Genomic DNA, 72,089 nt, shown 5'->3' on the forward strand with positions numbered 1-72,089 from the left:
AATCTATCAGAGACTCACAAATTATTACTGTGGATGGATATTAGCATGGATGATCTGAAGAGCCTTTCCTGCCCTGATATCCTCTGATTCTGTGACCCCTGAGTGATTTGCTGCCTACCTCTTCAACGTCATCACAATCTCTCTTTTCATTGACTTATCTTCTTTTCATTTAATATCTGATAAGTTCTCTTTGTTCTTTCTCCCATCATTCTCATTTGCTCATGAAGTAGTCCTACAATCTGACTTCAATTGCAACCACTGAAGGGAAAAAAAGTGGCCTCTGAAAAGTCACAACCTCTTTACCTTAAAAGCCAATGGGGTTGCATTTATTTACATTCCCTTTGATCATGCAGAGGTATTGTTAACTGTTCGATCCCCTATACCTTCTCACTTCCCTTATTTCTATCTCTTCAATTTCATCCTCTTGCTTACTGACCTTTTCTCTCTTCTTCCACCCATGAATCACAGTAGTTTCCCAAGGCATTGATGCTTTCTATGTACAAGATTATACTGCCATTTTTGATGATGAGGTTAAGGTAAATGTTATATCCCTAACTACAATAAGATGTCAGCTATGTAATTAACACTGTCTATGTCCTTGTAATTTCTCTACAACAACAAATGAATACTGACTTGCTTGAAAGTACCCGTTTTGCAGTTGTTTAGTTTTATTTTGCTGATTAAGTTAGAGAAAGTTTATCTTGGAGGAATTTTACAGGATCACAGCTCATATCAAATCGGTGAAACCATCAATCCACATTACAGATATTAGAATATTTCATTAGCCTTTGAAATTAAGATGACTCTAAGGATGGTGTCACAATCATGTACCTGGTGTAGCCGAGAAGACCTTGAATCCTTCCCACATAATGTACACGTCAAAATCTGACTTAAGTTTGTAGACACAAATTGTTAGAAAATATTCTAGAAAATTGAAGCTCTATGTTTCAAGTCTACACAAAGATTGTTCTTAAAAGGAATCTCTCATCTCTTATTCAGTAGTCACTAGTGCCTACCATTATTCTATCAGGTAATGTATCAGATGTTGGCTAACACTGAAATAATTCCCATTCAAATTTTTATACCCCATTCAAAATAACGGAAACTGTAGTTGGGATATATGGTTGCTAGATGGAGGTGTTTGCTTTGAGTCTCATGAGCTTAGAGTCTGAACAAATCTGTGTCCTTATCAAAGGTCTAAACCAGAGCTGTCCAACAGAACTTTTGGTGAAGATAAAATTGGTTTTCTATACTGTCCCATAAGATAGCCATGAGCCACATGTGGCTATTGAGTGGCTTTTGTGACTAAAGAACTGACATTAAATGATACATATATTTTTAAAGACTTTATTTTTTAGAGCAGTTTTAGCTTCACAGCAAAACTGTGAGGAAAGTGCATAAAGTTCCCATATACCCCGTTCCCCCACATACGTACAGCCTCTCCATTATCAACATCCCCCACCAGAGGGGTACATTTGTTACAACTGATACACTTACATTAACACGTCAGAAGCACCCAAAGTCCGTAGTTACATAAAGGCTCACTCTTGGTGTTGTACATTCTACTGATGTGAACAAATGTGTAATGACAAGTATCCATCATTATAGTATCATACAGAGCATTCTCACCACCCTAAAAAGCCTCTGTGTTTTACCTGTTCATCCCTCTTCCCTTCCCAAACACTGGCAACCACTGATCTTTTTACTGCCTTCATAGTTTTGCTTTTTCCATAATGTCATGTAGTTGGAATCATACAGTATGTAGACTTTTCAGATTGACTTCTTTCACTTACTAATATGTGTTTGTTTTCTCCATGTCTTTTCATGACTTGATAACTCATTTCATTTTGGTGCTAAATAATATTCCATTGTCTGGATTTACCACAGTTCATTTAGCCATTCACCCTTTGAAAGAAATCTTAGTTGCTTCCAAGTTTGGGCAATTATGAATAAAGATGCTATAAACATCTGTGTGCAGGTTTTATGTGGACATAATTTTTCAGCTTCTTTAGGTAAATACCAAGGTGTGTGATTGCTAAATCATGTTAAGAGTATGTTTAGTTTTGTAAGAAAGTGCCAAACTGTCTCCAAGGCAGCTGTACCAATTTGCATTCCCATCAACGAATGAGGATTCCTGTTGCTCCACATCCTAGTCAGCATTTGGTGTTGTCAGCGTTCCAGATTTTGGCCATTCTGATAGGTATGTAGTGGTATCTTGCTGTTTAAATTTACATTTCTTTGATGACATATGATATGAAGCAACTTTTCATATGCTGCTTTGTCATCTGTATATCTACTTTGGTGAGGTGTCTGTTAAAGCCTTTGGCCCATTTTTCCACCTGGTTGTTTATTTTCTTATTGTTGAATGTTAAGACCTCTTTCTATCTTTTGGAAAATAGTCTTTTATCATATGTGTCTTTTGTAAATATTTACTCCCATCCTGTGGCTTGCCTTCTGTTCTCTTGATATGGACTTTTGCAGAGCAGTTTTAAATTTTAATGAAGTCCAGCTTATCAATTATTTCTTTTATGCATTGTGCCTTTGGTGTTGTATCTAAAAAGTTATTGACATACCAGAAGTCATCTAAATTTTCTCCTGTTATTTCCTAGGAGTTTTATAGTTGCATTCTACATTTAGGTCTGTGATCCATTTTCAGTTAATTTTTATGAAGAGTGTAAGGTCTATGTCTAGATTAATTTTTTTTTGCATGTGAATGTCTAGTTGTTCCAGTACTATTTTTTGAAAAGACTGTATTTGCTCCATCATATTACATTTTGTTCCTTTGTGGAAGATTAGCTGACTATACTTACGTCGGTTTATTTCTGGGATCTCTATTCTGTTTCATTGATCTGTTTGTCTATTCTTTCACCAATGCCACACTGTCTTGATTACTGTAGCTTTGTAATAAGTCTTAAATTCAGGTAGTGTCAGTCCTTCAAATTTGTTTTTCTCCTTCAATACCATGTTGACTATTCTGGGTCTTTTGACTCTCCATATAAACTTCAGAAACAGCTTGTTGATACCCACAAAGTTACTTGCTGGGATTTTAATTGGGATTGCATTGCATCTACAGATCTAGTTGGGAAGAATTGACATCTTGATGATACTGAGTGTTCCTATCCACGAATATGGACTATCTCTCCCTTTATTTAGTTCTTCTTTGATTTCATTCATTAGAGTTTGTAGTTTTCCTCACGTAGATCTTATACATATTTTGTTAGATTTATACCTAAGTATTTCATTTGGGGGCTTGCTAATGAAAATGATATTGTGTTTTCAATTTCAAGTTCCACTTGTTCATTGCTGGTATAATCTTAATTTTAATTAACTTAAATTTAAATAGCTTCATCTGTCTGGTGGCTATCCTTTTAGTCAGCACAAGCCATCTCTACAAAGTACAATCATGAATTCTTCCTTTTTTAGGAATTATTCCCTTTTTAGGAATAAATGTAAATGTTACTACTGTACCAAAATGTAGTGCTGCACCAAAACATTTACACTGACTTACTCATTTAATATTTATGGAATATACCAGGCACTATGTACCAGTTGTCATCCTAAATGCTAAAGAGCATCTAGGAGCTCACTGAAGAGCTCAGACTACTGAGAGATGTAGTGAGTAAAAATTACAATATAATTTTACTTGCTGCTAGAGACATCTGAATAGAGAATTGTGGGGACACAGCATATGAAACAATTGCAGGAATTTAAAAAGTTTCATTGAAGAGTTTTATTTAAGCTGGGACGTCATGGAAGAATAAGTTAAAAAATAAATGTGGGTAGAGGAGAGTGAAGAAGAGGACAGGCATTCCAGAAGAGACATGAAGTCCTGAAAAGGCTTGGTGTATGGAGGACACAGTGTGCTACTCCACATGTGGTATGCAGCCGCAGAGGATGCTGCTGGAAAGTAGACTCCATGCTGATCGTGAGTCTTACATGATCAGTAAGAAGTCTGGATATCAAGTAGTCACATAGTTCATTATACTTCCCCTATTGTTATAAATTTCATACTTTATATTAAATGCCTTTTTAAAAATCTGCTTCCTTAGATTTTCAAGTTGTTTATGGCAAGATCACGTCTGCCTTATCCACCACTGTACTCCATGGCATCTGGTAATCAATAAGTATTTGTTACATGAATGAATGTTTCTGCTTGTTCTGAAACTTGATGCCCTTTGGGACCACATCACCTACTCTATTCCAAGTTACCGCTTTAATGTCCGGTGTTCCACCTCTCAGTTTGCAACCACATTGCCCAACAGTTTGCCTGTTTGGTGGCAGTACTTAGTGACAGGTTTTATTACTGTTTTCTGCATTTTAAATAAAGCTGGATACTTTACTAGACAAGAACATTTGTGGCATTGGCTTTGAGTGACCCAGAATGAGATACTGAGATGGGAAAGTAACTGAAATAACTCCCCTCCATCAACTCTATAGGGCATATAGTTAAAAGGAATTATATATGTATAGTATATACATTTTTTAAAAAATGAAGAGTGAGGTATAAAAGTAAAACGGATCAACAAAGGTACTCCAGAGTAACTACTTTTTACCGATTTCAATGTAGGGGTAAGCAAAACAAACGTGCTCCTTGTTTCTTCCATTCCATCCATAGCCATATACATTTACTACCTTATGTTTATATTTCTTCATTATTTGATGGAGCTAATCCTCCGCGTAAGAGAAATCGGAAAGGCTCTAGACTACATGAAAGCAGTTCCCAACATTTATGGTACCCAAATTACTCATATTTGTGCAAAAAAAAAAAAAAAAAGTAACTATCCAACAGGTTCAAAGCTTTGAGCCCAAGTAAAAATAAGCATGATGGGGCTTCCCTGGTGGCGCGGTGGTTGGGAGTCCGCTTGCCGATGCGGGGGACAAGGGTTTGTGCCCCGGTCCGGGAAGATCCCACATGCTGCGGAGCGGCTGGGCCGGTGAGCCATGGCCAATGAGCTTGCGCGTCCGGAGCCTGTGCTCGGCAACGGGAGAGACCACAACAATGAGAGGCCCGCGTACCGCCAAAAAAAAATTAAAAAAAATAAATAAATAAGCATGATTCCCTATACAAATGGGATTGCCCTTCCTTAATAGCTAGAGAAGAGGGGATGCTAACTGCAGGCCCCGGCACATCTCTTCCTCACCCCCCCTCCCAAAAATAAAACAAAGGGGAGGCAGAAAAAAAAGAGTGGTTAATTTGATTATCACTGCGCCAAAAACATTAGGGATAATGCAAACAAAGACCTAAAGTAACACTTTATTAACTTGGCTTTCCTGCAACCCATCCACGGCCGGGCAGAGACCTCGCGGCCTAGCTCTCAGCAATCCCCGCCAGGCTTCCATAGCCGAGGACAAACCTCCCGCGCGGGGTGGGCGGGGCTGAGGCCTTTCGGGCCCCGCCCATGCCTGCGCCGGCCGCACGCGTTTCGTAGCTGCGTCGGGGAGGAGTCTCTTGTCCCTCTGCGCGGCCCGTTCCGCCCCGGCTCCCGTGGCTTTTCGGCTGACGTGTCTACTGGTGGCCGGCTGCTTGGCGAGTAGGGCTGAGATGGCGGACGCTTGGGAAGAGATTAGGCGGTTGGCGGCAGACTTCCAGCGGGCGCAGTTCACAGAGGCCACGCAGAGGTGCCTGACTCTCCCTCTCCTTTGTGGAGTCCAAAATAGCCCCAGGGCGGCCACGCCAAGATCTGAGGCCGCAAACCCCAGGCCTTGGACCCCGGACCTTCCCAGCCGCTGTCAGCGTTCCCGCCCCCTCCCCCGCTCCCAAAGCCTAGATTGCGGCTGCCAGTATAATACCCGGCGCGGGGAGACCGAGAACATCCCCCCACCCTTTAAGTCCCAGCCAGGTGCAGGCGCGGCCTCCCCCCACGACAGCTGGGGCTGGTGACTTGGAGCTGTCTTAAGAACGTCTCTCTAACCCTTACTTAACCGTCAGCAAGTCATTGCCTGTTATACACTTCCTGACTTAGAGCTTGAAAGGAGAGGCTAACCCCAAAGTACAGTACTTTGCAAATACTGTGTTGACCCCTTAAACATTTTGCCTTTTTATTCACCAGAACAGATGTCCTAGGCCAGAACCAGGGTCTTATCTGTCATTTTTAGGGACTCCGGACACTGATATTTCCTACAAACCCACTAACCTTTGCGGGGGGGTGTCCTGAAAAGCACCCTAACTCTGCTTTTTACCATTACCGAGCACGTAAAAAGCTAGTAGAACCCTTTTTTATCCGTTGACTATTCCTTGTCTTGTTTCTTCTGGGGCTGAAGACTTTAATCCCTTGATGCTGTGTTTTGTATCAGTGCGAGCAAACTAGGACACTTAACGTGTTTTCCTATCTCCTACCTACAGATGAGTTGCATGAATGAGACAATAATGCATTCAATAAAAGAAAATTTTGTTTTTTTTTTAACTGAAGCTAAATTGAAAATTGAAATAAAAGTAGGGCAGTTTTTTCCCTTATGTAAATTACATGTCCTAATTTTTCAGATTTGAAGATTAGAAGCAGGCCTAGAAGAGAGAGCAAACTTGAAATCTGTAATAGAAAGATTTGTAACAATGAACTACATGATTTAAGTTCGTGTAAACCTGTTTACTCCCTAGAACTTTTTTAATTTATTGAATTAGTATTATACTAATAAAAGATACAGATTTTGTAATATAGAACCTAATGACTACCCAAACCTTTTTAAAAGCCCATTTTCATACGTTTTCTTAATCATATTATGCACTGAATGTATCAAATGCATTTTTAAAAGTTAACTTTTGTTTCCCTCAGGTTGTCAGAGCGGAATTGCATTGAGATCGTGAATAAATTGATTGCTCAGAAACAGCTAGAAGTAGTTCACACACTTGATGGGAAGGAATATATTACTCCAGCCCAAATTAGTAAAGAAATGAGAGATGAGTTACATGTTCGAGGTGGTAAGTAATTCCTTAGTTTTTTTCTTCTGGTTCTTTGGAAGGGGGGGAAAACCCTTAAAACTATACATCATAAGTGATTTGGAGGTTATAGGACACCCTTTCAATTGTTAATATGGTAATCAGCCTTAATATTTTTAATAGGTTTAGGTAAACCTGATCGTATAATTTAAATGAAGTCAAATATTGTCACTTTAAAAATAGCATTTTTGGGCTTCCCTCGTGGCGCAGTGGTTGAGAGTCCGCCTGCCGATGCAGGGGACACGGGTTTGTGCCCCGGTCCGGGAAGATCCCATATGCCGCGGAGCGGCTGGGCCCGTGAGCCATGGCCGCTGAGCCTGCACGTCCGGAGCCTGTGCTCCGCAATGGGAGAGGCCACAACAGTGAGAGGCCCGCGTACCGCAAAAAAAAAAAAAAAAAAAGCATTTTTTTTTATTTTGAGTTATGTGTTCTGTATGTGAATTAATCAGCTGTTTCTTTTCACAGTTCATGAATTTATTGGGTGACTCAGGGGTGGATACTTAGCTGCCTCTTACCAGGTGATAATTATGAAGAGGAAATAGAGATTTTAAAGTATAGATTGTTGAAAATCAAGGTTGTACTACCATGCTCTTTTTTAAACTTTAAGTATTTGCAAATTAGGAATCAATGTAATAGCGTGCTACATCTGTTTGTAGGAAATGCTATTACAAGCATACAAAAAAGTTTTTGTTTCCTTTTTCTTTTTGAAATTTGAACAAATTACTGAGCAAATTTGAACACGTTGATTAGATTAGATGCATCTGTGAAAACAACTCATTAGATGTCGTTAGATATACCCTTGGTGTTTGTTTTTTATCTTCCTGCATAGTCCTAATAAAATATTAGCTATAATTTGGAATACTTAACAGATACTCTTTAGCTAATAAGTGGTAACCTACCAGTTTCAAATAATTGAAAAAAGTTTACCTGAATTTAGTTGTATCTCTTTGGTCACAGTAGATAAAATTGCAAAGGGAGGTAAATAACCCCTGTATATCTGGCTAAACCGTGTATCAGCTGATTCTCTAATTGGCCTGACAGATGGAACTTTGAAAATAAACTGTTGTCTGTACCTTAAGTCATGAAAATTTATTCAGCTAATGGTTTGCTTTTGAAGACATTAATTATCGCAGCCCTGTGTCCTTTGTAGAAGGAGGACGTTGACGGTGCAAAACATAAATCTGTTGGAATTTACAGTTTTTGGCTGGTATGTACGTAACACATAATGTAAAATAAATGAATGTCTTTTCTTTAAAGGTCGAGTAAACATTGTTGATCTGCAACAGGTAAATTTCAACTTTATAATAGTTTTTACTTTGATTCCTCAACATTAATTTTTTCAGTGCCCTAAGTATTCCTTGGTACTGGTATCATGTTTTGTGTTTGTGAAGAAATAATTACATAACCCTCACTGACATATATTGAATCAGTTTAATAAGTTCTTCTTTCTCAGTTGACTTGCTTATTCTTTATTCTTTATGAAATAAACTCATAGTTGTCATTTTATGTAATTACAGAATTTATGTAATTTTGGGAGAAAAATTACCGGTTTCCTGTTTGTTTGTTTTTAATATGTGGAAGTAAAAGAAATGTAGATATTTTTAGAAAATACAGGTATACATGTCATCAGTAAGGTACACTACAGTATATACAAGAAACTGGCAAATTTTGTGTGAAATGGTATATCTTTTAATTTTTATTTTATACTGGAGTATAGTTGATTTATAGTTTTTTTTTCAGATTATTTTCCTGTATAGGTTATTACAGAATATTGAATACCATTCCCTGTGCTATACAGTAGATCCTTGTTGATTATCTGTTTTATGTATAGTAATGTGTATATGTTAATCCCAAACTCCTAATTTATTCCTCCTCCTGACTTTTCCCCTTTGGTAACCATAAGTTTGTTTTCAAAGGCTCTGAGTCTGTTTCTGTTTTGTAAATAACTTCATTTGTATCATTTTTTTTTAGATTCCTCATATAAGTGATATCATATGATAATTGACTTTCTCTGTCTGACATACTCCACTTAATGTGATAATCTCTAGGTCTGTCCATGTTGCTGCAGATGGCATTATTTCATTCTTTTTTATGGCTGAGTACTATTCCATTGTATATATGTAGCACATCTTTATCCATTCCTCTGTTGATGGACATTTAGGTGGTTTCCAACCTAATTGGAAGCAATTTACCTATTGTACATAGTGCTGCAGTGAACATTGCCGTGCATGTATCTTTTTGAAGTATAGTATTCTCCGGATGTATGCCTAGGAGTGGGATTGCTGGATCATATGGCAATTCTATTTTTAGTTTTTTAAGGAATCTCCGTACGGTTCTGCATAGTGGTTGTACCAATATACATTCCCACCAACAGTGTAGGAGGGTTCCCTTTTCTCCATAGCCTCTCCAGCATATATTGTTTGTAGACTTTTTGATGATGGCCATTCTGACCAGTATTAGGTGACACCTGATTGTAGTTTTGATTTGCATTCTCTAATAATTAGTGATGTTGAGCATATTTTCATGTTGTTTTGGCCACCTGTATGTTGATGGAGAAATGTCTGTTTAGATCTTCTGCCCATTTTTTGATTGGGTTGTTTTTTTGATATTGAGTTACATGAGCTGTTTGTATATTTTGGAGATTAATCCCTTGTCACCCACTTCGTTTGCAAATATTTTCTCCCATTCTGTCGATTGCCTTTTCATTTTGTTTATGGTTTCCTTTGCTGTGCAAAACTTTTAAGTTTAGTTAGGTGCCATATGTCTATTTTTGTTTTTATTTTCATTACTCTAGGAGGTAGATCCATAAAGATATTGCTGGGAGGGAGACGCAAGAGGGAGGGGATATATGTATATGTATAGCTGACTCACTTTGTTATACAGCAGAAACTAACACAACATTGTAAAGCAATTATACTCCAATGAAGATGTTAAAAGAAAATATTGCTGCGATTTACGTCAAAGAGTGTTCTGCCTATGTTTTCCTCTAAGAGTTTTATAGTATCCAGTCTTACATTGAGGTCTTTAATCCATTTTGTGTTTATTTTTGTGTATGATGTTAGAGAGTGTTCTAATTTCATTCTTTTACATGTAGCTGTCCAGTTTTCCCAGCATCACTTACTGAAGAGATAGTCTTTTCTCCATTGTATATTCTTGCCTCCTTTGTCATAGGTGAATTGACCATAAGTGTGTGGGTTTATTTCTGGGCTTTCTGTACTATTCTGTTGATCTATATTTCTGTTTTTTGCGCCAGTGCCATACTGTTTTGATGACTGTAACCTGTAGTATAGTCTGAAGTCAAGGAGCCTGATTCCTCCAGCTCTCTTTTTCTTTCTCTGGATTGCTTTGGCTATTTGGAGTCTTTTGTATTTCCATACAAATTGTAAAACTTTTTGTTCTAGTTTTGTGAAAAATGCCATTGGTAATTTGATAGGAATTGCATTGAATTTGTAGATTGCCTTGGGTAGTATAGTCATTTTGACGATACTGATTCTTCCAATCCAAGAGCATGATATATCTTTCCATCTGTTTGTGTCATCTTTGATTTCTTTCATCAGTATCTTACAGTTTTCAGAGTACGGGTCTTTTTCCTCCTTAGGTAGGTTTATTCCTAGGTATTTTATTCTTTTTGATGCAATGGTAAATGGGATTGTACCCTTAATTTCTCGTTCTGATCTTTCGTTGTCAGTGTATAGAAAAGCAAGAGATTTCTGTATTTTAATTTTGTATCCTGTGACTTTACCAATTTCCTTGATGAGCTTTACTTATCTGGTAGCATCTTTAGGATTTTCTGTGTATAGTGTCATTTCATCCGCAAACAGTGACAGTTTTACTTCCTTTCCAATTTGGATTCCTTTTATTTCTCTTTTTTCTCTGATTGCCATGGCTAGGACTTCCAAAACGATGTTGAATAAAAGTGGCGAGAGTGGACATCCTTATCTTGTTTCTGATCTCAGAGGAAATGCTTTCAGCTTTTCCCCATTGAGTATGATGCTAGCTGTAGGTTTGTTGTATATGGCCTTTATTATGTTGAGGTGTGTTCCCTCTATGCCCAACTTTCTGACGAGTTTTTATCATAGATGGGTGTTGAATTTTGTCAAAAGCTTTTTCTGCATCTATTGAGATTATCATACGGTTTTTATTCTTCGGTTTGATCAGTATGTGTCTTGGCTTGTTCCTCCTTGGGTTTATCCTGTAAGGGACTCTGCGCTTCCTGGTCTTGAGTGAGTGTTTCCTTTCTCGTGTTAGGGGAGTTTTCGGCTGTTACCGCTTCAAATATCTTCTCATGCCCTTTCTCTCTCTCCTCCTTCTGGGACCCCTATAATGTGAATGTTGGCACATTTAATGTTGTCCCAGAGGTGTCTTAGGTTGTCCTCATTTCTTTTCATTCTTTTTTCTTTATTCTTTTCCACAGCAGTGATTTCCACCAATCTATCTTCCAGCTCACTTATGTGTTCTTCTGCCTCATTTATTCTGCTGTTGATTGCTTCTAGTGTATTTTTCATCACAGTTATTGTATTGTTCATCTCTGTTTGTTCTTTAAATCTTCTAGCTCTTGTTTAACATTTCTTGTATCTTCCCAGTCTGTGCCTTCATTCTTTTTCCGAGATCTTGGATCATCTTTGCTATCATTATTCTGAATTCTTTTTCAGGCAGATTGCCCATTTCCACTTCACTTAGTTGTCCTTCTGGGGCTTCATCTTATTCCTTTATCTGGAACATATTTCTCTACCATGTCATTTTATTTAACTTTCTGTGTTTGAGGTTTCCATTCCACAGGCTTCAGGATTGTAGTTCTCCTTGCTTCTGGTGTTTGCCTCCTGGTGGGTGAGGTTGGTTCAGGGGCTTGTGCAGTCTTCCTGGTGGGAGGGACTGGTGCCTGCCCCCTGGTGGGTGGAGCTGGGTCCTGCCCTTCTGGTGGACAGGGCCATGTCAAGGGGTGTGTCTAGAGGTGGTTGTGGGCTCAGGACGTTAGGTAGCCTTTCTGTTGATGAATGGGGCGTGGTCCCACCCTGTTGGTTGTTTGGCCTGAGGTGTCCCAACACTGGAGCCTGCAGGCTGTTGGGTGGGGCCAGATCTTGGTGCCAAAATGGCGACCTCCAAAAGAGCTCATGCTGAGGAGTATTCCCTGGGGCCTCTGCCACCAGTGTCCTTGTCCCCACAGTGGGCCACAGCAGACCTCCACCTTCCTAGGAGACCCTCCAGGACCCTAAGGTAGGTCTGGCCCAGGCTACTGTGGAGTCACTGCTTTGCTCTGGGTCCCAGTGAATATGAAACCTTGTGTGTGCCCTCCAAGTGTGGAGTCTCTATTTCCCCTAGTCCTGTGGAGCTCCTGCACTCAAGCCCACTGGCCTTCAAAGCCAAATGCTCTGGGGGCTCTTCCTCCTGATGCCAGACCCCTAGGCTGGGGAGCCTGACGTGGGGATCAGAACTCTCACTTCTGTGGGAGAAACTCTAACAGAGGATCCAGTTTGTGGATTATTCACCTGGCGGGTACGGGGTTTGATTATATTGAGAAAGCGCCCCTCCTGGCATCTCCTTCTGGCTCCTTCTTTGTCTTTGGATGTGGAATACCCTTTTTGATAGATTCCAGTGTTTTTTGTTGATAGTTGTTCAGCAGTTAGTTGTGATTTTGGTGTTTTCTTGAGAAGAGGTGAGCTCACGTCCTTCAACTCCACCACCTTGTTTCCCTACCTTCCAAAAATGAGCAGAACTGATGTCGTTAGGTTAGAGGACCTTGGTCCTTGTCTTTTTTGGAGAGAGAATTCCACTGTAAAGCAGGCACAGAGTTTATCGGAAGCACAGTATGTGCAAAGAGAACAAAGAAGCAATTTATTTAGAGCAAAGCAGAAATACACACCCAGAGAAGAGTGTGGACGTTCTCCCTGATGAGGAGCACACCAGAGAGGTGATTTAAATCACTTATATGGAGGCAGTTTTTCCGAGCCTTTGTTTTCCTCTGGCCAGTCATCTTGCTTCGTTTCCCACCTCTGACCAGACCCAGGGCCCTTCCTGATATGCGTGTGCACCTTTTTGCCAAGGTGGATTCCAGCACAGAGGCCTATGGAAGATTGACAGCACCTTTTATGGGGCAGCGCCCCTTCCTTTTTGACCCCCAAGGAGTCTTTCTGCACATGTGCAGTCAGGGAGGTTTCCTTGACCTCAGGAGTGATAGATGCAGTCATCTTATCTAATTACTTCAGCAGAGCTCAGCTCCTGCCATTAACTTTGTCCTTGAAGTGTCTAGGGCATACAAACCTCCAATTACTCTGCCTGACAAACTCTAGCTCTTCAGCCCAGGGGCCTGTCTACCTTCTACCTCAAATCCCCCTGAGAGATGTGAACCCCAAGAAATCTTTATTGGGAGGATGAACAGCAACAGTCTTTCCTCTATAGATTCTTTAGGCTGGCAAGGGGCTCATAGACCCTACCTACTTGGGGTCATGGAGCCCTCACCAGGTTTCATTAAGGGGCCCCAGGGTGACTTCTGTTATTATTCTGGCAAGATCTGTTTCAAGGAATGGCTGGAATCTCTGGATCACCATCATCTTGTCTGGGAAACTGTTGCAGAGAACAAACTGAAGAAGTAGATTAAAAGAAGGCAAGGGCCAAAGATCAGTAAAAGAATTATTGTAACCAGAGGCCCAAGCAGGAGTAAGAACCAGGTTACATTTGGTAACAGTTTTGGTACGGGTCCAGATAGAGTCAGTACTTGGCTTATCCTGTCCAAAGAATGGAACCATTTGGCCTGGTCATATATTTTTGACGTCCTTTTCTGTTAACCCAGTGTGATTGTTGTAGGTGTTACAGTCCCAGTTAGAAGGAGTTGGAGGATTGACAACCTGAACATTAATAGACTAAACAGATCTAATTTTTTTTTCCGGGAGAATAAACCTGAGACCCAATATGGACCTGGTGCTTTGGGGAGACCTGTAGCCACGTAGCCAGTTGTCTAGTTTTATCTAAGTAGGTTTTAACCTTTGATGTGTTATTAAAACATAAATAACAGGAGCTGTTGGTCACTACACATGTCCCTTCTTTCTGTTAATGTATGATTTAAAGCAATTTTATTATTTAAAAATGTAGTAGTTACAAAAGGAGACCTTGAAAACGTAAGGTTGTAGCTACCAGCTGTCAGCTGGTATTGTCCTGAGAACGGCCGGTGGCGTCAAGTTTGACACAGCTCATAAAACTTAAGTTCTCAGCAATACAAAGTCTTTTCTGAAATCACGCCCATAGTGTCACCTAGTATTACCTTGGATGGCTGACTTTTTGACTTTTAATTGTAATTTTTCCCTTAATAGCCAAAGCAGATGTCACCGTTAATGATTTTAATGTTTTTCTAGGTATGAGAAGAGGCAAGAATTAGGGATCAAAAATATCCTTACCTGAAAATATCTAACTATCTGAAGGCCTGTTCTGTCACTTTTTCCCAGAGCACAGAGTGCCTCATTTCTGATTTCCATTCCGAACTCTTTTCATGGGATGTTGAAGGTCAGCAGCTGAAGCAGCTCATGATTTAATCCTTGTAGAGGTAGATGGCGAGTGCCAGTTTCCAGTTGGCAGGGCCCTTTATAATCATAAATTTGAACATGGTTTGGGCGGCATTTTATGACCATTTTGTACCATGGTGCTAGGAATGTTCATTCCCAGGTCTGGTGAAGATTTTGCTGACAGGCCACTCACTGTGCTATTTATTACTGGACGAGGCCTTGTTATCAGTAGCCAAAAGTCTCTGGACCACCTGTCTTACTAGTCTCTTATGATCCAGGAAAATATTCCCTTTTGTTGCTTCCTCCCATATCTAGAGTTACACTAACAGTCATTGATTTCGTATGAGACTATATATATCATCATTTTATCAGAGATCAGTCATACATTTGGTAATGTAAGAAACAACAATTTTGTAAAACAGGCAATAAAAAATAATATAGCTAGCAGTATTAGTAAGGTCAGAAGTAAGGGTTTAAGTCAAGAACTTACATTAGGTGCAGCCTAGTACATCCCCAAGTTGTCTGTCTTAGTCTGTTTTGTACCACTTCGTATCTTTAAGGGAAATTATGTACATTGGCATTGTCCATAAGACGTTCAGCCTAATTTCCTAATGTTACTAGGCTGGTTATCCTTAGTATAGTCTAATTGTTCCTTTAAACTTAAATGATCATAGCCTGGTGTTAATCTCCAGGTTGTAGATCATGGAGTATGTGACCTTTATCCAAAGGTTGATTATGAAGTTAGGCTTCAGAAAGAAACTTAGAATGTCCCTTTAATAATTTAATTAAATTTTGTAACAATATAATGTTAACAGCAAGGAACTATCTGGGAAGTGAGTCTTAGTAGACACAGGCCTTAATTAATAAAACTAGAATTTAATATTTAGTGAAACATAATCCTTTTTCTAAAATGCCCTCATTTCCACCAAACACAGCCAAGATCAATTTGTTTTCAAAATAAGTTTGGTCCATTGACAGCATAGGCTCCTCCATACTGACTCTGGTGTAACTCCTCAGGAGTCTCAGACTAAATTCCCAAAAGGCCTCTCAAGGCCAAGAAAGCCATGCCAAAGGCCTGCCATCAGATTTTGCTTAGGTGGATTTCTGTCTTCTAGAGGTCCCTAAAGTATTTTGAGATTCCTTTACATGTCAGGAGGCAGTCTTTTTTATTTACCTGATAAGGCTGTTCATAACCCAAGGATCTCCAATTTCTGGAGGGACCAGGCAAAGAGAAAAATGTTTTAATTTTATCCTCAGGTGTAAATTACCAAATTGTTGTAAGCCATAAGTAGCTTGAGGAGAAGGGCTTTTCTGTATCTGAAAAACAAAGATTAGAAGTTGGTAATATGTCAGAGTCATAAAAATTAATCATATTTACCAGTTCCTTTAATCCCATGTAATTAATTTTTGTTCTGTTTGAGTCCACTTTTTCCATTAGTTTTGTTGACCTTGCCTGATGATTGAGGATGATAGTTACAGTGATAATTTCAAGAAGTTTGTGTTAAGGCTTATATGATTTGTCTAGTGAAGTGGGTGTCTCGATCACTGGAGGTTGAAGAAAGTATACCCCAAGTGGAAAACACATTTTTTAACCATTTCCTTTTCATTGTGAGGGCATCAGCCCTGTAGCCAGGGAAGGCTTTAACCCATCAAGTAAAAAATGGAGTTTGCCAGGGAGCTGGGAAAAGCCAGGTGGCCATCTTGGATTTCCCATAACCCTGTTTAATTTACAGCTATTGTTTACCCATTTTAAGTTCCCTGATTTAGGAGTAGACCATTGCCATGTTACAAGGACATCAGGATGGCAGAGTCTGACAGTCAGGGGTTAATCTTTGTAGAAGCAGAGTGAACTTTATCTACATGTGTCATGATCTTTACAGATTCTGTCATTGTTACCTTTTATTTGACAATGTTCCTCCTGTAATTTAATCTGTCAAATAATCCCAGTTAGTGTAATATTTTTCTGAGATGCCTCAGAGGCCCTGTGAAGTGCCTTGAAGTTAGCTGGAGGTCAGAAGAACTTTAATTAGAATTTGACACTTGGGAAGTTTGTTAAAAAATATCAAAAAAATATCAAAAAGTTTTAAAACAGTCAAATAGAATCATAGATCATTGTGAAATAATACTTATTTACTCAACCAAAGTAACAAAAGATTTCAAAAGCAAATACAAATCACCTAAAGACAAAGAAATTAACACAGTCTCTTATCAAAAGTAGCATTCCAAGAAAACTTTGTTCTCTTAACAGAGAGAAAACTAAATTCCAGTCTTCATATCTTCTATCACCGACAACATATATTCTACTTGCTTCACACAGTGAAATGCTTCCCTTATCATTTTAGTAGCTTTAATTACGTATTATACTTGTTAACCCTTAAAAACCTTAACCTCTAGTGAAAACCAAGAAGAAAGCAATTGTGAACTGTTTGTCGTATTGGTATTTCCTGATTAGCAAACTTAATATATTCCATAACCTCTAAAAACATGCATTTTCCCAAAGCACAGTTTCTTTTCTCAATGTAGTACAAGGCATGTGTCTGATAAACCCAAACATCTTTAGTTTCCCTCTTGCGAGAAGACAAAAGTAGGTGAATTTAGATTTGTTCAACAATCAATATTTCAGTATTTTATCTTAAAAATGATTTAGACGTTTAATGATTTTTTATCATTTGACTTGATTTAGCAAAACTAAAGTTTCAAGGTACCAAAAATCTGGAAAAACTAAAACATAATTATTCCCACACTGTTTACTCAAAAGCTTTTATCCCATACCAAGTTAATTCTCTTGTTGACAAATGTAACAGATACAGTGTGAACTTAATGACTTTCAGTAAACCTAGGTAAAACAAAGGTATTATACTTAATATTGATGACTCTAAAGACATGTCAGATATCAATTCAATACTGAATATTTCCCAGATCATGTGAACCTGAAATTTGTTTAGCTTAGTTTCTCTTATATATAGAATTGTTTGATTTATAAGCACTTACTTTTCTTTCAGCCAATTAAATAGAGTTCATTTACGAATTAGCCTCGGCAATATTATCCACAGACAGAGACATATACTGAGATATACATAAATCCAGACAGACAGAGATCTCACAGTTTCTGCTTGAGGTTTAAAATGCCTCTTTGCTTTTTTTTTCCCTTGGCTTGAAGTTCTACTAATTAACCCAAGGCTGAAGTCTCAGGCAAAGTGGGCTGTGTTTGTCTCTCAAGGACATGATAAGAGTTAACTTCAGGCTTTCTCCTAGGCGTATTTTTGTTCTCTCAGGATCAGAATTCTGAAAAAAAGTATTTTAACAAGCTAGCTTTCTCTAATTGCATATGCAGAAAGAACCAGTTTTGCAATTTCAAAAGGGTTTTATCTTAACCAGTTTTTTCTGGGGTCTAAAGAGTATTGTGGCCACACAGTGTCAAAAAAAAATCATCTTTTTCTGTATTCATAGTTTCATAGGTAGAATTTAGACCAAAGAGTGCTCAAATTGGCCCTAATGACAGAGGCAGACTGGCTGATACATTGTTGTCCCAGGGATACCTTTCATGGTGTTTATGACTAAAAGTGGACAGAAAGAACAAAAAGAACTTAGTGCCCTGGGAGCGTTTCTGAGGGGTGTTTTTTTTTTTGGTTTAGAAGGAGATCCTCCCATGTTGAATAACCTGCAACTGAGAACAGTGCTCCTAGAAATGAAGTCCAGCATCCTGGAAACATTACTAGGAGGCACCTGGAGGAGATTCAGAGTGTCCTCTGAATGTCTTTCGATCTTAATGCTGATGGGCTTTGGAGCATCCTGTACTCCCCCACTGATTTCTAACCAGACATCTCTGGTCAGCTTTGGTTTCTTGCACAGGGTGCCCTCCCTTCTTACCTGGGGTGGACATTTGAACCAGTGCAGAGTGGTTGCCGGTTTTCCCTTAAGCTTTATAGACATCAGATCTCCCCTATGTCCTATAACAAGATTTCCTACTGGGATGTACTCCTCGGGGTTGAGCATTTGTAAAATTTATGACATTATCTGCTGGGAATTGGCCAGCCCAATAGGCTGTCCATAGCAGTGTAAGGGCTGCCAAAGCTTGAGGGGTTGGGGGGTCCGAGAGGTAAAAGGAGGAACTCTTGGAAGAATTGGAGTTGGGAAACATAATTATTTCCAAAGTCATGCCCTGGTGTTTTTTGTAACAAAGATAAGACCTCAGGGAGCCTGTGCACTCAGCCTGACAAAGACAGCATTGGCAGTTTAGAAATAAAAAGCAAAAGATCTTCTCCCAGGAGGGTGTGAAAATATGTAGTAAAAAACAGACCCTTATGTGCAAGAAAAGTAGGAAAGAAAGGTGCAGGCCAAAAGAGAAGCTAAGGAAGATAGTGCAAGCAGAGGTCTCTAGCCATAGTTGAGCAAGACGTGCAAGTTACCTTGGAAGCAATCCAAGTCATGGCACCAGACGATGTCGGCAGGTGAGAGGACCTTGGTCCTTGTCTTCTTGAGAGAAAAAATTCACAAAAAGACATTGTAAAGCAGGCACAAGATTTATTGGAAGCACAGTATGTGCAAAGAGAACAAAGAACCAGTTTATTTAGAGCAAAGCAAAAATATGCACCCAGAGAAGAGTGCAGGCATCCTCGCTAATGAGGAGCACACCAGAGAGGTGATTTAAATCACTTATATGGAGGGAGTTTTTCCAGGTGTTTGTTTTTCTCTGGCCAGTCATCTTGCTTCGTTTCCAACCTCTGACCTGACCCAGGGTGCTTCTCCATATGCAGGTGCATCTTTTTGCCAAGATGGATTCCAGCGCAGCAGCCTATGGGACATTGACAGCACCTATTATGGGGTAGCGCGCCTCCCTTTTTGACCCCCGAGGAGTCTTTCTGCACATGTGCAGTCAGGGAGGTCTCCTTGACCTCAGGAGTGATAGATGTGGTCATCTTATCTCTATTCTGGCAGAGCTCAGCTCCTGCCATTAGCTTTGTCCTTGAAGTGTCTAGGGAACACAAAGCTCCAATTTACTCTGCCTGACAAACTTTAACTGTTCAGCCCAGGGGCCCATCTACACCTACCTCCCAGCTCAGAACCACCAGCCAGGATCTGCCGAGAAGCCTTGTTCACGAAGCCAACAGCAGGTTTGGCTGACGTCTTAGCAAGCCTGAGAACCACAGCAGGAGCTGAGATGCATGGGCCAACTTGATCCCCTGAATTCTGGCCTGCAGAGCCTCTCCTGAGCGAGAGAGCCAGGGCTGGGTTGATCCTTGGGCCAAGTGGCTGCCTGTGGGGCGGCAGTCTGGCGACTGCTCCGAGGCAACGGGTGGTTTGGGTCGCAGACTCACCAACTCACTGTGTGATCTCTGGCAGGTTGGGACTTGCCTGTTGTGCCCCACCAGACTCCCCAGGCTCCAGGAGGGACTCTGGAGGAGAAAAGACCCCTGAAATGGTGTAACTTCTTAATACGAACTTTCTTAGCAAGTGAAAATGTACTTGTTCAGAAATCAAAGTAAATAAGCAACAAGCCTCTAATTTTTTATTTGAGACTTGTTATAATATTTCATATCAATTTGAAATTCACCTAAGGATAAGTAAGTTTTTTTTTAAAGTTCTAAATATGTAATTTCAAACTTAAACAGTATGAACTTATCACTAATAGAATTTGTACTTATTTTCCAGGCGATTAATGTGGATCTGACTCATATTGAAAATAGAATTGGTGACATTGTTAAATCAGAAAGACATGTTCAGCTAGTGTTGGGACAACTGATAGATGAGTATGTACGATATTTAAGGACACTTTTTTGTTTTCTTTTTTTGTAAGTAAATTTATACTTAAATTTAGAACAGTTGTGACCACTTCAGCATTTTGTTTAGAACTCTTAGTGCTGATTTTCATTGTAAGGATCATTGTACTTAAAAAGTAAGTGCTTACTTGTGTGGAGTACTTGGAAATAATATAACTTTTATTTTTTTCTGTTGTTTTAGAGCGACACAAAACATAATTTTTTATCATCTTTCCTGTATGAGTTTAACTCTGAAAGCAGAATTGTTCCAAAAATATTAATGAAAATGATTGCAGAATTTTAATTGTTGAAAACAATTTCAGCATTTATTATTTGATTAACCTTACATTTAGTTAAATTGATAAGAAAATTTTCAGAATATGAGTAATGAATGGTGTTTACCTAAACATATTCATTACTTTTGAGGCATACCTTATTGCAACAGGAATTAGACATAATAGATAGAGGAAAATTATTATTCCTAATTGGGTTTTTCCTTTTTTTTTTTAAACTATTAGGAACTATTTGGATCGGTTAGCAGAAGAGGTAAATGATAAATTACAGGAAAGTGGTCAGGTAACCATATCCGAACTGTGTAAAACCTATGATCTTCCCGGAAACTTTCTGACACAGGTATTTTTTTCTTAATACAATAATATGTCTTTTCAGATAAATAAAAGAATTTTAATGGGAGGGAAGAAACTATACCTTCTTACCATTAATTGATTTTTTGCGAGTGTTTGACTACTGATGTTCTAACAATATATTTGGGGAATACTTAAACATTAATGACTCTGATGAGATTGTTTAGACGTGATTGTAATCTTCCTGAACCCAGAGACACCCTAAACTAAAGTAGACTTAAGTTCTAGGCCTGCTTTGATGCAGTAGGAGGTATACCATAAGCATATAGGTTTATTTAATGTTCTGATAACAACTGTACAGAAACTTTAACCAGGGTATCATCAGTTCTGATTGCCTAGTTATATTTTAAGAAATATTTTAAGAAATAACTGATGAAGACTATAATTTAGAAGGGGTGCTACTGGCATCTTGTGTGGTAAAGGTCAAGGCTGATGCTAAACATCCTGCAGTGCACAGAACATCCCTTCCCAACAAAGAATTTTCTTGCCCAAAATGTAAGTAGTACCAACATATTTTGATGTCACCTTTTTTCCTCTAAACTGTCAGTGTGACAGGAAGAAGAACCAAGGAATCACTTATATTCTCTTCATTTTTGGTACTTGTGTCAATACTCAAATCAGATATCTTGATTTATAGTGTAATAACAATGCTACCTGAAAATAGAGGCTAGTTCCCTGTTTCTTTTTTCTTAAAATGGTTTGACATTTTAGAATTATAGAAGTCCATTTGGTACAGTGGAAAGTGCATGGGCTTTGGAGTTAAACAGACCTTGATTTGAATTCTGGCTATGCCACTGCTTAGTTATTCAGTGTCAGGAAAATTATTTCACGTCTTTTGTGCTTCCAGTTACATATCTGAAAATGGGAATAATTGTCTCTTTCATAGATCTCAGTGAGGCTATATTCATGATATATCTACTGAAATGGCTGGCACAGTGGAAGTACTCAATAAATGATGGTTTTGTTTTGTATTTACTGCAACAAATAAGGGAAAAGCCAAATCTCTTTTTAGGTATACTTTAACTTAACAAACCATAATTGCATGAGATTAATTTATAATACAACAGATTTACTCACTCATTTTAGCTGAGTGATTTCTTCTAATTGCATCTAAAATACCATTTAGGGCATAGATCTGTTTTACAAAGCATTTTAGGAGCCTAAGCTCCTGAACAAATGTATGTAAATCACAGAAGATAAAATCGGCAAATATATGTAAATCACAGAAGGTAAAAAAAAAAAATTTTAGACCCTTAAATAAAAGTATCAGAACAGATTCAAATGATTTCTTATAAAATTGTGCTACTGATACATTTTAGAAATATATATAGTTTCTTAATAGTTTCCAGTTTTAATTTTTCTCAGAATCACAGGCAGTATTCTAAAAGCTCATTAAGAAGTTGTTTGGAAAGCATTTTTCTGTACCATAAAAGTGTCAGCCAGCTGACTTGAGTAGATTTAACTTGTCCTGGGAAGGCAAATATGTCCAGGCTTATTTTATATGTACCTGATCCCAGTCATAGTGTAGCTGTGGAAAAATACTCTCTTGAGATTACCAAGAAATCAGGTTGTCTGTCAGTATAGATTTCTGGACACAGTTTGTTAATATTTGCATCACAGAAGATAACTTTTCAGGTCTTATGTTTCCCTAGGTCGCAGAATCTTGGAATAACATTTATTTCTCTCTGTTAGTGTTAGAAGCTCCATATAGGATCCTCTCCAAGACCCATGTATATGTCTTGGCTGTCTATGTGTCAGACTGCCTGTATCTAGAAAATTGGTTAATCAATCTGTTTTATTTTACCATAGAAATAGGCCTTATTTTAGCATGTAGCTGAGCCTTTTAACATTCAACTATTTGATTTATTCGATTCTTGTCTCTGCCATAAGATTATGAAGTTTCCTAGATCCTAAGTCTTCATTTTACCTTATATATCTTGTTAATTCATGCTTGCTGAAATTATTCAGTCATATGATTAATACAGCATCAGCATGCAACATGATGCTAGTAAGACTGTACAAATGTAAATGTGTAATTTTCTTTCAAATTAATAAGAATTTTCATCCATCTTTACCCTCAGGCGCTAACTCAGCGACTAGGTAGAATTATTAACGGACACATTGATCTTGATAACAGAGGAGTAATATTTACTGAAGCTTTTGTAGCTAGACATAAAGCACGCATCCGTGGGTTGTTCAGTGCTATTACCCGGTAAGCATATTTTAAATTATGTATATTTTTACATTTGTTTGATTATTGTTTGCTTTTTTTTTTTAAAGCAGAATCTCATTCAGGCCCCTAGTTTATTAAATAGACAGAGGGCAGCTTCTGTGAAATAGGAATGGGGATTCCAGAGCCCTAGAATGTGGCCACACTCTCTCCAACGCACATCTCCTTTACTTGCCTACCTTCACCATCCTTATGACCCCAGATGTACTTCTGCAGAACACCCAGATCATATATAAAGTCACACTGGGATCATGGAAAGAGTATGCAGTCAGAAGTCCTTGGGTCATATCCCTATCACATAGTAACCTTGTGACCTTGAGTAGATAAGTCAGTCAGTCACCTAACTTCTTTGGGCCGCAGACGGGGCTGGATGACTTTAGAACTATTTTTTTTTACTAAATAACATTCTAGAATTCTAATGAATAACAATTTTACTTTCAAAATCACTTGAACTTAATGTTTGGGCCCTGTGTAACAAACTCCAGTGTGGAATTAAGAAAAACTACATTCTCAATTCTCTCTTTTCTCCTGTGTCATTTAGTTTATCTCAGTGGTTTTTGGGTCCCACCAGCATTTAAATGTCCAGATTTCTCCATTTTAAAACAATCAAACCTCTCTCAACCCCATCCACTCCCTTTACCATCTTGTTTATTCCTTTCCTTAAAGTGAACCTTCTCGAATTGATGTCTACAGTTACTATCTCAGTTTTCTTACCTTTATTCACTTCTCAACTCACCCACCTGGCTTGTTTTACTTTATAGCACCATTTAACCCCAATTACGGCTTCCTTCTTGAAATGTTCTCATCTCTCTTTTTTTTTTTTTTCTTAACACTATACTTTCCTGGTTTCTTTTTACCTCTTTTGGCTGTACCTTATTAGGCTGTACCTTTTCTGGCTCTTCCTCCTTTCACGAGCCTTGAAAGTTTTGTTTCAGGCCATCTTTTCTTCTCAGTCCTGTACTGTCTGCCTAGGTGCTTTTACCTTTCTTCTAAGTTTCAGACTCATACTATCTGTACAGCATCTCTGTTGAAGTGTTTTATTATAAGTGCCTCAAATTCAGCATATTTAAAATAACTCACTACTGTCCCACTTTCCACCTCTTCTGAATTTATTCTTCCACTGGTGTTTCCATTACCAGTAAATATCATCATCAGGTTGGTTTTGCCAGAAAACTGGGAGTCCTTCTTTATGCCATCCTTTCTCTTACCTCCCTTTCCATAACACAACATCTTTTGAATTTATATTTTAAATATTTATGTAATCTTTACTTCTCTGACATCACCATTCTTACCACTTCAGTCCATTTTTTACCTAGACTGTTTCAGGAGCTTTCTAACAAGTCCCCCTTCCTCTACTCTTATTACTTTTCAGGACATTTTTTCGTGGCAGCCACAGTGATTTCTTTTTGTCATTCAACAAATCAAAAGCACTCATTGAACACCTAATACATTCAGGGCCCTGGTGGAACAAAAGACTAAAAGGATAGAAGAGAGAGCTTGCAATCTAATGCAACAGTTTTCTTTCTCTCTTTTTTCCTTTTTTTATCTCACACTTACAGAAAAGTTGCTAGAGAACCTTTTTGTTTAATTCTGTCACATTTGAGAGAAAGTGGCTGACATGATGTCCCATAATCACACTTTAGTCTGTATTTCCTACAAACAAGGGCAACATCCTATAGAACTACAATACAAACATCAAAATCAGAAAATTGACCGTGATCCATTACTACCATCCAGTCCTTGGATCCCATTCATGTTTTACCAGTTGTTCCAATAATATTCTTTATACAAAAAGGATCCAGTTCAGAATCACATAGTGCCTTTAATTGTCATGTCATGTCTCCTTAGTCACTGGAACACTTACCTTACTTTCATGACCTTGACACTTGAAGATCACAGGCCAGTTATTTCATAGAATATTAAATCTTTTCTTTCTGCTACTTTGTCATATTTATATTCAGGTTATGCATCTTTGGCAGGAATATCACAAAAGTGATTATATGTTCTTGTCATTGAACCCTATCAGGTGGCATACAATTTAGATTTTTCCAGTTACTGATGAGGTGCACTGTGACTTCTTAATAAGGAGATATCTGCTAGACTTCTCATAAAGATTCTTGTTTCCCTTTATAATTAAGTATTTATGGGGAGGGCAGTTTGAGATCATGTGAGTTACCCTGTTTTTCATCAAATTTTCAGTTTATTCATTTATTAAATCACTGTGGACTTATGGTTTTCTATATTATTCATTGGATTATAATCTATTGTTACCATTATTTAGATTTTCAAATTGGCTCTGATTTAGCTAGTGGAAGGCCTTTCAAGCTGGCTTCTGTGTCCTTTTGACGTGTCCCCATCATTCTTCCAACACTTCTTTCTGGCGCAACAAGAAGTTCCAGGCTCAGTTCATACTTTACCTGTTCCAACCTTGGAATCAGCCATTTCTCCAACGAGCCCTGGTTCCTTTTAGTAGAGTATAGTATTTAGAAACCAAGATCTGGACACTAGATTGTTTATTGCTGTTTGGTTGTTCCTACTCCCAAGCCCTCTCAGCAGACAAGCTAAGGTATACACGTTACACAATTGTATACACCCCCCTATATATCTATATTTTTGTATTTTTGTGTATCAGGAACCATGAGTTCACACTGATACCTCCAACACTCTAAGTCTTGTTCTAGTTTTCTCCTTTTCCATAATTGTAACTCCCTTCTCTGTCCATGAGAAACCTAGCTCCCATTATCCTTAATGTATTTACTTATTTGATTAATTCCCCTTTATGTGACTGATCTCCCATTTGCTGCTACAGCTCTCTTCCCTATGTGGATGTCTGCTTTACATAGGCTCTGACAGATTCCACCAGATCACCCTTCTAACACAAGAACAGTAGTTTTTTCCAGGAGAGGAACTGAGTAGCTGAGTGATAGGAATGGAGGGGGACTCCGTTTTGTAACTTTTTTGTACCCTGAACATTTATCACTTAGTCAAAAAAACAAAAAAAAAACCTAAAAGTGTATTTTTCCTATTAACAAATATTTATCCTTTTTCTTTGACTAGTTTTTGTGGTGAGTGTAGTTATCATCTGGTTCAGCAAATAATATTTTCCTGACTCATAGTAGCCCTGAGTTTCTCTGTATGGAGGTATTATCAAACCATGAGAGCAAAAACAAATTTTGAGCCACAAAAGATGTTGCTAGGCTGTGTGGCTTCTAGATAGTTCCATTTAAGGTAATGTATCTTCATATTTGCCTCTTAAATACAAGGAACCAACTCAGTTTTCTGGTCTAACTTCAGAGAGAAGACCTGCATCTCTGATTGAAAAGGGTTTATGTTTATTGTTACTATAGGTAGCCAGAAAGAAGAGCAGGAAGTAGTTAGTGAGAAGAATACTAAGCTACATTGTATTCCAGATTGAAATAATTCAGCAGCTAAGTTTCATTGTACAAAAAAAGCTAGAAATTTTGTGCAATCCAATTAAACTTTTATTGAACACCCACAGTAAGTTATGCACCCAGCAGTTTTAAGATAAAGTTCTTCAAGATGCCCTCTGCATTTTTGTAGGAATGTGTTCAGGTAGAAAGGAACAGAAAACAAAAAACATGAGAAGGTTGTAATAAGATAAACAGGAGAGCAAACTTCACGTAATTGGACCTAATTGGTCCGGGGTTGGGGGGGGGGGTTCTAGATAATTCAACTGAAAATTTTAGGTAAAATAATTTAATACAAACCAAATTGATCTATATAGGAATTCGGTAAAAATAATAGTTTAGTCAAAAATCCCCAAACACAGCGGTTTTAAGTATTAATTCATATTTAGACAACTGTTTCTGCTCTCCCAGGTTTGTCATAGGGAAAATTTATAACATTTCAAATAATCAACAAGAGAGAATCAAGTAGTTAGAATAACTTAAAAGTCTTTTAGTTATATGTGTAAGAATAAAAACACAGACTAAACCTAAACCAGAGAACTGGTATAATTGGCTTAAAATGAATAGGGATGAAAAAATTGGAGTCAGAAGAAAGTCTAGACCTTTTTCTTCAATAGTTTCCTTTACTTAAAATAAATTGTAATTATTATAAAAGAAAAGCATTCACAGGGATCTATCCAAAAGAAATGAAAACATATCTCTGCACAAAGGCATGAAACAAATCTTCATAGCAGCATTATTCATAATAGCCCCAAACTGGAAATAATCCAGGTGTCCATCAACTGACAAATGGATACAAACAACAAAATATGGTATATCCATACACCAGTATGCTATTCAGCAACAAAAAGGAGTGAATACTGATCTGTGCTTTATTATGCATGAACCTCAAAGACATGCTAAGTAAAAGAAGCTGGACACAAGAGACCACATACTGATTCCATTTATAAGAAATCTCTAGAAAAGCACATTTGTAGAGGCAGAAAGCAGATCAGTGGTTCCCTAGGTCTACGGGTGGCAACAGGAATTAACTGCAAATATCTGGGAAGGAACTTTTTGGGTGATGGAAAGCTTCTAAAACTGGATTGTGGTGTTGGTTGCTCAGTTCTATTAATTTATTGAGATTGTTGAATTGTATACTTAGAATTGGTTAGATTTATATGTAAATTTTGTATATCTCATTAAAGCTGTTCAAAAAAAAAAGAAATGGGGCTTCCCTGGTGGCACAGTGGTTGAGAGTCCACCTGCCAATGCAGGGGACATGGGTTCGTGCCCTGGTCCAGGAAGATCCCACATGCCGTGGAGCGGCTGAGCCTGCGTGTCCAGAGCCTGTGCTCCGCAACAGGAGAGGCCACAACAGTGAGAGGCCTGCGTACCGCAAAAACAAAACAAACAAAGAAATGTATAATCATTATAGAAAAGACTGATAAGCAAAAGAGAAATTAAAGTGGATTTCTCCCAGTCATACACCCTAACTGGAATACAGCATTCAGTTTCCTTTCAGTATGTTCGTGATCTCATTTTTCAGAAATGGAATCATATAACATTCACTGACTTCCCAGGTGAGGGGAGCCTCACAGACAGAAAAAATAGAATGAACAAGAAATTAACATACAATAAAGGGCAAGACAGATAGTCAAGAGTCACCAAATTTGAGGTGAAATTTTGGTGGGAAAGCAAATTGATCACAGAATGGGAAGACAGATCAATTACCTGGTATTTCAATAGCATAATTCTGCTTAAGGATGTAAAATTTGGTGCAGTTTTTTTTTTTTTTTTAGTTGATTTACAGTGTTGTGTTGATTTCTGGTGTTCAGCAAGCAATTCAGTTATACATATATATGTGTATATATATTTTTCTTCATGTTCTTTTCCATTATACTTTATTACAGGATACTGAATATAGTTCCCTGTACTATACAGTAGGACCTTCTTGTTTATCTATTTTATATATAGTAGTTTGTATCTGCTAATCCCAAACTTCTGATTTATCCCTCCCCCACCCCTTTTCCCCTTTGATAACCATAAGTTTTCTATGTCTGAGTCTTTCTGTTTTGTAAATAAGATCATTTGTATCATAGTTTAGATTCCATATGTAAGTGATGTCGTATGGCATTTGTCTTTCTCTGACTTCACTTTGTATGATAATCTCTAGGTCCATCCATGTTGCTGCAAATGGCAACATTTGACTCTTTTTTATGGCTGAGTAATATTCTATTGTGTGTGTGTGTATATATATATATCACATCTTTATCCATTCATCTGTTGATGGACACTTAGATTGCTTTCACATCTTGGCTATTATTAATAGTGCTGCTATGAACATTGGGGTGTGTGTATCTTTTAAAATTAGAGTTTTTGTCTTTTCTGGATATATGCCCAGGAGTGAGATTGCTGGATCAAAAGGTAGCTCTATTTTTAGTTTTTTAAGGAACCTCCATACTGTTTTCCACAGTGGCTGCACCAGTTTACATTCCCACCAACAGTGTAGGAGGGTTCCCTTTTCTCCACACCCTTTCCAGCATTTATTATTTGTAGACTTTTTGATGATGGCTATTCTGACCCATGTGAGGTGATACCTCATTGTAGTTTTGATTTGCATTTCTCTAATAATTAGTGATGTTGACCATCTTTTCGTGTGCCTATTGGCCATCTTTATGTCGTCTTTGGAGAAATGTCTGTTTAGGTCTTCTGTCCATTTTTGATTGGGTTGTTTGGTGTTTTTTGTTTTTTTTTAAATTGAGCTATATAAACTGTATATTTTGGAAATAACTCCTCGTTGGTCACATTGCTTGCAGACATTTTCTCCCAGTACGTAGGTTGTCTTTTCATTTTGTTTATGGTTTCCTTTGCTGTGCCAAAGCTTATCAGTTTGATTTGGTCCCATTTGGTTATTTTTGCTTTTATTTCTGTTACCTTGGGAGGCTGATCTAAGAAAACATTGCTACAATTTATGTCAGATAATGTTTTGCCAATGTTCTCTTCTAGGTGTTTTATGGTGTCATGTCTTATATTTAAGTCTTTAAGCCATTTTTGAGTTTATTTTTGTGTATGGTATGAGGGAGTGTTCTACCTTCATTGATTTACATGTGGCTGCCCAGCTTTCCCAGCCCACTTGCTGAAGAGACTGTCTTTTCCCCATTGTATATTCTTGCCTCCTTTGTCGAAGATTAATTGACCATAGGGGTGTGTGGGTTTATTTCTGGGCTCTGTTTGTCTTCTGTTATTGTTGTTTTTGGCCGTGTGGCTTGCGGGATGTTAGTTCCCTGACTGAGGATTGAACCTGTGCCCTTGTCAGTGAAAGCACAGAGTCCTAACCACTGGACCACCAGGGAATTTCCTGGGCTGTCTTTTCTGTTGCATTGATCCATGTGTCTGTTTTTATGCCAATACCATGCTGTTTTGATTACTGTAGCTTTGTAGTATTGTCTGAAGTCAAGGAGGGTTATGCCTCCTGCTTTGTTCTTTTTCCTCAGGATCGCTTTGGCAATTCTGGGTCTTTTATAGTTCCATATAAATTTTAGGATTATTTGTTCTAGTTCTGTGGAAAATGTCATGGGTAATTTGATAGGGATTCCATTAAATCTGTAGATTGCTTTGGGTAGTATTAGTATTTTAACAATATTAATTCTTCCAATCCAAAAGCATGAGATATCTTTCCATTTCTTTGAATCATCTTCAGTTTCCTTTGTTAATGTTTTGTAGTTCTTAGCATATAAGTCTCTCACCTCCTTGATGAGGTTTATTCCTAAGTATATCTTTTTTTTTTTTTTTTTCTAAGTATATCTTTTTTTGATGCAGTTTTTAAAGGGATTTTTTTTTTACTTTGCCTTTCTGATATTTCATTGTTAGTATAAAGAAATGCAACAGATTTCTGTATGATAATCTTGTATCCTGCTACCTTGCTGAATTCATTTATCAGTTCTAGTTTTTGTGTGGCGTCCTTAGGATTTTCTGTATATGGTATTATGTCATCTGCTTATAATGATCATTTTACCTCTTCCCTTCCAATTTGTGTACTTTTTATTGCTTTTTTATTGTCTGATTGCTGTGGCTAGGACTTCTGATACTGTGTTGAACAGAAGTGGTGACAGTGGGCATCCTTGTAGTAAATTTCAGCGGGAATGCGTTCAGCTTTTCACCGTTGAGTATTATGTTGGCTGTGGGTTTGTCATAAATAGCTTTTATTATGTTGAGATATGTTCCCTCTGTACCCACTTTGGTAAGAGTTGTTATCATGAGTGGATGTTGAATTTTGTCAAATGCTTTTTCTGCAGCTATCGAGATGATCATGTGGTTTTTGTCTGTTCTTTTGTTTATGTGGTGTATCCCATTGATTTGCTATGTTGAACTATCCTTGTGAACTTGGGATGAATCCCAATTGGTCGTGGTGTATGATCTTTTTTATGTGTTATCGGATTCGGTTTGCTAATGTTTTGTTGAGATTTTCTGCATCTACATTTGTCAGAGATACTGGTAATTTTCTTTTTTGGTGGTATTTTTGTTTGGTTTTGGTATCGGGATGATGGTGACTTCATAGAATGTCTTTGGGAGTGTTCCCTTCTCTTCAGTCTTTTGGAAGAGTTTGAAAAGGATCGGTATAAGTTCTTTGTATGGTTGGTAGAATTAATTCCCCAGTGTAGCCATCCCGTCCTGGACTTCTGTTTGCAGGGAGTTTTTTTTATTACAGATTCTGTTTCACTTCTAGTGATCATTCTGTTCAAATTAATTTGTTTCTTAATTCCGTTTTGGAGGACTGTATGTTTCTAGAAACTTGTCCATTTCTTCTGGGTTGTCCAATTTGATGGCATATAATTGTTCATAGTATTCTCTTATGGTTTTTGTATTTCTGTGGTATCAGTTGTTATTTCTCCTCTTTCATTTCTTATTTTATTTAGTTCTCTCTTTTCTTCTTGGTGAGCCTGGCCAGAGGTCTGTAGGTTTTGTTTACCCTTTGAAAGAACCAGCTCTTGATTTTATTGATTTCTTTTTTTTTTTAATTGCAGTATAGATTTACAGTGGTGTGTTTCAGGTGTACAGCAAAGTGATTCAGTTACATGTATGTATAGTATATGTGTGTGTATATATATTCTTTTTCAGATTCTTTTCCCTTATAGATTATTACAAAATATTGAGTATAGTTCCCTCTGGTATACAGTACGTCCTTATTGTTTATCTATTGATATTTTATGTATAGTAGTATGTATATGTTAATTCCAAGTTCCTCATTTATCCCTCCCTCCTACCTTTCCCCTTTGGTGACTATAAGTTTGTTTTCTATGCCTGTGGGTCTATTTCTGTTTTGTAAATAAGTTTATTTGTATCATTTTTTTTTTTTAATTCAACATATAAGCAATATCGTATGATATTTGTCTTTTTTGGCTTATTTCACTTAGTATGATAATCTCTAGTTCCATCCATGTTGCTGCAAATGGCATTATTTCATTTTTCTTATGGCTGAGTAATATCCCATTGCATGTGTGTGGGTGTGTATGTATATCTGTCACATCTTCTTTATCCATTCATCTATCAATGGACATTTAGGTGGCTTCCATGTCTTGTGTATTGTAAATAGTGCTGCAGTGAACATTGGGATGCATGTATCTTTTTGAATTATAGTTTTGTCCAGTTATATGCCCAGGAGTGGGATTACAGGATCATATGGTAGCTCTAGTTTTAGTTTTTTTAAGGAACCTCCATATTGTTCTCCATAGTGCCTGTACAGATTTACATTCTCACCAACAGTGTAAGGGTTCCTTTTTCTCCATACCCTCTTCAGCATTGTTGGTAGACGTTTTTGATGATGGTCATTCTGACTGGTGTCAGGTGATACCTCATGGTAATTTTGATTTGCATTTTTCTAATAATTGGCATTGTTGAGCGTTTTTTTATCTGTATTGGCCATCTGTATGTCTTTGGAGAAGTATCTGTTTAGATCTTCTACCTGCTTTTTGATTGGGTTGTTTGTTTCTGTTTTTTTAAATCTCTTTTATTTATTCCCTCTCTGATCTTCATTATTTCCTTTCTTTTTCTGACTTTAGGTTTTGTTTTTTTCTTTTAATTCTTTTAAGTGGTAGGTTAGGTTGTTTATTTGAGATTTTTCTTATTTTTTGAGGAAGGCCTGTATTGCTGTGAACTTCCCTCTAAGGACTGCTTTTGCTGCATGCCATAGATTTTGTATGGTTGTGTTTTCATTGTCAGTTGTCTCAAGGTATTTTTAAATTTCCTCTTTGATTTCATCTTGACCCGTTGTTTTTTTAGTAGCAGTTGTTTAGTCTCCATGTAATCGTTTTTTTTCTTGTTTTTCTTTCTGTGGTTGATTTCTAGTTTCATGCTGTTGTGGTCGGAAAAGATACTTGAAATAATTTCTATCCTCTTCAATTTGTTGAGGTGTGTTTTGTGTCCTTGTATGTGGTCAGTCCTAGAGAATGTTCCATGTGCACTTGAAAACAATGTGTATTCTGGTTTTATTGGATGTAATGCCCTGAAAATATCAATTAAGTCTATTCTAATGTGTCATTTAGGATCTCTGTTGCATTATTGATTTTCTGTCTGGAAGATCTATCCATTGATGTGAGTCTGGTGTTAAAGTCTCCTACTATTAGTATTTGTTTTATGTATTCAGATGCTCCTATATTGGGTGCATATATGTTAAAGAGTATAATATCTTCTCCTTGTATTGATCCTTTTATCATTATTCAGTGCCCTTGTTTATCTTTTTTTATGGTCTTTGTTTCAAAGTCTGTTTTCTCTGATATGAGTATTGCTACCCCCGCCTTCTTGTCACTTCCATTTGCATGATACATCTTTTTCTATCCCTTCACTTTCAATCTATGTGTGTCACTTGCCCTAAAGTGGGTCTTTTGTAGACAGCATGTTGTAGGCTCTTGTTTTTTTATCCAATCTGCCACTCCTTGACTTTTGATTGGAGCATTTAGTCTATTGACATTTAAGGTAATTATTGATAGATATGTATTTGTTGCCATTTTAAACCTTGTTTTCCAGTTGATTTTGTATTTATTTGTTCCCTTCTTTTTCTTTTTGTCTTTCCTATTGCGGTTTGATGGTTTTCTTTTGTATTATGCTTTTGTTCTCTTCTTTTTGTTTTTTGTGAATCTATTGTATGTTTTTGATTTGTGATTACGCTGTTTTTCAAGTATGTTAACCCATTCCTGTATCTACTTGCTACAAACTGGTAGTCATATAGGCTCAAACACATTCTAAAAAAAAAAAAAATCTGTATTTTCTTACTTTTCTCCCCCATATTTTTTGATTTCGATGTCCTCTTTTGCACCTTCATGTTTATCCTTTTGCTGTTCATTGTAGTTAATATCGCTTTCACAATAATTTTTTTAAAATCTGTGTACTGGCTTATTTAAGTGATTTACTTTCCAGTTGTGATATTCTTTTTCTTTCCTACAGATTCTTGCTTCTTTTCTATTGAGAGAAGACCTTTCAATATTTCTTTTAGGATAGATTTAGTGTTGCTTTATTCTTTCAGTTTTTGCTTGTCGGAGACATTCTTTCTCTCTCCTAAATGATAATCTTGCTAGGTAGAGTTTCCTAAGTCGTAGGTTTTTCCCTTTCAGGACATTGAATATATCTTGTCACTCCCTTCTGGCCTGAAACGTTTTTGTAGAGAAATCAGCTGATAGGCTTAAGTAGGTTCCCTTTGTAACTAATTCTTTTGTTTTCTCTTGCTGCCTAGAAACCTCTCTTTATCTTTTAACTTTTGTCATTTTAATTATAATATGTCCTGTTGTGGGTTTGTTTGGGTTCATCCTTTTGGGACCTTCTCTGCTTCCCATACCTGGATATCTGTTTCCTTCCTTAGGTTTGGAAGTTTTCAGCCATAATTTCTTCCAGTACATTTTTGATCCCCTTTTCTCTTTCTTCTTCTGGGATCCCTATGATGTGTAGATTGGCACACTTTATATTATCCCATAGGTCTTATATATTGCTTTCATTTTTTTTCATTTGTCTTTCTGTCTGCTTTTCTTATTGGGCAATTTCCATTATTCTTTCTTCCTGATCATTTATTCATCTGCATCATTCAGTTTGCTGTTTATTGCCTTTAGCTCAGCTTTCATCTCAGCAAATGAGTTTTCTAATTTTTCTTGGTTTCTCTATAGTTAGTAACTAGTTCCTTGTTACAGTGATCTGCATTTCTATTGATAGCCTTTCTTAATTCCTTCAGTAGTTTTATTACCTCCTTTTTGAACTCAGGGTCTAGTAGACTGGAGAGGTGTTTCATTTTTTGTTCTTTCAGGGGAGTTCTCTTGATCTTTCATTGCATTTGGCTCCTCTGCTTCATTTTACTTATATTTCTCTTACTGTAAGAGTTTAGGAGAAACAGTTATCTACTGTGGTCTTGGAGGGCTGTTTTTATGTCGGAGCATCCCCGTGTACCCTGCATGAATCTAATATTTTTGGTGTGAGAGCTGTTTTTAGTGTGGGGCCCTGCCACGTCTTTTCTCAGTATGTGCTGGCCATTATCCCATTGATGGGGGTGTGACTGGTGTTGTGGTGACCAGAGCCTGCAATGGATATTGAGCAGGGCATCCTCTTTGCTCTGTGGTTGTCACAGCCCTGTTGGGGACAGGGTCTGCTCACCAGTTGTTGGAGTAGAAGCCCCCAGATACATTTCTAAGCTACTGCAGTGTGAGATAGGCAAGACTGGAGTGCTCCGCTGGGAGAAAAGCCACTGCCTGTTCCTCCCCAGGAGCTGTTTGCCGGGAGGGCATCTGTGGTGTTGCCTGTCACTCGTGCAGTCTCACAAAGTATGCTCTTGTTGGCACTGCCCCGGCCCCTCCTCAATCATGGGAATGCAGGCAGTCGACCTGTGTGACCCTCGGGCGCTGTGCTCACAAAACCAGCAGCGCAGATCCACTGAAGTCAGGCATCTGAACTGTCATGGTCGCACACCTGGACCTGCCCTGGGAGCTACAGAATCAGCGCAGACCCCAGCTCCACCTCCACGTATGCATGCCCACAAAGCTTGCAGCTGCTAATGCCAGACTTGCCCCAGCCACAGGATCGCCAGTAATCTGCTTGGATGTCCCACAGGTGCTAAGCTTACAGAGCCACCAGCAGCAGCATAAATCCGCAGATTGATCAGCTGCTGGGACACAGCTCAGATTTCAGCCCCACCTCCAAGTGTGGGTAGCACTCCCAGGCTTGCATGCTCCCAGAGATCATAGAGGCAGAGCCACACACCTGCTGTGAGCACGCAGAGATTGAGGCTGCTCTGATGGGGCCTTGCCCCTCCCTTTGCTTGAGGGTCACCCCATTAACAGTGGGGCTTCTATGGCAGACCCAGGCTCAGTCCTGTGTACACCTCCTGTTGCAGCCCAAAGCATACTCCACCCCCTTCAGGCTGTCTCTGCACAGCGAATCCCAGTCCTCTCCCCAGGTCTGTCCCCTGAAGCCCAAGTTTCAGCACCTAGCCTCCATGCCCACTAGCAGACATGCATCTGGCTGGGGAGTACAGCAAGGTGGTCAGGACCGTCTGTGCCAGCCTCTGTTCTGCCTGTGGCAGGCTGGTTGCTGCATTCTCCTCTGAGCCTCTGAAGCTGTCTTGCTGGCCTGGCTGATGTTCCAGTCAGTGAAGGGAGTTCCCAGTTTGAGGGAACCTTCCCTCTTTCACAGGTACCTCCCAGGGACGTAGATCCTGTCCCAATTCCTTTTTTTTTTTTTTTTTCCTATCCAGTTAAATGGTGATCTTTCTTGCAACTTTGGTTGTATGAGATCTGCCAACATTCAGTAGGTATTCTGTGAGAATTATTCCACATGTAGATGTATTTTTGATACATTTATGGGAGGAGGTGAGCTCCACGTCCTTCTATCCTGCCATCTTGATGTGTGGTGCAATTTTTGCCTCATTTTTTTCTTCTAAATTAATTTGTTTTTCATAAACTAATCATCCTAGTTTTTTTTTAATTCATAAGTATGTGTAACTCTATGATGAGTAAAATGTTTTTAAAATTTTTTTTCCTTTCCGTAAAGGCCTACAGCAGTGAATTCTTTGATTTCAAAATACGGATTTCAGGAGCAGCTTCTTTACTGTGAGTTTGCTTTAAAGTATATATCGCTTAATTAGCTGTTGAATAGACTAAATGTAAAACTTAACTAATTTTAATGTTTTTGCCTCTTTTAATCTTAAAACTTATGTAACTAAAATATTTCTAGGGGGCTTCCTGGTGGTACAGTGGTTGAGAATCTGCCTGCCAATGCAGGGGACACGGGTTCGATCCCTGGTCTGGGAAGATCCCACGTGCCACAGAGCAACTGAGCCCCGTGCGCTAAAACTACTGAGCTTGTGCTCTAGAGCCTGCAAGCCACAACTACTGAGCCCACGTGCCTAGGGCCTGTGCTCTGCAACAAGAGAAGCCACTGCAATGAGAAAGAAGCCTGCACACCACAATGAAGAACAGCCCCCACTCGTGGCAACTAGAGAAACCCCGCGTGCAGCAACAAAGACCCGACACAACCAAAAATAAATAAATTTATTAAAAAATATATATTTCTGGTTGGGAAGTTTCTCTATACCAATTTTCATATACGTGTCTTGTTATACCCACCAAACATTTAGTGTTGGGTACCTCAAGGGGAGTGGAATAAAAAAAAATTGTGTGTGTATAAAATACTCTGTTATGCATATGCATATAGAGATTTAAAATTTTGGGATTAAGAATAATTTTTACTTTGTTTCTTACAGATTTTTACTACATTTTCTTATGAAAGTAGTGTTTGGCTAAAAAAATTTTTACAAAAGGCTTATAGACATTAAAAATAAATTCTTAGCATTCAAACAGTACAGTAATATCTTCAAAATAATTTTGGTCCATTGACTATTTTGTGTTTTTGTGAAACTCTTATGAGATTTCGAAGGTTTTTTTTAAAGCTTGGCTGGAGTAATTTTTAAAAGCAGCGACAATCTTTCAACTCAGGTATCTGTGCAAATATAAAATTAAAATGAATAATGGAAAAGAAATTTAAATACAGAACCAAAAATTAATTTTTGTTCACTATATTTTTTAGAATATGGAGTTCAATTTAAATTTTTAAAGACAAATTTAAAATTAAAATGTGACATATTTCTGAATTTCCATAATCGGAGTTGGTGAAATTTCATTATAATGTAAAGTTCTTCAAGTAATAACTGATAAATTGATAACTTTGTCTGAATTTAGCTTGGGTTTGTGTTGTACAATCACACAAAATTTAAAATTATGTGCTGCAGTCAATTGTGAAATCTAGACCTTTCTGATGTACTCTAATTTACTCAGCATTGGAATTCTGAAATTCATATGTAAACTAATTTTTATTTCTGTTAAAAGCTAACTTTCCTGAATCATTCTTTGTGCCAGACATCTTTTGACTGTTCTTGTTGGTTCACTTAGGAATAACTCCTATCTGCTTTGTCTCTTTTTAGGGGATTTTGATATTTAAAACAACAAAGTGTGTAGTCGAATGTTATGGTTTAAATAAAAATCATAAATTTGGTGTTAATGGCAGGCACTAGTAGGTGGCAGAGTTGAGGTTTGGACTTAGGCTATCTGGGTCCATATCCATCCTCTTAACCATGGCATTATATTTCTGTTATGGGTAGGATTAAAATGTGTTCCTTCAATTTAAACAGTGGAAAAGTAATTAATTTATACAGATTTTCATGGCTTTATTTCACACTGTTGATTCTACTAGGATCCAGGTGTCTTGATTTTTCTAAATATGAGGAAATTGAACTTGGTAACACTAGTGATTGTGTATTATCTATTCTCAGAGTGTGTAATTGTCTACTTTTAATCATGAGATAAATATTGGCATTTTTTCCCAAAATTAGACTAAAAAATTCAACATTAATATTAATTAGTTTGTATTACAGTTCAGCATCTTTAGCTAGTTACCAAAATTTCCTGAATTTATGACCTGAGAATTCTCATAAATGGCAGGAAAGTTTTGTCTAAAATATAATGTCTTTATTTAGTATGAAATTTAAATTTTAAATTGCTTTTTTAAAGGGTAAGAATAACTAAATTGTGAAATTTTAGTGTTTTACTTTTTGAGATTTTTACCTGCTCTGATTTTTTTCTGTTTGTTTGCTTTTCTTTTAAGCTGTTCTTGAGGAACTTGTTAATAGTGGACGCTTACGAGGCACTGTGGTTGGTGGGAGACAAGATAAAGCAGTGTTTGTCCCTGACATTTACTCCAGAACACAAAATACTTGGGTGGATTCTTTTCTCAGGCAGAATGGCTATCTGGGTAACTTTTTTTCTTTTTAACTAAAACTCATTTCTAATATTAAACACCTTCTTAGAAAGATTGTACTAGCCCTGGGAGTACACATGTACTTTACTGTTGGCCAGCAGACTATAATGGTTCTTTTTGAGTATAAAAGTAGTCATCACACTGTAGGTTTTTGTGGGTCATGTTAACTGAGTTTAATTCCATAGTTATTGAACAGTTGTAATGTAGAAAGGCCAGAAGTCGGTATTGATTGTTACCAGCCTTCTAGTAATGTGATACTATATGTGATACTGCAGGTTCTTTTTAATTCATAAAAAGTAATTATATTTATTATATCTTGTAACTTATGAAGTTGCCTGGTTTTTTAGTTACGTAATCTTAGAAATATTTTATTGCTGTCAGTTTTACAGTGTTCATTTTTATTAGTTATCCAGTACTTCAGAAACATAGAAGTTATTCTAAATTTTGTTTCTGAGGTTCCATCATTTGGATAAAGTAGACTAATTGAATTTAATCATTAAAACAAGTAGCATTTATATATAAAACTCAGTTTGATCAACTTCATAACCCAAGTCAAACTATGTAAGGGATCAGTTACCTATAAATAAGTCATTAGTGTTCAGTTTAAATGTGTGCTAGAATGAATACTGGCTTGGCTTATGTTTTCTTGACTTTCTACAATGTGCCTTCTCAGTTTCTTCAGCCAAGGACTTGGATTAGAATTTTGTTGTAATTAATTTCCTTAAATATTATTATTTGAGGACAGAGGGTGCATGGTAGATATCTCTTAATAACTTTAATGGCTGCAAATTTAAGTCTTAAATTTTTTACTTTTGTTTTATATGCTAAATCTTTTACTAGTGTAAATTAGACTAGAGATTGCTTTGTCCTCAGTTGTCTAATGAAACATTTGAAAAATAAGTTCCATTCCTTTAGTTAACTATAATCAAAATTCCAGTTTTTGTTTCTCTACTTAAATCATTACATTCCGTTATCCTCATTTCTACTTTTATTGCTCTTTAGTCCTCATGTTTCCCTTTGACCCCTCAATTGGAGAGAGATAAAGCTGAATTAATGAAGTACTTGAACCAATTTTTCTACAAATATGTTTAGTAATAAAAATTTGGGAAGGTAACATAACCAGGGAATAGGCTATGGTACACTTCTATGTTTTATTCTTAAAAAACTCTATTATTATACAGTGCATTCACAAAGAATAGATTTTGGTAGAACTTAACTTTTTCTGAGGTTTCTAAAAGGTGTGAATGATGATTCTATTCCAACCTCATGATGTATTTCTAGAATTTGATGCTTTGTCCAGACTTGGAATCCCAGATGCTGTGAGCTACATAAAGAAAAGATATAAGACTACACAACTCTTATTTTTGAAAGCAGCTTGTGTTGGTCAAGAACTTGTGGATCAGGTGGAAGCATCAGTAGAGGAAGCCATCAGCTCTGGAACATGGGTTGATATTGCAGTATGTTTTATCTTTTTCTTCTTAATTTTCCTTTAAACCAGTGACAACTGATACTTCACTAGTATATGGCCGTTTTAAGAATTAGGATGTAGCTTTCAGGAAGGATACTTTCATGGTTGGTGGGGGGAGGAGGGGTATTAATGAAAATGTTAACTTCAGATAGTAGAAAGAGCTAAGAAGAAATGTATTTTGGAGGCAAAGTTATCAGGACTTGAAGTTGGAATGTTTGTGAGTTTTTGAGAGGAACTCAGTGTGACTTATAGGTTTGGGGCCTGATCAACTGAATGGAGAGTGGTTCCATTAATTGAGATGGGGGAGCAATGGGGAAGAGAAGATGGGAGCTGGGAGTCTGGGGGCAGGAGGCGCAAACCACGTTATTTTGAACAGGACATGTTAAAATATGAGATGCCTGTTAGGTATATGAGTGGGGGGAGGTTAGGGAAGCAGTAGGATATGTGATTTCAGAGTTCGGAGTGAGGATAAAGTAGAAATACAATTTGGGAGGTTGTCAGCATATAGAGGGTTTTGAAACCATTGGACTTAACAAGATCACTTAGGGAGAGAATAACATATAACAAATGGTTTATCTGTATTATATTGCATTTATACTTTGATTTCATTTTGTTTGTAATTCTAGCCTCTGCTACCCAGTTCCTTATCAGTGGAAGATGCTGCAATATTGCTTCAACATGTGATGAGGGCACTCAGCAAACAGGCTTTAGCTGTAGTCTTTAGCGATACTATTGTAGTCAGTGAAAAATTTATAAATGATTGTACAGAACTGTTCAGTGACCTGATGCACCAAAAAGCTGAAAAGGTATGCCAAATTTCCTTTCACCTACTAATTTTAACAGTACTTTCACATTAGAATCATGATGACTTTTGAAAAATGAGGTAAGCAGTATACCCAAAACTGAACACTGTGTTGTTTCATATGTTATTTTCCTTCAATGCATCATTCCTTTTTATTTCCTCTCCTGGATTTGTTTTTCTGCTTCTTCATTCCCATCAGAACATAGAAGTTAGAACTTAGGAAGCTGCTTTTATAAATTGAAATCTTACAAATGAAATTATATATTTCACACTTAAGTCACCTGAGGGTATTGGTCCAACATTAAAATCCATAAAAATGATACCTGTGGATTATATGCATAAATGTATAGTATATTTATCAATCAGTACACATTACTAAATCTAGCAAAGCCTCATAATTTGACCTATTTGGGATATACCAACGGGATAACTTATTGAGGAAAGAAATTGTTACTATTAAAATTGATTAGTTCCTCAGAGCAACTGCTATGGAAGTGTTTAGAAGCAGAGGTCATGCCAGGTCTGCTTTAATGACTGTTCAATTCATGTTTCTGGTTAGCAGCACCCTCATTATAAAGCTTGCTCACAAAATAGGTAGAAAAAGCCCATTTATATCTCAGACTGTTAATAAATTCATGAGGGCTTATTAAATATATAAATTATATTTATCTATATTCCTTTTAAGCTCCTTAATAGTCTTAAAAATGGTATAACTTTTCTACCTTTGGCCTGCAAAGCATCAGAGAGGAGTAAAAAGTACACAGGATTGATATCAGTAAACCTGAGTTCTAATTTCAACTTGTTTACTCTGTTTGCCTTTGACAAATAGACTTCCAGTTTCCTCATCTTCAGAGAAAAGGATGGTGACGCCCCCTCTCACAAGGATAAATATAAATTAAGGAGCAATGTAAATAAAATGTTTAGTACATGTTAGCTACCAGTTACTAAATGACTACATTATTATTTTCATTTGAGACCCTTTACTAAAATAGAAATTTAACACAATCATTGATTTTTCTTTTTTTCTTGTGCTCCTCCCTCCAACCACAAAAATAAATTCAGGAAAAAAAGTGATTTTTTGTTTGAACTGTTAACATTCTTAACATTTCTTTGCAAAACTGAAAAGGAAATATTTTTAATGTGAAAATGTATGTTTGTCACTACAGATTTAGAACTCTTTCCCATGATAAAGAATCAGTTTCTGAAATTGGAAATAGTTCATTGTTCCTAACATAAATTTATAAAAAGCAAAGATCAAGAATGAGTCCAGAGGGGAAAAAAGTTCACATGCCTAAGTATGCAACTCATATGTGATCATTATGGTGGGGTGGGGATGGAGATTTCATTATCTTTCTAGTAATCTCAGGTATCCAAGTGGCACTGGACCTTGGGAGTCTTAAAAAGAGAGGTAGCAAGGATCATCCGTTAAGCAGTGCTAAAGTTAGCCAATAACAGTTGAAGAGGATTACATCTGATGCTGTGTGATCAGCTGTTCAGTGATAGGATAAGATTTCTCATTAGCTGGTAATAAATACAAAAAGTCAAGAACAGCAAGGGAGGAGACTTATTTGGGGCCTGGAGAAATAATCTCAGAGTGGCAGCTGAGACAAAGCTCTATAGTTCTTAGCAATGAAACCAAACAAGAACAGTTAGGATGTGAGTATAAACAACTTTTATTTTATGCTTTTTGTAATGTTATATATTGTTGCCTACAAAAAATAAGCATGTTTTATTTCAGGAAATGAAAAATAATCCTGTTCATTTAATCACTGAAGAGGATCTGAAACAAGTCTCCATTTTAGAAAGCGTTAATACAAGTAAAAAGGATAAAAAAGATGAACGAAGGAGGAAAGCAACAGGTAACAAATTATTAACAAGATTCAAGATGAGTTTATTTGTTGCAGTGAACTTTGCACTTATCAGACCTTTTGAAAGGCCTTTTATTTGGTTGATTCACCTTTAACTGTTAATATTAACCAAATCTTTTGCTAGTGAATTAACTTTTAATTATGAAAATATTGGTGATTATTTAGTTTCATAAGCTAATTTCATGATCTCCTGTTCTCTTTCTTTATGTTCCTGCTCCAGTAGCTTTTCTTTTCTTTCTTGATTCTCAAATTTTGCAAGTTTGTGTTTACCTCAAGGCCTTTGCACAAGCTGTTCCCTCCCAAGCTTCAAGTAACTGTTTCCTTCTTGTCATTAAGAGCTCACCTTTAAATGTCAGTTCCTCACAGAGGCCTCCCTAACCACCCAGAATAGTATATACAGTCACTCTCCATCGGATTATCCTCCCAGGTTTTTTTTACAGCACTTTTATCACTGTGATGTCTTTTATCGTTTGGGAGTCTGCTCCATCTCATTTATTGCTTCCCTAGTACTCAGAGCACTCCTTGGCATATTTTAAGTGCTCCATAAATATTTATTGAGTGAATGAATTTCCCAAGGACTTTTAAAAATTCTTTTAATTTAGAGTCACTGGAAATTATCCTAGGTAGCACTGGCATACTAGTAACTTGCATTTGGAAATTAACATGTATTTTCCATACTTTTTATAGTAGGAATAATTTTATTAGTGCTGTATCAGGGTTAAAGAAATTAGATATTCAACATATTTCATTACTAAATACAGCTATATTAAACACGTTATAAAAACTTCATTTGCTGTGGGAATTCACTATATCTTTGAGATTTCTTCCTCTTCAAAAACCTTTTTCTACAAAGTCTTTCAATAATATTTTGAAATTTCTGTTCTAGGAAAACTACATAGTAAATTACCACAATAAATCAGTAATATTCATAAGCATGCATATTTTGTTATTTTAAGATATAATTATAAATCCACCTTAATTAATTGATTGCACTTACGTCAGTAAAACTAGTCTGTTTTATATCTTTCTAAAAATTCAGGTTCATCTGGTGTTTTGTTCTGATAGTGCTGTTGTTCTATAATAGTTTAATTACAGTTCATGGAATAATGTCAAACAAGAACATCTTTCCCATAAGAAACTTATTACCAAATGTAAAAGATACATTCACTTTAAACTTGTGCTTTTGAAAGTTGTGTTTTTCTATCATGAAAGCAATAGAACTTATAGAATATGATGAAGTCTAAAGAATATGATGAAGTCTAAGGGAATTCTTCTTAGAGTTTAGAAGAAGATCTTTGTTTATATAAATCATTTTATTGACGAAATGAATCTTTTATGAAGAAATGTATTTTCAATATTTTTCAGTGTTACAGTTCCATTACTAAAGTATCCTATTTTGTTGAATAGATATTTTAAATGTAAACATATAATAGAGAAATACCTCGGTAACAATTTTACTTTTATTTACAGTGTCTTAGTTTCATAGTTTGTATTTTTTTAGTCTTCATTTAGCCAGTAGGTGATTGATAACTGTATTTTTCTACTTAATTTAATATTTATGGTCAACATTTATTGAGCCCGTTATGTGTCAAGCATTGCCTTAACCTCAAGTATGCAGACGTTAGTGAGATGTTCTCCCTACTGTCAAGAAGTTATCTTTTTGGGTGGCGGGAGAGTCAGGATGTCTCCTGTAAACCTGGGGAATAATCTTTAAATCAAAAAGACAAAACCGGCCTTCCCTGGTGGCGCAGTGGTGGAGAGTCCGCCTGCCGATGCAGGGGACACGGGTTCGTGCCCCGATCCGGGAAGATCCCGCATGCCGCGGAGTGGCTGGACCCGTGAGCCATGGCTGCTGAGCCTGCGCATCCGGAGCCTGTGCTCCACAACGGGAGAGGCCGCAACAGTGAGAGGCCCGCGTACCACAAAAAACAAACAAACAAACAAACAAAAAGACAAAACCAAATTTGTGAGGTACTGTAGTTGGGGATGTTAATGAGGCTGTGGTAACAGAGATAAGCAAATTAGGGCACTTTTGAAAAAGGCAGAAGAGGAGGTAAAGGAATGGGTTTGGCCAGGAAAAAGTCAGTCAAAGCTGCAGAAAATAGATGTCATTAGAGAAACAGGAAGAGACTGCATTTAGAGCAGGCAGGTTATCTAAGTGAGTTGCTCAAATTCAAGAGATTTCATATCTTATTAATTTTTACTGATTGAGTTTACAAAACTTGGCTTTATTTTTCTACTGTAAAGTTAAATACAACAATGTATTGTCATTATTTCTAAGAACAGTATTTAGTTAGGTAATACTAACTAATGTCGTTTTCCACCAGAGGGCAGTGGAAGTGTGAGAGGAGGAGGTGGCGGCAATGCCAGAGAGTACAGAATTAAAAAAATCAAGAAGAGAGGGAGAAAAGATGACAACAGTGATGATGAGTCATCTCACACAGGTGTGTAGCTTATTTCACTCTTCCTTTGTATGTGCATGATTTTTTTTTAACATTTTCTTAAGATGCATACACTTAGGTGTCTATGCTTAAAGGAAGTCCTTGCTTTGCAGAGTTTCAGTGAGCACAGATTTCAGTTAGTTAAATAACACCAGAGTCCCAACAAAGTTCATATTTCAGTTACCAGGGTATGTTAACTGTAATTGCATAAAGTACAAACTTTGTTGCTGGCTCCTTAGTCTACAGATCAGCACGTAAATAACAGATGTGCATCATGATCTGTCACAATCACATCACTTATTTCCAAGTTTTTCAGAGGCAGATCACTGTGCATCTCTTATTCACTTTATGCATAGAAAACACAGCATGTAGTTGTGTTGACTTCTTGTCCCCCAGTGATAAATCCATATGACATTTTACAAAAATGGATAATCAAAAGGGGGAATTGGCCAACAAAGATAAATGTGCAGCAAAGGAAAAGTCATAACCCTGGAAATAAAATATGAATCAAGAATGGAGTTATAAAAGAAATGCCTGACCGTGGGAATGTTGGCATTACCTCTGTTCAAGAGACTAGCTGTGCAGTCAGAGAAACTTGGTGAAGACGGAAATAAATAAGGGAAATGGTTGTGACGAAAAGGATAAACATGTCTTAGAGGAGGTGAAGTTGGCAAAAAGCTTCACATTAAAGGAATTCTCAGAGATGTTTCACAATGCTGAAAGGGCAAAGGATAAAATGTTGGAAGCTGATTCAGAGTTTAAAAAGGAATATGACAACTTGCCCAGGCATAGAAAAGATGCTTTCTCTGTATTTTAAGTTACTGGATGAGAAGGCAAGCGCTGTTCATACTATTCTTGATGAGTGTTTTACAAAGAAATAAAACATTTTCATTCTCAGTGTTTCTGATGTGCTAAATTAGAGTGTACTAAACTAGAACTATTAGTCTTTTTTTCATTTCCCTATACATTTATAACCAACAGTAAGAGCTTTGAATGTCTGCACATTTTTAAAAGGTTACAGAACAATCGTAAATTTTCCCATTGTTTATTAAGAACACTTTGCAGTTTTGGCTTGCACAGATTTTTATGGTCTCCCAACTTCCATGCAAAAGAAATTATAATATTTTATGAATAGTGAATTTCTACAAAGTTAAGTAGAAAACATTAATTTCATGCCTGTTTAATTTTTATGGTAACACCTAATTGGTTGGTTGCTTCTGTCTAAGCAGGAGAATTAAGTATATGCATCTTTCTTCGTCTAGACTTGTTACTGTTTGGTATGGTTAAGTTAGCAAGAGACTGCTTTTCTAAATAAAATTATGATTTTTAATGTGTTTCTGTTTTTAAAAAATTAATGAAACTGTGATACCTCCCGTCCTCCTTTTCCCCACCAAAAAAAAAAACCTTGAAATGATGATGATTTCACATTTTCTTTTACCTATTCCACAGAATTTATTATGTATGGGCTTGGGAGATATAAGTGTCAAGGCTTCAGATATTAATGTGCTGCTACCTGTAACAGAAAAATTGCTTAAGATCTGTCTAAAGTAGTCTAAGATAGGTAACAATGGCTACTGTTGTCAACATACATAAAGCAGTATTAAAGGAAAAGTATCTTAGAAACTGAGCTCTGCCTTTATTTTAATTAGCATTAAGACTATTCTGTGTTTTACTTTTTCATTAATAAATGGATTTTCCTATTTTCCCAGATGTAACAAGGAGTGGGAGTGAAGTAGCATTTAAGAAAATACTTCTCTAAAATGTGTAGCCCTAAGTAATTGTTAAATGAGGCATGTGATATTCTTTTTGTGTATGGTATAAGAGAGCAGCTATAAAAGAGTAAAACCATTCTCCCTATTAAAAAAAAGGTAATTTCAGTACTTTTGAAAAAGGGTTCTGTTGTAATCTCAGAAATGGAGGATGCAGTTAGGTTCTCAGCTAAAATATACAATCAACTCTGTGTGAAAGATTACTAGAAGGAAATACAATTTAATAACTAGTAAAATGCATGCAGGAAGCAGACGGAGAAATCAGATACTATCAGGAATGAATAGCAGATCTCAGAAAAAAAGGATAGTACTTTTCCATCTATTCTAAAGCTATAATAAGTAGGTGTACTTAGATCTTGATGCATAGTGGAAATTGATTTTTGAGCTATTCTGTTTTTATTTCTAAGGTTTTACTTATAGAGTCAATAACCTAATTTAGCTGGGAATAATCACTTTTTTATAGTTTTACAATTAGTAATGGAAATATTGTTAGCTTTCTTTGCAACTCATACTTTCCCAAGTAAGTGAGTAGGCATGACATTTCCACAGTTAACAATTATTTCCATTACATACAAATTTTCCTTGGTATAGAATTATTTTTGTGAGAGCAAAAATAAATTATGGGTGTAAAATTTTAAGTTGTTTTTTCTTCCATGCCTTTCCAAAATAGACAATTTTTAGCTTAATTCTACTGGAGTTGTGGTTCACTTGATTATAACCTGAAAAGCTTGTGTAAATTATAAGGATGATTGGATTTTTATTAAATATTTTTATAAAGAAGGACATTCTGCTCAGTATCCATTGTTCAACAGAAAAATTATCCTTTCCTAAAAGATTTTTTTTTTATCCACTAGTTTTGATTTCCAACTATTTGCATCATCCAAGTTTGGGAGGAAAAAATTGTCTATTTTTTGATTGACTTGTAGAAAACAAGTTAGAAAATTATTACTCAAAAGAAATGCCACTATATATCCTATTTTAACAGTGTTTTCATTGGTTATTGCTATTGGACATTGGCAATTTTGGTGACAAACTAACAATGGAGACTTTATGGTAGGCAATAAATGAATTACCATCTTATTATATATATTAATGGAACCTTATTTGCTTGTAGGTTGCTTATTTTTGTTTTTTCCTATGGCTCATTTTTATTACAGGAAAGAAGAAGCCAGAGATCACTTTTATGTTCCAGGATGAGATTGAAGATTTTTTACAAAAACATTTACAAGATGCCCCTGAGGAGTTTATTTCTGAACTTGCTGAGTACCTAATAAAGCAAGTATAAGAACAAATGTTTTCTGTTTTATAATAGAAATTTAGTGAGTTAGTACTTAAAATTTTTACCAGGATCATAGAAAACATAATTTAGGTGTTTTCTTTTCAAACCTTAAAATTTAACTTAGTCACCAAATTCCAAATTTGTTTGCTTACAGAAACAGTTCAACAAACATTTAAGTGCTTTGAGCAAGGCAGTTTCGTCGGAAATACAGGGCAGGAGTGTGGAGGTGGTCTCCTTCACTCAGCTTACAGTTCTAATTGGGAGAAAAACACCAGCACTGATCACTGGCTGGTCTCTAACACTGCATGAAAATACATCTAAAATGAAGAAAAGAGTATTTTCTATTTGACAGATTAAACAGTGCACTTTTAGGGAGAAAATAAAGTAACACACTGCCCTCAAAGAGAATAAAATAGCACTACCTTATAAATGAACCAGGCTAAATTTATCTTTATACAGAAATAAAAGAAATTGTATAACTTGACTACTGCTAGCTAACATGGTTTTCCCCCAAGTTAGTCTCTATGTGTAAGCTTCTCTAAATGCAATCCAGGAGCCTAGTGCATCTAAATTTTTGAATTAGAAGAACAGCTTTTGTAAGTGAGATTTTTTAAAAACTTGAGTGAACATTCTTGTGCGTGAATACATTACATAATTACATTTTTCTTATATAAAAAGATGAAATAGTTACTATTAATCATTTGCCATAACTTTTTAAAATAATCTATTCTGAGTTGGGCATAAAAAGATTTTTTAAAAATACGTATCTTTTATAGTATGTTAGAAATTGAGAATTTGTTATCATTCCTGAGGATGGGAAACAAATGTATAGGCTACTGTTCTCCAAGTTAACTTTAAAAAGCTGCTCTGAATTGAATTTGAACTGAAGTTTTTGTTACTGTTTTTCTTATTGTCTTTCATGCAATAACTTTTAGTACTTAAAACAGAGAAAAATAATTCATTGAAGTTAGAATTTCTGGAATTTGAGGGAAAATTCTTATTAACTATTCTCCAAATTAATCTTATTTGTTTAACAGGGATCTTTTTTAAAGCCTTATTTGCATAGAAGCAAAATTTCTTATCTACATAAACCCAGTACATTTTAATAAACTAAATATATTTACCTCATGCACAGACCTCTAAATAAAACTTATCTCGAAGTGGTACGTTCAGTATTCATGTCTTCAACTTCTGCCTCTGGAACTGGCAGGAAGCACACGATCAAGGACTTGCAAGAAGAGGTTTCAAACCTTTATAATAATATTCGATTATTTGAAAAAGGGATGAAGTTCTTTACAGGTATTATACTTAACACTGTTTTTTCGTTGATTCTCATAATTGTCCTTGGAAATTCATTTTAATGAAGCACTTTTATTTTCCAGATGATACCCAGGCTGCTCTTACGAAGCACTTGCTGAAGACAGTGTGTACTGATGTCACTAATCTCATTTTCAACTTCTTAGCTTCGGACTTAATGATGGCAGTAGACAACCCTGCAACCATTACAAGTGAAGTAAGTTAGTGATTTTCTTGCCACCCTTGATGTGTTTTGCTTTGAAATCCAAGCATGTTTTATTTTCTCACATCTAAAAGGAAAATAAAAGGAGTTTTTAGGAAGAAATCTGTCAGATTCTTAGTTCAAGTTTAGTACAATATATATACAGTTGCTACTAGGATTGGTAATATAACCAGTCTATTAACAGTAATAATAAAAGTAAGGAAATACTAGTCATTGTGTCTGGGAATGCCTGTAATAAATATAGCATGCGTGCTTGGCCTTCTACTTCCTATTATTGTACAGAAAGCAATAGGAAAACGTTGTATTATCTCTGAAAAAAAGTAAATAAGCTGAGTAGCCTACAAAATCTTTTTTTAAGCTCATCAGATGACTCAGATTGGATTTAATTTCACCAGGTAGCCTTGCAAAGAGTGAGGGTCGCTATTCAAAGAGGGGTAGGAAAGAGAGACGGGACAAATGAACTGGCTTAATTTAGGCAGATCTTCAGGGAGAAGAGGTGTCCATCATAGAAGCTGGAAGTAAAGCAGCTGAAATTTTAACAGATTCTTAAAGGTCTAGGCTAGCATCACAGTTTAGAATCCCAGGAAGCACCCAGAACAAGGAAAAAAAAAAGGGTAATGATGCTTAGTTACTTTGGAATCAGCTATTTTATTTTTTCCTGATTATTGTTACATCACATCCCTTTTTCCTGCTGAGTTGCAAGTCCCTTATCAGTGTTTTGACTTTGCAGTCATTTTCATTTCGTGACACCATCTCATTTATTTGGACTAGTTCCAGTTCATTTTCTTAAATTCTAATCTCAAATTCAAAGCTCATCTCTTCCCTTCTTGCAATGTAAGGTGGAGCTATGGCTCCCAGTTGCCTACAGGAGGAAAGGTATGGCCTATCCCTAGGACTCCTCCTCCTCTTCTTCCTCACCCTAGATCTACTTAAGGTTGGAGATTAGGAAGAATGAAAGAGACAGCAGTGCCTTCATAAGACTGACTGCTATCACTGGCCTTGATCTAGGTCAAACCAAATCAGTCTAATGCTTGTGGCTTCTCGTGATGTGGCCTTTGTTGCATAGGTGGGATAGGTTGTTTTGTGGGGATGTTTTTATTATCATGTGACTCCTCATAGCAAGGACTCCCCCTAAACCTCCAGATAAAGGTCCATTTATCTCTCCTACCCCAGCAAGGTACTGTTTCCCTCCCATTCTTTGCGTTGAGCAGTGATTCTCAACTGCTTGGATAGTTCCATGTACCTGCCTGCATGCCAGCCTCTGCTGTGGGAAGTACCTGGGGTCCTTCCCATGCCCTTTAAGGGCCACAGGAGGATTGCTGTAGCATGGGGTAGGAGTCAATAGGTTGGTCCAATCTTCTAAGACATACTGTAATTTTCAGGGCCTGCTGGCCAAGCCATTCCAATAAGGCCTCCTCCAGAAATTCTGCACTAGAAGGAGCCCTAAGACTCTGGTCAAGAATGCCACCAAACTTCACAAAGCACAGCTCTGTGGAGAGGGGTGCTGAAAAGGTTCCACACACCAGACAGTATAACAAGCAGCCATCCTTCTGTGGTTCAGGTCCCCTCGCTTATAGGCATCCTGGATCTTTATGGCCTTCTGGATCTTTATGAGTGGGGCTCCCTCACTTGGCCTTAGAGAAAAACACTCTTCCCACCACAATAGAAAAAAGCAGGAGCAGCCTCTTACCCCAAATTATTTTTCTTGCACGATGAATGGTGCGTATATGCTCATTCACTCATGCACTCTCTGTTTATCATTCTTCTTCTTATACTGCTGGAGCAGATGGGAGGAGTAGCGGCTGCATCTAGCGTCTTTGACCGACTGTTGACTAGCATTCTGATTTTAGAGTGTTTTAGCATATTTTTATCCCTAGTTTGTGGTCTAAAATATAAGAACAAAGATAAATTTCACTCAGCATTCTGTTTCAATAGTAAATACTCATTTTTTGTTTTGCTTTGTTTAAACTTACATCCAGTACATGTCAAAGGCACAATTCCAAAGGAATTTCTTTTGCCCTATAGGTAAGAAAAAAAATTCTAAGTAAGTTATCAGAAGAAACTAAAGTAGCTCTCACAAAACTCCATAGCTCTCTGAATGAAAAGGTAAGTGAAGTTTTATTCTATTTAGATATTTGGGCTAGAATTTGTGATCTTTGAATAGATAAATTTTTATCAGAATAACTGAAAACTAAATCTAAACCTATTATCCTGCACTCAGACACCTCTTTGGCAGGTGAAGGAAGAGACCAAGCTGGGGGCATTTTACCCTCTAGCCCTAAATCACAGCTTCAAACTTCATGACAAAATGACCTTTTTAAAAATTGTATCCAGGTTGTAAAATTATAAAATGGTATTAAATGACTGCTTTTCTTTAGGCAACCTGTTTTATAAAAGTAAATCATGGTATTAAATACCTTTTCAGAGCATAGAAGACTTTCTTTCGTGTCTGGATTCTGCAGCAGAAGCTTGTGATATTATGGTGAAAAGGGGAGACAAAAAAAGGGAAAGGTAACATTGAATTAATGTCTGAAATTTCGTATCTGAAATTGGAGTCTGTCTGAATCTTGCATAGAGAACTGTTGTGTCTAAATGGCTGTAGACCTTCAGTCATAGTTAGTCTTCATATCCTCTCTCTGACCCAATAGAATACGGTAGCAGAGTTGCTAATCCCATAGTTGATCAAGGCTGGGAACTTATTAGCTTTAAGACCTTTATAGGAACACTTATTTAATCTAATGCACATCTGTTTGATCCCCAACAATTCAAAATAAAAAGCATACTTTGAGTATCCCTGCTCCATATATATATATATATATATATATATATGTTTTTCTGTCATTTTCTAGCATATTAGTTTGCCCATGCTGTTTAGGATTATGTGTGTCTGTATCCCCTAAAAAGTCCTTTAAAATTGTCATGGAACTAGATTAAACTAGAGATGCTAAAAATGAAAACAGAATAGAAGAATTGAAGTTGGTGAGAACTTGTTAAAATATGATAATGTATTATTTTATTTTTGTTTAGGCAGATACTGTTTCAGCATCGACAAGCACTGGCTGAACAGCTAAAAGTCACAGAAGACCCTGCTCTTATTCTGCATCTCACATCGGTTCTGTTGTTTCAGTTCTCAACCCACAGCATGCTCCATGCACCTGGAAGATGTGTCCCACAGATCATTGCTTTTCTGAATAGTAAAATTCCAGAGGTATTACATTTTCAGTGCACTTGAAACTTTTATAGCTTTTAGATTCTGACTATTTTGAATGGATAGATGTGAATCATTGTGAACACTAAGACACAAAACATATTAACATCATCTGCCTGCTTCCAAGAATGGAAACAGTGAATAAGGAGGTTGATTTTTAAAACTCAGCATAGCTCAGGAATCTTTCAGGATCCTGTAAGATCCATGGTAAGGAATATTCTGAATCTGGAAATTAAGCTTTTGGAAGAGAAGTAATAATGTTCAGTCTTCCATTTCAGTTTATGCAGGTTTAACCTGTCCTTTAAGGACCAGCTCAAAAATTCTTATCTTGCACAAATTCATCTGAGAAACTCTTCAGCTAAAGGTAAATTGGCTTCTTTGACTTCCATATCACTTTGACAGTATCTTTGGTGACAGAAGCTAGCTCAGTCAACTTACATTAAAATGATCTGTTCATGTTTTATCTCCCCCAAACTGTAAATTCCTTGAGAGCAAAGACCTTGCTAGATTCAGCTTTCTAATTCTATGGCCAGTAATTTGTAAAGATGAAGACTGTCAATGTATGGGTTGGCCAAAAAGTTCCTTTGGTTTTTTCCATAAGATGGCTCCAGTAGCAGTCAGTTGTCTTTAACTTTATTTGAAACAATATTGTTAGATTGTATTAAGACAGCTGTCATATCAGTGTGCTGTTAAAAAGAAAACATCAAAATTGGTGAATTTTGTGTAGCCATTTTAATATTGAAGATGAAAAAAAAAAGCAACATTTTCGGCATATTATGCTTTATTATTTCAAGAAAGGTAAAAACGGGCTTCCCTGGTGGCACAGTGGTTGAGAGTCCACCTGCCGATGCAGGGGACGCGGGTTCGTGCTCCGGTCCGGGAAGATCCCACATGCCGTGGAGGGAGAGGCCACAACAGTGAGAGGCCCGTGTACCGCAAAAAAAAAAAAAAAAAAAAGTAAAAACACAACCAAAACACACAAAAAGATTTGTACAGTGTATGGAGAAGGTGCTGTGACTGATTGAACCTGTCAAAAGTGGTTTGTGAAGTTTTGTGCTGGGGATTTCTCGCTGGACAATGCTCCACAGTCGGTAGACCAGTTGAAGTTGATAGCAGTCAAACTGAGACATTAATTGAGAACAATCAACATTACACCATGCAGGAGATAGCCGACATACAATATCCAAATCAAGCGTTTTTCATCATTTGCACCAGCTTGGTTATGTTCATCTCTTTGATGTTTGGGTTCCACATAAGTTAAGCGAAAAAAACCTTGACAGTATTTCCGCACGTGATTCTCTACCGAAAATGTTCCATTTTTAAAACAAATTATGATGAGCAATGAAAAGTGGTGTGGAACAGAAGAGATCATGGAGCAAGCGAAATGAACCACCATCAACCACACCAAAGGCAGGTCTTCATCCAAAGGTGATGTTGTGTATATGGTGGGAAGGGAGTCCTCTATCATGAGCTTTTTCCAGAAAACCAAAAGACTAATTCCAACAAGTACTCCCAAAGAGACCAACTGAAAGCAGCACTAGACGAAAAGCACCCAGAATTAGTCAAGGGAAATCACATAACCTTCCATCAGGATAAGGCAAGACTGCATGTTTCTTTGATGACCAGGCAAAAGCTATTACAGCTTGGCTGGGAAGTTCTGATTCATCCGCTGTATTCACCAGATATCACACCTTCAGATTTCCATTTATTTCAGTCTTCACAAAATTCTCTTAATGGAAAAAACTTCAGTTCCCTGGAAGACTGTAAAAGGCACCTGGAACATTTGTGTTCAAAAAGAAAAAAAATTTGGGGGAAGGTGGAATTACGAAGCTGCCTGAAAAATGGCAGAAAGTAGTGGAACAAAACAATGAATATGTTGTTCAATAAAGTTCCTGGTGAAAATGAATTTACTTTAAAAACTGAAGGAACCTTTTTGGCCAACCCAATACTTTGTTCTACAGAAAACATGTTTGTTAACTTTTCTCCTCTTTTCACAGGTTCAACATACTCTTTTAGTAAAGTATCAAGGTTTGGTTATAAAGCATTTAGTCAGTCAAAGTAAGAAGACTGGGCAGGGAGAAGATCCCTTGAGTGATGAATTAGACAAAGAACAAGAAGATATCATCAGTATGACTCGTAAAGAGCTTCAAGAACTTTCCTCATCCATTAAAGACCTTGTTGTCAAATCCAGGAAATCATCAGTGACAGAAGAGTAATGATTTTAATTTACTTAATGTTGTCATACAGTAAACGTTTTTTCCCCAAAGTTAAAGGTGAGTGGTTACAAAAAGAAATACGCATTTCACAGTCCAGAATCCCCCACCCAATAGCACTTCCCACACTCACAGTTCAGTTAAAACAGTAGTGTTGTATTCATTGTAAATCTTACAAAGATGTGAATTTTTGTAAATTGGGTTCTCCATGGAAGATTTCTTTTTCACATTATTCTAAAAATTATACATTTCAGGTTTATTTTCTTTCTAGATGCTGAATGAAGAATAAATCTTCTGCTTTTATCTCTAGGAAAGGACTCATTTGTTGTGTTATTGGATTTCAAGTGACACGTGTAAATTTACACATATTAAGCAGAAACTTAAAATGCGGTCATGTTTTTTTTTGGTGTTGAAAATAGTGTTTTTACTTTAAAATTAATAGAGAATGGTTCAAACCTAAAATACAGAAACTTGCAAAATATTTTTTTATTACTAAGCCCTCACTCTTATTTCTGGCAGATAGATGGCTTCTCATCTCCCCCACAAGAGTGAACTTTTATGTGGCTGGGAGGTTCAGGGATGTGTTTACAGGTACAGAAGAACACCCGAGGAGCCCATGCACTGCTGTGCTCTATTCTAAAGTACAATGCTAACAAGAGTGAGAGAAAAAATATAATTTACTACTGATAGGTTTAAGTCACATTTTAACATTGTAATAACTAAAAATTTAATATAGTTTTTTTAACCCAGTTTGCATTTCTGAATTTCATTTTTTATATTAATAGTCACCATCACCTAATACTTTGTTGTAGGGGATCTATAAGTGCATTTAAATCATTAGAACTTTTTTTTTTCAAAATAGAAACGCTTATTAAAAAATAGGTGTTTTGGGGCTTCCCTGGTGGCGCAGTGGTTGAGAGTCCGCCTGCTGATGCAGGGGACATGGGTTAGTGCCCCGGTCCGGGAAGATCCCACATGCCGCAGAGCAGCTAGGCCCATGAGCCATGGCCGCTGAGCCTGCACGTCCAGAGCCTGTGTTCTGCAATGCGAGAGGCCACAACAGTGAGAGGCCCGCGTACCGCAAAAAAAAAAAAATAGGTGTTCTTGTTCTGTAAAGATTAGTAGTAGTTAAAAGACTAAAATAGTTCCTTGGAGTAATCATTTCAATCAGATGAGTTTCAAGCAACAATTTATTGTATATAAAAGAGGAACTTATTTAAAATAGTAAATTAAATCTCAAATATTTTTTTTAAATACTGTTTTATATAATACCTTACATGGCATTTAAAACTATTTGTTTGAATACAAAGATTGGTCTACCTCTACACTAATTCTAGACAAAGTATTAATATTGAAAGAAATATAATTTGCTAAGCAAAGTTGATAGGAATGTAATAAACTAAAAAATATTTTCCATTGCTAATTTTCTATTAATATATTTTCATAAGGGCAAAGGAAGAAAAATGACAAATCCTCTGTGAACACAAATTCCAATTAGTTTGTTGATTCAGCTTCCAAAATACTGAACACCCAACCTCTTTTTTTATTCAGTCTTTAAGGACCTTACCATTTAAGCTTCAGGAGATATCAAAGTAATCCACATTTGAGTCAAACCAGATCATAGACGATAAAGCAAATAAAAGCATTATGACTGTTCATTTGTGAAAATAAAAATAGAAGAGACAATGAAGCAAATAAAATATTCTTATTTTGTTTGCATGAAATTTGTTTCATCAAAATGGTTATTTTTCCACAGTAAATAAGAGCAGTTTTTATTTTTTTGTAAATAAAATTATTTAGCTGATTTCATATTAAAAATCTAATTTCATTAATAAAAGTTGTTCCATGTTTATCTACTATGATCTTAATGGGCAGATTTAAGAATGTTATTTAAAATAAAGTTGTCTGTTGTTTCTGTTAAATTTTATGTACTTTGAAGCTTGTTATTTTAATTACTAGGATTGATACATATATGTATTTACATTTTAAAATTCTATTCTGAACATTTTTAAAGGATTTTGTTATAACTTTTCTTACACAAAAATAATTCTAGTCCTTTCATTCCTTGAAAGTTTGCCATTTCGTGAACCATTTCACCTCAGTAAATCATTTTCAGTTAGCTAGTTTTCAGCAAATGTATAGCTAAACTCTCATCTGCTACTTTCTACTGTTGCAGATAATGGTAGAGATATTTGAATAATGTGCTCAGGTATTCATATTCATGTGTTCCATCTCCAGACCATGTGTTTTTGAATAGTCAAAGGAAACTCACTTCTGACCATCAGAAAGATTCAGTGAAGAGTGGTATATCTTACCAAAATTAGTATATTTTCCAAAAAGACCTTAATGCTAACTTAGAACAATAAATGTAGAAATTGCTTAACCTGAATGTAGAACCATCTTGAACTTTTTGGAGAATGTATTGATATTTTAGTCAGACCATGAAGCACCAAGGACGAGGTCAAAGTGCAACAGTGAGCTGAAGAAGAGTGTGTGAAGAAACGGTTCATTCCTTCCTCAGAAATGCCACTTGACCCATGGCCAAATGGGTTTTTTTTCTATCAAGAGCTAATTTATGTGAGTTGGATAGGGGGTGGGGACGATGGAAGGTTTGCTTTCTTTGACTAATACCAATGAAGTCTTTGACCCAGTGTACATGGGAGATGAAAGAAAAACACATTTATAAGCTCTGAGATGTACATTTTCCACAGAACCTAGGAGCACTATTAAAGTGGCTGTTAAAATGATCTACAGACTCACTCAAGTTGCTCCACTTTGAAGGCCACACCAAGCCAACAGGAGAATAAATAGAACCCAGGACTCTACAGCAATCAGAGAAGAAAAAGAATCCAAATTGGAAAGGAAGAAGTAAAACTGTCACTGTTTGCAGGTGACATGATATTATACATAGAAAATCCTAAAGATGCTACCAGAAAACTACTAGAACTCATCAATGAATTCAGTAAAGTTGCAGGATACAAAACTAATATGCAGAGATCCATTACATTTCTAACAATGAAATATCAGAAAGAAATTAAGGAAACAATCCCATTTACCATTGCATTGAAAAGAATAACATACCTAGGAATAAACTTAACTGCAAAAGACCTGTGCTCTGAAAATTGTAAGACACTGATGAAAGAAACCAAAGCCGACACAAACAGATGGAAAGAGATACCATGTTCTTGGATTAGAAGAATCAATACTGTTAAAATGACCATACTACTACCCAAGGCATTTTACAGATTCAGTGTAATCCCCATCAAATTACCAATGGCATTTTTCACAGAACTGGAACAAAAAAAGTTTTAATTTGTACAGAAACACAAAAGACCTCAAATAGCCAAAATAATCTTGGGAAAGAAGAACAGAGCTGGAGGAATCATGCTCCCCAACTTCAGACTATACTATAAAGCTACAGTAATCAGAAAAGTATGGTATTGGCACAAAAACAGACACATAGATCAATGGAACAGGATACAGAGCCCAGAAATAAACCCACATGTTTATGGTCAATTAATCTACAACAAAGGAGGCAAAATTACACAACAAAGAGAAGACAGTCTCTTCAATAAGTGGTGCTGGGAAAACTGGACAGCTACATGGGAAAGAATGAAATTAGAATGTTCTCTAACAGCATACACAAAAATAAGACTCAAAATGGATTAAAGACCTAAACATAAGACTGGATACTGTAAAACTTCTAGAGGAAAACATAGGCAGAACACTCTGACATAAATTGCAACAATATTTTTTTGGATCTGTCTCCTAGAGTAATGGAAACAAAGGCAAAAATTTTAAAATGGGACCTAATTAAAAGCTTTTGCACAGCAAAGGAAACCATAAACAAAATGAAAAGACAGCCTACTGAATGGAAGAAAATATTTGCAAACAATGCTACCAACAAGGGATTAATTTCCAAAATATACAGTTTATACAGGTCAATATCAAAAAAAAACAACCCAATAAAAAAAATGAGCAGAAGATCTAAATAGGCATTTCTCCTAAGAAGACACACAGATAGCCAACAGGTACATGAAAAGATGTTCAACATCACTATTAGAGAAATGCAAATCAAAACTACAATGAGTTATCACCTCACACTGGTCAGAGTGGCCAGCGTCAAAGTCTACAAATAATAAATGCTGGAGAGGGTGTGGAGAAAAGGGAACCCTCCTACCCTGTTGGTGGGAATGTAAATCGGTGCAGCCACTATGGAGAACAGTATGGAGGTTTCTTTAAAAACTGAAAATAGAGTTGCCATATAATCCAGCAATCCAACTCCTGGGCACATATCCTGAAAAGATGAAAACTAATTCAAAAGGATACATGCATCCCAGTGTTCATAGCAGCACTGTTTACAATCACCGAAACATAGAAGAAACCTAAATGTCCATCAACAGATAAATGGATTAAAAAAATGTGGTATATATGTGCACACACTACTCAGCCATTAAAAAAAATGAAATACCATTTGCAGCAACATGGATGGACCTAGAGACTGTCATACAATCAGAGAGACATATAATTATCACTTATGTGGAATCTTAAAAAAATCTAAAAAATGATATAAATGAACTTATTTACAAAATAGAAATAGACTCACACACATAGAAAACAAACTTATGATTACTACCAGAGGGGATAGCAGGGGGTAGCGGGGAGATAAGTTAGTTTGGGATAAACATATACACACTACTATGCATAAAACAGATAAACAACAAGGACCTACCATATAGCACAGGGAACTATATTCAATATCTTGTAATAACCTATAATAGAAAAGAATCCAAAAGTATTTTATATATATAATTATATATGTAATTTATATATATATATATAATTTTATAGTTGATTTACCTTGACTTGGTAAATCAACTATAAAATTAATTAATTTAGAAAAATAGAACACAGGACAGACCTCTTCCAAACCACCTAAGAAAGAAAGCCTGACTTTTGGGCCTTCAGAAACAGTGTTTATTCCATTTACATCACACACAAAAAAAGAAGGAACAACTACTTTGAACAGGTTATTAAATTTTTATAAGTTCCCAGTGTTGTGTTTTATCTGTTTTACCAGGCTTGTCTCTATTTCCACCTCTGTGCCTCTTCAGTGATTAGTAGTAAGACCTAACCTGGATGTGTGTTTGAAGAGCAGGAAGGGATTGCATTGGGGTGTGATGGAAAAAAAGAGGACATGGTGAATTTAAATCCTTGGCTCAGTAATCTCCTGGATCCTGTAAGACAGCTAAGTACAAAGAATATGAATGAAAATCTTAAAAATGTGCCTTGCTTTCAAGGAGATGGCAAGAATCAACAATTGTAGTTCCATACAGTGTTTTGAGAGAAGCAAGCAGAGGATGTTATGGGAGAAGAAAGTCAAACTGTCTTGCACTGCAGGGAGGGAAGCTGAACAGGCTGGGGGTGACCCCCTGAACTGAGTCCTGAAAGAAGAGTCGGGTTAGCCTGGTATGGGCATTTCTGGGCAGAGAAAAGGAGATTCTGGAGTACTAAGATAATATGAAATGAGACATTTGAGAATCCCTAAAGTATGAAAATAAGAAAAATGGTTCGGGGAAGTAGTGTAAGATGAAGCTGGAGAGGTCAGAGGGGGATCACAAAATGCCTTACATGCTAAACAGAAAAGTTTAGCCATCCTCCGAAAAACAAGGGGTTGCTTTTAAAGATTAACCAGGGATGTGAGGTGATTAGATTTGTCTTCTAGAAAGATCATCCATTCTGAAAGGCAGTTTGACAATTTACCAAAATCCTTTAAAATGTATACATTATTTGTTTTGCATTTCTCTAATGATTAGTGATGTTGAGCATCCTTTCACGTTTGTTGGCAATCTGTATATCTTCTTTGGAGAAATGTCTATTTAGGTCTTCTGCCCATTTTTGGATTGGTTTGTTTTTTTGATATTGAACTGCATGAGCTGCTTGTATATTTTTGAGATTAATCCTTTGTCAGTTGCTTCGTTTGCAAATATTTTCTCCCATTCTGAGGGTTGTCTTTTCATCTTGTTTATGGTTTCCTTTGCTATGCAAAAGCTTTTAAGTTTCATTAGGTCCCATTTGTTTATTTTTGTTTCCATTTCTCTAGGAGGTGGGTCAAAAAGGATCTTGCTGTGACGTATGTCATAGAGTGTTCTACCTGTGTTTTCCTCTAAGAGTTTCATAGTGTCTGGGCTTACATTTAGGTCTTTAATCCATTTTGAGTTTATTTTTGTGTATGGTGTTAGGAAGTGTCCTAATTTCATTCTTTTACATGTAGCTGCCCAGTTTTCCCAGCACCACTTATTGAAGAGGCTGTCTTTTCCCCATTGTATATTCTTGCCTCCTTTATCAAAGATAAGGTGACCACATGTGTGTGGGTATATCTCTGGGCTTTCTATCCTGTTCCATTGATCTATATTTCTGTTTTTGTGCCAGTACCATACTATCTTGATTACTGTAGCTTTGTTGTATAGTCTGAAGTCAGGGAGCCTGATTCCTCCAGCTCCATTTTTCTTTCTCAGGATTGCTCTGGCTATTCGGGGTCTTTTGTGTTTCTATACAAATTGTGAAATTTTTTATTCTGGTTCTGTGAAAAATGCCATTGGTAGTTTGATAGAGATTGCATTGAATCTGTAGATTGCTTTGGGTAGTATAGTCATTGCAAATCAAAACTACAATGAGGTATCACCTCACACCAGTCAGAATGGCATCATCAAAAAATCTACAAACAATAAATGCTGGAGAGGGTGTGGAGAAAAGGGAACCCTCTTGCACTGTTGGTGGGAATGTAAATTGATACAGCCACTATGGAGAACAGTATGGAGGCTCCTTACAAAACTAAAAATAGAACTACCATATGACCCAGCAATCCCACTACTAGGCATATACCCTGAAAAAAACATAATTCAAAAAGAGACATGTACCACAGTGTTCACTGCAGCACTATTTACAATAGTCAGGACATAGAACCAACCTAAATGTCCATCAACAGATGAATGGATAAAGATGTGGCACATATATACAATGGAATATTACTCGGCCATAAAAAGAAACGAAATTGAGTTATTTTGTAATGAGGTGGATGGACCTAGAGTCTGTCATACAGAGTGAAGTAAGTCAGAAAAAGAAAACCAAATACCGTATGCTAACACATATATATGGAATTTTTTTAAGAAAAGGTTCTGAAGAACCTAGGGGCAGGACAGGAATAAAGACACAGATGTAGAGAATGGACTTGAGGACACGGGGAGGGGGAAGGGTAAGCTGGGACGAAGTGAGAGAGTGGCACTGACATATATACACTACCAAATGTAAAACAGATAGCTAGTGGGAAGCAGCTGCATAGCCCAGGGAGATCAGCTCAGTGCTTTGTGACCACCTAGAGGCGTGGGTTAGGGAGGGTGGGAGGGAGACATGAGGGAGGGGATATGGGGATGTATGTATACATAGAGCTGATTCACTTTGTTACACAGCAGAAAGTAACACAACACTGTAAAGCAATTATACTCCAATAAAGTTGTTTTTAAAAAATGCATATACTAAAAAAAAGACAAAATGCATTTTGATTGTATATCATGATAAAAATAAGCAAAATATATTAATATATATTTTTTGCAACTACATATAGCTCTCCATCCCTTCAGAGAGAAAAAAAGAAGTATACATTATTTGTGAAATCAATGTCTCCCCTTCTGAGAAGTAAAATGTGGACTTAAAAATGTGTACAAATATTTTTCCCATCCTCTGATAGAAGAGGAACATAGACAATGTGTCTTTCAAGGAAAGGAGGCAATCTTCTTGGCTCTGAAATATTTTTGTTTATTCACATGCTAGTCTCCTGAAGAAAAACCCTTTCTCTGACTAGTCAAGCTAAAACTAAACTAGTCAAGCTAAAATTCCCACAGGTTTTCTCTTGTGTTTCTTGTTATTCAATGTAAAGAAGAAAAAAAGCACTTTATCAAATTGTTTTCCTACTAAACTTGTCTTTACTCACCTAAAATGCAGCCTTAAACTTTATTATATAGACTTACAGGTTAGATAATTCCTTGAAGGCATGAAACACAGTACAGAATATATAGTTGTTTAAATAGTGTCTAGTAAATGTAAATGAACTTAAAGTGAGTGTTCTATATTTTTCTCCTTCCCTCTTTCCCACCTAAGTCAAAGTCCTGTGATTCATACCTTATAAATGCTCAGGCTAAGTTTTGGTGTTGAAGGAAACAGATCAGAGATAGAAAGAGAAAAGAGGAAGCACTATTCCATCACATATTTCATTATATTGCAGCCATTATTCACAGCCACTTTAAAAATATTTAATTGATTTGGAAAATCATTCACAGTATATTAAGTATAATAGATATACCATATGCAATGTGATCTTGGTTTTCTAATTAAATATATTTAACTATAGCTGTGTAAACATTTGCATGAAAACATTTACATAAACATTCCCTTGTATAGCTATATGTATGCATAATATCTGGGTGACGTTTTGAGTTCTGTCTCTTGGATTGCAAGTCATTTTAAACTATTTTTTTCATTCTTATTCCAGACTTTCTGCAAGAAGCATGTATAATTCAATAAACTGATATCTTTAAATAAATATCGTTTTATAGTGATATAAAGAAATGATAGAAGGGGACCAGACTGAGACAGATGTCAGTTGTTTTATGACTGATGACAGTAATCCAAGTGAGAAATGTGAGGACCAGAAATGCAGGGATAATGACAAATTTGAGAGATATTTAACAAAGTAAAACCAACAGAAGTTGGGGTTGGGGATGAATGACGGGGATGGTGGAGAATAAATGAGAAAAGTGAGGAGTCCAAGGTATGATGGGTTGGATGATTGTGCCATGCCCTGAGACAGGAAATACAGTGGACTCTCTGTACAGTGGGGAGTCGGGAGGAGATGGTGTTTTGGGGGCTGCTGAGTTTGAGATGCCTGGGGACCTCTAGACAAAGACAGCTAGTAGACAACAGGATACAGGTCTGGCACCTCAGAGTGATACCAGTTGAGTATACAGGTTTAGGAGTCATATCATTAATTTTTTCATAAGGAACCCCACGGAGAGCGTAGAGAGAAGCATTCTGAACTGAGGATGAAGCTCTAGGGAAGGGTGAGGTGAATAAAGGGAGAGGAGGCTGACGATGCTAAGCCCAAGGAGAAAATCAGGAGAGTGTGACTTAGTGAAACCAAGGGAAGAGAATTTCAAAAAGAAATGGACATGGCAGAGATGAGAAATTTCAGGTAAGATTAAAGACTATTCTTTGGGGTGTTAAGATCTTTATTGAGCTTAATGAAGCTTTTCTTTGGTGGAGTAGTTTGAGAAGGGAGCAGGAGGTCATAGGTTGGATAAGTGAATGTAGATTACCCTCTCAGGAAGCACAGGTTTAATAAAGAGGGTAATAGTTCCATAGCTAGATGGGGACATAGGCGATTTTATACCTCCTCGACTCCACTTCCTCACCTATAAAAGGAGAAAAATAATGCCTGTCTAGCCATGGTGGCATGAGGATTAAAATCTATTACTAATAATATTTTATGTTAGATTGACTGTTTTATAATAGATTGATTCAGTGAAAGGACAGAAGAACAATTTGCTGCTTATCACCATGTTTTCATTTTCATCACATCTTCATCATCAAAGTCGGGTGAATAACAACGCACAGAGTTGATTGGCTTTATATTTCCCTAGTTCAGGTTTTTTTGATTGTATGTAACTGAGTTTGTCCTCAGAAAATATTAACATATCATTCCTTTGGCACTTAGAACAAGGACAGTTCAAGTTTGGTCTGAGCATAAATGGAGTTAAGGCGGAACATTTCCTCCCTCACCCACCTTTACAAACTGAAGAAATGGCCTCAGATGGAGAGTTTAAGAGCAAATGTCACTTGCTTTATGGATCAGTTTGACCCACTGAGAATTCCTGTTGTGGATTAGTTCAATATTCAAACATTTCTTTAGATCCAACTCATGAAATATCTAGCCACTTTTCAAGTACTGACTTAAGATTTCAACAGACTATCTGAGTCTGTGCTTAAATGAAGTCATACAGCTGTGGACGTGACATAACAATTGTTGCCAGCTCATAGGGAAATAGGCAACAGCAGGGAATGCCAGGTCCACGGTACTGGTGCAGGAAGCAGGCAACTACTATGAGTTACCCTAGTCAAATCCAAGGCTCAAAGTTAGCAAATTTCCCAGGAAGGCAATGATAGAAGCCACAAACCACCGTTCATCTCTCAAGCTACCAAAAACGCTACAGGTGAGAACATGGGGCCACATCTCTTTCCAGATATTTCAGAAGAAAAGCGCTATAGTTCAGCCATTTCTAACCTATAAGAAGGGTTCTGATAGTCACTGAAATAACAAAACAAAAAACAGGAAATACATCATCCTTTATAGAAATTTTTTTAATTTAAATATGCCCTCAATTTAGCCTAGGCAGTGGGAATTTCTTGAGTGTATGTGTCTGTATGTGCACTTTATATTTTAAACTTTCTGGAGATTATCCAGACATTTCAGATACTAATTCTGGCAGGATTTCCCTTTAAAGATGTCCTGCAGAGAATTTGTTACTCATAATTTTAAGTAAAAATTGACAAGGAGTGCTTTTTCAGCCCAGCAGGAGTCAGCTATGTACATGTCACAAGACTTGGAGGAAACTCACACACCCTCCTGTTTAAAAAGCTGCAACTGGGAGGGACCCTCAGATAGTTTTGGTGGCCATTCTGTTCCTCTTGGAGTTGACATATGAATGTGTTGGAGGGGAAAGTAAATCATCATATATTCTCCTTTCATATTGTTTAAATCCCTGGAAGAAGCAGCTTTAAGAAGAAGTAAGTTTTGTTTTCTTTAATGTTTTGTGTTTTTAATGTGGTTTTTATTGGCTTCTTTAATTTGTTTTTAAGTACAAGAGATTCTTATAAACTTTCTAGTGACTGCTTAAAAGAAACTTTGTAGTGATTTGTTTTTACTTAGCAAGTAAGTATGTATCTAGAAGTTTCTTAGAAACTTTTTAAACATTTGAGCCAACAGTTATCAAATTTTATATGCTGAGCTTTTCAGATTTCTCATTTCCGTGCCATGTGTATTAAGGCAACATTGTAGCCAGATAACTTTTGAGTTGCCTCCTTAGTTCTGAAAATTGTCTTTATAATTGGAGGTATAACTTCATTGTATTCATAAAAAAGGAATGACTCCATACTGGAGTTTTATTTGGCTTAATTTATTTGGATGACTGACTTTATCACTAAGGATATTTTATGGCTGGATTTACATATCCATAGCACAATTTACAGATTTTAAGTGAGTCAGTGAGATTCCTGCTATTAAAAAAAACAAAACAAATCTGCCTATTTTTCACAAGCAGGCATAAAGACAATTCCTAATCTTAGGCTTTCTAAGATTGAATTAAAATGTCTGTGTTTCTGACCCACACAGATATGTAATACACTGAATGAATCTAAAGCATTGCTTCTTGAAACTGGGATAGCGTTACATAAACAAAAGTATGCTTCCCATATGTGTTTATGCTTTTTCCCTCACTATTTTAATCAGACCCTTTTTGGTGTCTGTCATGCATTGGAAAACCAAATGTAACTCCTCAGTTTGTCAATTTTTGTTTTGCAAATGTAGGAACTAACAACAATCATTAATAAAATGTGTAATTCTTATAAATAAAATGTAAGAAATTCCTCAAGCCATTTTAGCCCTCATTTCACAGTCACAATACTATCGTGTATAAATTCCAGCATGTTTATTAGTAACGTATATGGATTAAAATTTAACACAAATATTGCAAATATATGTATCACACAAGATATTTCTTAACATATTTATGATATGTGCCTAAAGCCATAATCCAAATTGCTTGGTGGGGAAGGTAAACTCTGATGTCTGTTTTCGATACTTGTTCTATTTATTCCCATGTGTTATCATTAGTTGCCAATCCTGGGGCTGTTCTACCTAAACAAGAGCAGCAGATTTGTGCTTTAATGTAACATTACCTCAGGGACAAATCTACCTCTTATTTTTATTATACTTGCCAACAACATTCTGAGTAAAGCTGGATTAATTTGGGTTCCTTAAGCAAGCCTAGTAACTTTCTACTATAATATTGAAAATAAAATTTTATCTAGAACATGTTGGAGAAGCTTTGATTTGTTTTTTCACATTTTCAATCTAGGAAACATGATCTCTTTAGAATTGAAAACCAAATACTTGGGTTCACATGGAAAGTTCTGAATCAAATGTCAGCTAAACAACCGTACATTTCCATGTTCTTGTAATTACCTTTTTCCTCTCACATTGTCATCATTTTTCTTGGTTACCTTATGGTACCCTGGAAGGAGCTGTGAAAAGGAGGGGAAGGAGGAGGTAGAAGACTCCTTCCTGCCATAACACCTTGAGTCCCTCCAAAACGATCAGCTTGAGCATTATCTATCTCCACGTTAGACCACTTTGGGATCACAGATTCCCTTAAGAATCTGAGAGAATCAATGGACCCTCTTCCCATTAAAAAAAAAAAAGCCCATTGTAAATGGATTTTTCCTTGACATTTCTGGAGTTGATAGACTCTTGAAACCTGCCCTTGAGTATTCTTGAGCGGTCCTGATTATGAACCACTATTCTCCATGAAATCACAGACTTCAGCTCCAGACAAACCCTGGGGTTGGTGGGTTTACCAAATCTTTAAAAGGCTTACGGTGGAAGTATGTCTAAACTGTCTCTCTCAACTGTCCTCACCTGAGGACAGGTAAGGTTAAGGTAAGGATTTTAGCTGAAGATGACAGTTAAGGGTTAATTTTCAAAGCAGATACATAGTTAATTCGTAGCCATACTTGTTCTGGGCAATGTGTCCACTGAAATTAGAAGGTTCAAGTATCAGAACAGTTCCTTTCGTGGAGAGTAAGGCTTAGAATGGAAGGGTGATAGGATTAAGCCTCTAGAGACCCCAGAATATGGAAGAGGTGACTGCAGTGAGACCTTCCTGTTTCTCTGGCCATTCTCCCCAATCCCCATACCGGCCTATTGGTAGATTGGAACATGAAAGGGAAGATCTAAACTAGTGCCCGTTATCTCGTACCCTCTGCTTCAGGGATCACAATCTTCATCCTTTCCTTCTTTATTGGCTCCTCCTATCAACATTTAAACATGTTCAAATTCCCCATCTTGAAAAGCTTCTCCTTCATTACTGAGCTCCTCCACTTACCTCACTCTTCGGCTTCATAGCTCAATCTCGTGAAAGTGTTGTCTACACCTTGTGAAGAGTCTCCACTTTCTTAGCTCCCACTTCTCAATCAACTGCAGTCTGGCTTTGGTCCTTATCAGTTTCCCCTGCCTCTCACTGAGGTGACTGATCACTAGTGTACTGCTAAATCCAGCAGACATTTCTCATTATCTTCTTAGTATCTCAGAAGCATTTTACCTTATTCTCCACTTTCCCCATCTGGAAACACTCTTTACACAGGGATTCCATGGTATCCAACTCCTGGTTTTCCTCCCGCCTCTACGACCACTATTCTCAATCTGTTTCACAGATTCCCCTTCCTCTTCCCTACACATCCTAGATTCCCTTTCTCTTTCTGAGCTAAATGTCACTGCTTCAATTACAATCTATTCTACATGACTGAGTCCAAAATCTTTATGTCCAGCTAAGATATCTTTTCTGAGCTACAAACCTGTATGTCTAATTATCTGCTGAATACAGGACTGCCCAGAGCAGGCTTGGACCCCAGTGAATACAATGCGGGAAGGGAAGGGGCCTGAAGGGCAAGCCAGGTAAACTTTTTGACACAGAATTTCAAAATGTTCAAGTAACGTATGTGGTTTCCCTGCCCTCTCTCTTTGGACCTGGCTGAACAGCTCTACTTGGCTTTCCCACAGTCCTCTCAAATCTCATTTTAATCTAAAAGTAAATTCATCATTCCCCTCTCCTACTTTCCACCCTACTTCCCCCAAGTGTTCTCATACAGAAAATGATATCAAGATACAAGCCAGAAACTGGAGGTGAACTAACTCCACCTCTCCCTCAACTTGTATACGCAAAGAATCTCCAAATTCTGTCCATGCTACCTCATACATTCACCAGCTTCTCTCCTTTGTCACTGCCATCTTCTTTTACTTGGTGAACAGTGGCCCTTTCATGGGTCTCCGTGCCTCCAGAATTGCCCGCTTCTACTGCATTCTCCACACTGAAGCCACTGAAACTACTGGTCTAAAACCAGATTTGATTTTGTCAATCTCTTACTTCAAACCTTTTCCTGACTTTCCACTGGCCTTAGGATAATGTCCAGATTCCTTCCCAAAGTAAAGAGAAGCAGTAGCGTTTAGTGGGTTATAGCAGATGTCCCCAAACTTTAAAGTGCTCAGGAACCACCTCTGGGTCTTTGTTAAAATGTAGATTCTGGTTGTGTAGGTCTGGGTTAGTGCCTGAGTTTTTGCATTTCTAACAAGCGCCCAGGTGATGCTGATAATACTGGTTCATGGACCACACTTTTCATGCTAGATTGGCTGGAGCTCAAGTCTCAGCTGTATTACTCACTAGATCTGGGAACTTAGAGGAGTCAGCCTCTGTGTCTGTCATTTTCCTTGTATATGAAATGGAGATCATGATGGTATAACTTTTTCTTAGGTTTCTTAGGTTTGAAATGAGGAATCAATGTGTTATATTAAAATTACAACAGTGTCTGGCATAGAAGAAGTGTTAAGTGCAAGTTGTTATTATTACTAGTTAAGACCCTGAATAATTTAGCCTCTACATTCTTCTCCCAAACAGTTTTTACTACGGCACTGATGTGCGCACAAAGGTGCATGCGCGTGCGCACACGCACGCGCGCACACACACCCTCGCCCTCGCCCCCTCTCTCTCTCTCCTGCTCAGTCATACCAAATGACCTTCAGCAGATTAAGAACTGAGCAAATGCCTCTCTTCTGCCAGGCCTCCATGGGCAACAACTAGTTGCTCAAGCCAGAAACTAGAGATGAACTCCACCTCTCCCTCAATTTATATACCCAAAGAAGAGCTCTCTGCATACAGACCTAACTCACCCTAGTCACCCTCAAGTGCTCCCTTCTCTGGAAAGAACTTCCACCCAAATCTGTTTGGTGCCACTTCTGCATATCCTCATAGTACCAATGTGCCCTCTTGGGCTCACATTGTAAACTCATTTATTTATCTGTATCTCCTACAGGACTGTATGCTCTTTTAGAGAAGGGACTGTGGCAGTTACCGCTGAATTTCTAGCATCCCACACACTGTTGCAGGCTTCAGATGATCAGTAAGAATCAATGCATTTTATATACACATTTCTAAAGCCCCATAAAATGAGACATGGAGTCAGGGAACAGAAAGATTTAAGATCTGGTTGGAGTAAAGGGAAATATTGGATATTAATAGAATGAGCTTCTCTCCAACTGCTGCCTCTGGGTTGGATTGTTAACCCACTGGAAAGGAAAAAAAAATTTTAATTCATTAAATAAATATGCAAGGCTAGAAAGTCAGTGCAAGAATGACAGAGAAGAGAGTCAAAGCTTTGAAGTCTGGTCCATGTTGAGTCTTCTGTGAACTCGGGCACATCAGTTTGCCTCACTACTTTAAAGATGGAATAAAAACACCCATTTTGTAGAATTCTGTTTTAGAGTAATGCTATCAGTAGTCATTTTTGCTTTTATCTCTTCTCAAATTCTGCTCATACAATTCTGTTGCTACTGGACCTTAAACCCATCTTACTTGATTGTTGGCAAAGCTTTGAGATTTTCCTTTGCTTATTCATTTTGCCAGAGCAGTATCATCAATGGACCCTGAGTTTTATTTTTCAGTAGATCATTTTGATGTATCAGATTCTCCCCTCTTTAAGAATACGCTTTGGGTTTTATTTTCAATTTAATTTTAATGATAGTACACGCTGAAGATGGTGGGGAAATGGGCTTCTGGGGTTCTTGTCTTCCAGCTTGATTCTGTCCTTTTTAACGATCCTTTATATTTAATGATCCTTACTGTTCATAAGACAATTTAAGTAAAATATCATAATTATGTAATTCCTAATACTTTTAAAAAGACTATTAATAGTTGTCCTGGTCAAGGTATCAAACTGTTTATCATTTTTTTTTACAGGGCCAAAAAGTCATACATACAGGTAATTCATTCATTCATGTATTCACTCATTCATTCACCAAGTAGATCAAGTCAGTATAGTATCTACAGAAACATTGGTCAAGCTGTTCAATTTTGCTTATATCATGAATCCTTGCACTGTGCTGACGACAATTTCATGGGTGAACAAGGAGATGCCTATCATAAAGTTTGACCAAAGACTTCTCAGTATAGAAAAATGCTTTGATGTTACGTAAAATTTTTTCTTCCCATAAAATTCAGCACTTCTTTTAACAGATTCATGGGTATAATTTGCATGCAGGAAAAAAAAAAAAAAGCATCTGACACCAAGCTGTGTTTAAGGGTATGGTCTTCAGGTGGCCAAGAAGAGAAGAGTGGGCAAATATATATTCATAGCAATGTGTAGTTGAGTTTTTAAAGCTCTGACATGTAAAAGTATCTCATTTTGTAAGTGACCTTTTGCCTATCCAGGTATGGATAAAATGCCACCCTCCAGGTGTGGTCCCTCAAGCAGGTCTAGCAATGCTCTCTGCCTGGTCCACACTCCCAGTGGGCTGCTTCCCCACATCCACAACTGTGTGGATGCCCCACTGCTCTTCCCCATCTTTTCTTAGAGACTAGCTTTTATTCCATCCTCAAGCTACAGCTC

General features: G+C 37.0%; 1 protein-coding gene across 2 annotated transcripts; it reads left to right on the forward strand.

Moving 5' to 3' along the window:
* The first annotated feature begins 5,507 nt into the window (after nt 1–5,507).
* On the forward strand, nt 5,508–57,217 carry UFL1 (UFM1 specific ligase 1). 2 transcript variants are annotated; one of them, XR_014297639.1, is made up of 20 exons: nt 5,508–5,619; nt 6,771–6,916; nt 8,192–8,220; nt 20,080–20,177; nt 20,705–20,819; nt 22,912–23,042; nt 36,494–36,552; nt 38,603–38,749; nt 40,037–40,212; nt 40,850–41,029; nt 42,764–42,884; nt 45,221–45,337; nt 48,261–48,378; nt 49,518–49,681; nt 49,765–49,895; nt 51,927–52,007; nt 52,327–52,412; nt 52,929–53,109; nt 55,107–55,382; nt 55,594–57,217. XR_014297639.1 is itself a non-coding variant. In XM_082669196.1 (19 exons), exons 1-19 carry the CDS (start codon nt 5,543–5,545, stop codon nt 55,323–55,325), a joined length of 2,376 nt encoding a protein of 791 aa, XP_082525322.1. In that variant the 5' UTR covers nt 5,508–5,542; the 3' UTR covers nt 55,326–57,217. The 2 variants fall into 2 exon arrangements, 1 of the variants encoding a protein (XP_082525322.1); XM_082669196.1 differs by having other exon boundaries at nt 55,107–57,217.
* The last annotated feature ends 14,872 nt before the right edge of the window (nt 57,218–72,089 follow it).

This window comes from Grampus griseus (assembly GCF_964374135.1).
Source record: "Grampus griseus genome assembly, chromosome: 13".
Classification (NCBI taxonomy): Eukaryota; Metazoa; Chordata; class Mammalia; order Artiodactyla; family Delphinidae; genus Grampus; species Grampus griseus.

What these genes read in the sequence shown, in the direction of transcription:
- UFL1 (XM_082669196.1), top strand. Translation starts at nt 5,543, where the DNA reads ATGGCGGACGCTTGGGAAGAGATTAGGCGGTTGGCGGCAGACTTCCAG. An exon ending in TCAGGAGCAGCTTCTTTACT is followed by an intron (nt 36,553 to 38,602) that starts GTGAGTTTGCTT and finishes TTTTCTTTTAAG; the next exon opens with CTGTTCTTGAGGAACTTGTT. An exon ending in CTGCAACCATTACAAGTGAA is followed by an intron (nt 49,896 to 51,926) that starts GTAAGTTAGTGA and finishes TTTGCCCTATAG; the next exon opens with GTAAGAAAAAAAATTCTAAG.